Below are 65,757 nucleotides of genomic sequence, written 5' to 3'. Positions count from 1 at the left end.
CTTTGCAAAATCGCCTTACATTTCGCACGCTTCCAGGTTTCTTTTTAAATTCGTGACGACGTTTTTTCTGTACGTAATTGCTCGATGAAATGCAATCTTCGTCATCGGAACATTTCACTAAATACATCGCTAACTTCATCCTAAAATCGGGAATTGAAATATTTTTTCGAGTTGCTTTTTAAACAATTGATAATGGCAAAAATGGTCTACAGCGCCTCGGGGGTCACCGGTGACCCCCGCCACGAAAAATACATTAAACGCGATTATACAACTCACCTTATCTGTTGTAAATAATATTTCAACATAATATGCATCGCATAATAAAATATTCGTGTTGGCGCCATGGGCAAACCACGTAAAATGCGTGTGGCAGTCAACGTGTTAAATAATAATCTGAAGTCGTAAAAGTAATATACGAAAGATCCCAGCCTTTAACCCTTTACACTCGGCGATGTTTTCGTTACAGAAGGGCTTTCTGCCATAAAATGGACGATATTTTCAAAACGGTAAATAGGAAGTGCAAATTGATTGTAAGACGTAGAATTATTATATCTCGATATTCCACGTGTCGTTGAACAATTTTAAATTCGAGATATTAATTAAAAACGACTTTTAGAATCTGATTAAATAGCGACCAAGAGGTGATCTTCAGTCACCATTTCATAAAATTTGGGAGATCGATATTGATTAATATATCAAATTTAATGTAATGTAACAGTGTGCGAAGTATCAAAGTCAAATAATTCTACAATTCTATTATTATACAATTTTTTATTTACTGCTCAAAAAGGTATCGTCAGTATTTTAGTAGAGAATCTTTGAATTTCTACTCTTCTCTAGCCAAAAAATCGTCGAGTGCAAAGGGTTAAAATATATTATTTTTTAATGTAAGGAAGTCAAAATGACTTGACGTGACAGACTATCAGCATGAAACCGATTCTATAGACAGTGATATCAGAAAAGTCGAGGTGTCGACATTATATATATTTATTTTCGATCTACTTCGACCCAAAGTGGATTGACCTAAAATTGAAACGAAATTTTGATAATATTATTTAGCGTTTACGTCCAAAAACAGTTTATTTAACGTCATTACAAACGCGAAAATTGCTGTTTATATTGTTGCTATATCATCAATCGAGGCTTCTTCAGTATCTTATGTGATATGAGCACTAGGAATTTGATCATGAGACCAATAGCTGCTTCACTATACGTCATACTCGACGAAAGAATGATTAAAACACTTAATAAACGATTGTTTAAAAACTCTGAAAAAGGTCGAATCACCTGTAGGTCCAGTCTATCAGCCATGTAATAGATTATAGTTGAAGCATATGGTGATATGTACGAGGTAGCAATGACTGATTAGCGAAGAATTAAGAACACGTACGAAAAATCACGTTCCGAAACTTTAAACGCGTTTTTCTCGAAACTATATGCAAGATACCTCGAGATCTAATCGACCAATTACTATGAAATTTTGCTTATATCTTTATTATAACATTTATTAGGCATTGACGTTCGATTTCTTAAAAATTGTTACCAATTTCAAAGGTTATTAACAAAAACCAACGAAATTTTTCGTAAAAATTCGATAGATCAACTATAAATAGCTGTCATTTCGTTAATTTTCAAAAGAATTGAAATATTCGAACGTCAATACCTAGCGAATATGTTATAATTTCGAGTCCTTTTTGAGTTTCTATCAATAACTAACCCTATTTTCCTGGAATCCTGCACACCGACAGGCCATATTGAAAAAGATTTCCTCAAAATGATGACGTCACGAAGCTAAATACGGGACCTTTTTGAAAATTGAATATCGTTTTACATAGCTTATAACATGTTGAAACAAGTCACAAAGCTTATATCAATCAAACGATTACCTTTTCTCCGGTATTTCTTAACACTAGAACTACCGATCTTTAGTGGGCACCTAACTATAACGTGCACAGATTATGGTAATACGATGCGGTTCGATGAATATGAGTGAATATATCGATTACAGTTCTTTCTTAATACGAGTTGGTACCGATTTTATTCTTAAAACAGGTGTATGTGTTCGGTGATTGCAAAAAAGAAAATTGTGGGACCAGTCATTTTCACTGGGTTGGTAGTTCTAGTGCTAACTCTCATATTGACTGAGTCTATAGTCTCCCTCTATACCGAAAATAAAGTATACTGTCTGACCCTTTTCTAGGCATCGTGATTTCACAAATAAAAAGACCTTCATCTTTGGATATCCTGAAAGATAATTTCATCAGATAGGCCCGAATTACCAATTCGTTTTGTCGTAGATTCAAAGGTTAGAGAAACGAACACAGTGCTTCAAGTATTCAATGAGACAATAAATTTGAATTAACCACTTGCGGTGTTAAGAAATCCAAAGACGCGTGTGTCAGAACGGTCCAGTGTTTCTTTAACCACTTTAACTTTACTACGATTTAACTTTCGGTTGCCGTGCTGCGCTCTACAATATAACATGCGGTAAAGCATTACATTGACACTGCACTGCGTCTGCGATCTAACTGTCAGCCGACGTGACGGACACGTCGTTTTTGTTTCTGCGACAAATGCCTATCGACGTGGTATACACGTCGCTGGCGATTTTGGAACAAAAGCATTTCGACGTGCGTGACACGTCCTTATAGCTCAAGTGGTTAAGTGCCACGCCGATCCCTAGGAACTAGCGCTAGACTCCGTTCGGGCCCGGCCGGTCCTCAGAGACCAACCCAGACTAGGACCAAAAGGTGCTAACTTTCGGTGTCAAATTCTTCGCCATCTTCGGACCTAACGTTTGGGAATTCCTGTTATAACAATTGGTACAGTATTTTCGAGTTTTATGAACACTTCGCCCACCGCCGGTGGTCCACTTGACGGCAGAGTATGGGCCTGAACGGAACGGCAAGCAAAACAGGAAGCTAGGCACTTAATGCGTTAAACTTTCCTCCTATGGTGCTTTCTAAAGGAGCGTCTCGTTTCGTCTCAATTTTCACGAGAAAGCGACATTTTCTATCAAAAGTGTCGCTCTCACTAAACGATTCAAGGCTGTCTTTCTGTATACATATTCGAGACGAGGAAAAGTATAACGAGAAGTAACTATAAAAGCAAGTATACGATGTTGAAGGTGTCTGCAAGGGAATAGATAAAACGATCTCAGACGAAAACTGTTAATGATTTAGCCAGAACGTGGCATCGAGCTAAAGGCAAAGGATAAAGAGAATAAACAGTTTGTAAAGGTAGCCTCTGAACATCTCTGCATCAAAGACAGGGTAGATCAAAGAAGGACATACTCAAAAGAGTTCGCTGAATGCAATCGAAGTCCTTTTCGTGCTAACAATTTGAAATTTTTGAGTGTAATCAGGAAACCGTCTGAGCACTACATGGGGAGGAAAATGTGACTGTAGGAACATTAAAATGAGAGATTAACCCATTAGCTGCCACGATCCCCATTTGGGGATTTTGGAATTTTACGTACACCACTCGGTGCCAAAAATATATTTGGTACGCCTGACAGTTTAGTTTTATTCTATATATATCAGTCAATATTGTACGTAGCAAAAAGTGTGTATTCCGTGCTTCGTTTCTATACAACAAGCGAACAAATTTGAAATTCGCGTGTAAGTTGAACGGAACAGAATTGTCATATTTGAAGCATTATATTTTTGGTTTGGTTTTTATATTATAATGAAATACCGTACATAAATATGTAATTTAGAGGTTATAGTAACGATTTGTTACTTACTCGGTCTTTTGTTTTTTATTGAAATGATTTTATCGATCATTTTATAACGATACCCATTTTGGGACTTTTTCAAAAATATCGAATATTTTCAAAACAAAACGTAATTTGAATATAATTATACTGTTACACAACCTTTTGTACATATATATAACTTATCCGGCCAAAAATTTCAAAAAAAGAAATTTGGCAGTTAATGGGTTAAACGATGTTGCATTTTTAATAGAAGTTTTCTTTAGACATAAATTATAGTACAGTTCATAGTACAGAAAAGGGTTCGAAAACAGTGATTTGGAACATTATCTGAAATTTGATCTGAGAGATCTGAAAGTCTCTTCGAACATCAGTGAGAGGATAGTTTGAAAGGAAAATTAAAAATTTGTCAAAAGGATATTAAAAGCGGAAATATGGTGCTTAGTATTCAATGAAAATGAAAAATGGGATAGATCGAAATTGATCACTCCAATCACTGAATGTGGACCTTATTAATAATCAGAATTGTTTCTATATATATCAGTACAAGTGCTAAATGAAAAATAATATAAAAATAATAAGACAAATAATACTTAGTATATACCTTGATTATGCAATTTGACATATAACTATTACAATTCCAAGTACAATTATTATTTATAAAATTCAGGCATTTACTGAGAAAAAAGGAAAAGGTTTAAAGCACCATGTTCTCTGAGTTTTCTTAAAAGAAATTTAAAAATAATTCTCCAAATTTGCCGATCTAAAATGTGAGAATTTACAATTAAAAAATAATTACTAATTTATAAATACTGCGACTTTCATGTTAAAATTGTTGCACTTCGTTGCAGCAAAGTTATACAACAGCGTTATGTATGTCAACTGATTAAATATAATACAATATAGGTATTTCTTGAATAGCAAAAATAATTAATTTCACGTTATACGAAACACAATGATTTGGGAATTAGATACAAATTTTGGGATTGTATTCTACGTATGTCGTTAAACAAATTTTGAATAATGAATCGAGTGTGTGTTTCCTAAAACAATGTTAATATTACTAGAGTCTTCCACTGCATAATAATTAAACTGAAATTGGAACTGGAATTTTATATTCATCTGTAATTTTATTTAAAAGTAAATAATGTTCTATAAAATTTTTAGTGACATTTAGTAACATTACTGATTCAAAAATGACAGTCTACATAAAATGGAATACTTCATTTTAAACGTTATAATGCTCAAAATATTAGATCGTTATTATTAAAGCTCTCAAATAATTTTTTATTTTATTATTCGAGTTGGATATTTATTACAATAAATTACGATATAACATTATTGATCATGATAAAATTCAATCCAGTGAAGACATCCACAAATGACATTATTTTAATAATCGTGATATTAACTATTTAAATTATGTTTCAATGATCTTGTTCCCGACTAATTATGCTATGCATGTCTATCTTTGATCAAGTTTTTATATACAGAATGTATATACAATGTCTTTTAATCAATGATAGCAGTCAAAAAACTAAATTCAATCACAAAGGTTCCCAAAAATTCGAAGATATTTCATCTTATCTCCGTTCGCATCCTGTCGATCGTCTATCCTCAAATCCTGCTAAATCCACGTGTTGTCATGGATGATTAAACTCCATTACTCCAGCTGTCCATTGTTGTCCACATAGTATTCAGTCCGTAATCCTGAGAATAAGATTACGATACATCGATCACTCCTGATCAACAAAGACTTGATCAACAATTAAGTTTTTGTTATTTTCCCTATGCTAATAAAATTAATATAATACGTCCAAACTAATAAAATATTCAAAGGAGTTTATTCAAAGAAGAATATTCCCATCCACATCATAAACCTCAGCTTGGTCACTATCGTATACACAGGGTGTTCCAGTAACGGTAGTACAACTCGCAAGGGAGTAATTCTACGTGAAAAAATAAATCGAAAATGAAGAATAAAAATTTTTCATTCGAAGCTTCATTTTCGAGAAAATTGACTTTGAATATCCATCGAGTACACGTGCACTTAACTATGTCTTAGATGGATAGACCATCGATACATCAGTATCGATGGTACAACTGAGGAGGGGGTGATTCTACGTGAAAAAACAAATCGAAAATAAAGAATAAAATTTTTTGATTCGAAGCTTCGTTTTCGAGAAAATCGACTTTGAATATCCACCGAGAACGCTGGTATACTGATGGTCCATCCGCCATTGCCAAAGTTAAGTGCACGCGTACTCGGTGAATATTCAAAGTCGATTTTCTCGAAAACGAAGCTTCGAATAAAAAAATTTTATTCTTTATTTTCGATTTGCTTTTTCATATAGAATCACCCCCTTCCTGATTGTACTACCGTTACTGGGACACCCTGTAGATATCGATATAGCGATTTATCTCCCTTTCCTTGTAATTAGACATGTAAATACTATTGTTCTTTGGAATCATGGAGCAGAAATTGATCGTTCTCCTGTTCATAGCTGCAGGTCTGGCAACGTCATCGAGCAATCGTCCATCAGCCGGTGGCAATAGTGGATCTAATCAACACGAAGATGAAGATGTCGACTTGGTGGTCGACGGTGACGACGCTGCCGAATTTGGGCCAGCACAGTATTCCGAGGCAGACGTAATTGCACCGCGCATGGATGGCACCCCAAGAGAACAAAAAGAAAGAGATGCTCTTCGAGAAGCCGTGATATCGCCAAACGCGTCAAACACGCCGCACACACCCGAACAAATTGGCCAAGGTTTGGTCGAAGTGAAGCCTGAACCAGGTACGACGACACCTCTTGGCCAGAACGAGCAAGATGAGAGCGTTTCGACGTCGCCCAGAAGGGATGGTGACACACCGGTGATTGAGGCTCTCAGAGGCAGGATTCGGGAATTAGAGGCTGAAATGCGTGGTCAGCCGTTTAAGTGTCTCATCTGCATGGTGAGTTTTTATTGTTATAAGTATTACTTATAATCATTACTTATGATATAACATATTCTATGTCATCCATATATCAAGTATATTACATGTCTAAGTGTCTTCTTAAAGAAAAGGAGTCATGTAATATTTACAGTATAGTAGCTTGATGACTATTTACATGATTTACATGTTATGTAGTAGTTTAATGAATACCTTACCACTTACGTAACTTACATGTTATATAGTAATTTTATGACTACCTTGCTACTTACATGACTTCCATGTTATATAGTAGTTTGATGACTACGTACATGATTTACATGTTATGTAGTAATTTTATCATCACCTTACTATCTACATGACTTACATGTTATATTGTAATTTAATGACTGGCTGCATATCTTATGTGTTACATGATATATACATGAATACTTATATAACTTACATGTTACATAGTAAAAAAGAATAGAATATATTGACCATTTTGATTAAATACAGTTTAAGAATATTTATAGCATAAGATTTTTTGTCTCTTTGCACTTATAATTCATAATTCATAATTGCACATAACCTTAACTCATGTATTTGTATTATTAGTATGCATATAGATTTGAGTACATATTACATAGTACGTACTTATATAAACTTACATGGTATATAGCAAGTTCACTGAATAATAATTGATGAAATATAATAAAATATAATAATTGAAAGTTAGCAGAATGTAAAAGCAGTATTTAATCTTTCTGTTATTTAAAGTATTCAATCTTGTCCAAATTTCTTTTGAGTAACTAATTTCCAAAATCCTACAAATTATTACATTGTAGTAGAATATTAAAAAGGACAATCCTTAAATTCTTGTTTATTTAGGTTGTGATTTACTAATGTAAACAAATATTTGATTTATTTATGTCTACAGGAACAATATAAAAAACCTGTGACTTCAGTCTGCTGCTGGCATGTGCATTGTGAGCAATGCTGGTTACACACATTGGTAAGTCATCAATATTTTGTTAAATTAATTTTCAGATTACATCCTGATAACTTGAGTTTTGGTATTTATTTACAAAACGTAAAGTATACATTTTGAAAAACTGGAATTTGATTAATGAAAATTACAATCTTATAGAACATTTAGAAAAATTAATTGAAAGTTTAAGTAATTTTGAAACAGATTTAGGAACTTTTTATTTCAAAAATTTAAGTTAATGTTGTTTAAATGACAATAAAAAGACATTGTTGAATGCTTACATATCGTGCAATTCTTTCCCTGACAGGTGATATATTACTTACAAAATCAATTTTGAAGCAAAGTTTTATCTTAAATCTTTGCCGCAAGTATATACAATCAAATATTTTAATTCAAAAAAATTTCTATTCTAATTAGACAACATTATGTACATAAAATATTATTTGAATTGAAAATAATTATTTATTTATTTAAATAACACAATAATTTCTAATTTTAATCTCCCATGTGATATAGTTTTGTATATACATTTGATACGTGATATACATTTACATGCAACCAAATTATTAACACATAATATTAATGCATGTTAAATATTTCGTGCCAAAATTATTTTCCTTTACAGAAAATTAAAATTACAGATATAACACCATATGAATGTTGTGCTAAATTCTATTTAATTTGCATTACTATATTTAGAAACATAAATATATGTATACTATCATTTATAAACAATTTTAAAATAGAATAGTGAAATTGTCAGAGAAAGGATTGAAGATAGATAGGAAAGCTTGAATAGCATAGAAAAAATGTTTTGAGAAGAGTTATCCCTTTCAGGGCGCGAAAAAGCTGTGTCCACAATGCAACATGATAACCTCGCCTTCAGACTTACGGCGTATCTACATGTGAAGGGAGTCGCGTGCCAAACAAGAAGCTGTTGGTTCCGAGTTGTTCGTAGAAAGGTCGATCGTAAGAAAATCAACGCGTTTCAAGTGTTTCGATCGTGTAAATATCTGTACATATTTATGCGCCACGTTAAATTAACTCCTTTAGATTTACCACGTACTGATACGCACTATAGCGTTAGTAAATTAAGCCGTGAAAGGCGCGCGTGAATGATGTCTCGATCGAACCGAGTCGAGCAATGTCGATTATGTTTTATCGTTCGTCACGCAGACCAATTTTCATCGTACTCCGCTGACAAGTTATTGTAAGATGTTAGTAGAAAAATTGTACATTATTTTGCAAAATAATTACTTCGATACTTAAGAATCGATCGTACAGATCGAGCAACATTTTCAATGTCACAAATACAAATATTCTAATAATTTAATTATAATTATAACTTACCGTATTAATTATTTGTACACGTTCTCGTTTTCCTTCGTTTTTATTACAATGTATCTCTGTATATCTTCAGATAGTCAAGAAGTCTGTTGAGGTTAATGCTTGCGGTAAGGCGGTAAATACGATACTTTTAGACGTCTGATTATCGTCGGTAGGTAATAGTCTAGAGGGCAGTGTCAAGCATCGTTGTCGAACCTGATTCGAATCGAAGACTATTCGCGCGTACCTGAAATTCTAGGTGTTATTTCGAACGATTAACGTCTACTTTAAAGTCGCCCCTTTTGCAGGATCTACAGTTTTTCTCTTAATCCTCTTCCGAAAGAAACAATGTATCTGTGTCTACGATTCATCGAGTTCAATTTACAAAGACGAGTATTATTGTATGTGTAAAATATAATCGACAACTTTGTTAACGCAACTATTTCCAGTAGAATTTCCGTAACGCGAAAGGAACGATTTGAAAATAGTCAAAAGTTATTGTATTTAATACGAACAAAGCTCACGAACAAGTGGGAGTATGAATTCTTTTTAGCATTTGTTACGAGTATCTAGCAATTTGTTATGTAATCCTTTTAATTCGAACCGAAGCAAGCAAAGAACATCCAAAAGGAAGATCGGTATACGTTTGCTTTTTTAACGATAAATATTATGTAATATCCACGTACTATATGCAATTTAGACACTATACAGTGTAAAAGAAAATATTAATTTCCGTTAAGTACTAATTACTTTTTAATTTTGTCCATGAAGTCGTATATTTATTTTATTTTATCGGTAATAAAGGAAATTTGATTAAGGCAGAATGTTAAAGGACAGATTTACATTATTTAATAAAGTGTTTCCAATCATTATGAGAATTAAGATGCCATTAAGTTTGCAAATATAAATTTCTTTAAAAATGTTCAGCTGTTTGCATTGAATAAAATATTCGTGAAAATATTAATTCTATGGATAAGATGCACGTTAAAAATCAGTGAATTTGACAGTAATATACGAGTTGAATTTTATTCTACAAATTTCTTTATAAAATACGCATTATCCGAAAGCTATATCGAAATTTGTTAATTACAAATCACAAACATCAGTGTAATCCAATCGACCAAAGTCACGATACAAAACTGGATAAATTGATTAGTAGCTATTAAAATAAATAAATCAAATTCGTATGTTTTTTTTTATACACACATACATATATATAAATGGGAGAAATATCGTTTATTTTAAATAGAAAAATTCGTCGAGAAAAATACGAAGAGGGAGAAAAGAAAGAAATTACGTACATCCGTGGAATGAAAGAAAAGAATGGTCAAGACGAATCGTAATTGATCATTTTCAAAGGTTCTTATTTATTTCGTGAGTATATTATTTTATTACTGATTTTCCTTTTCTATCTTCAGAATTATTGACAACGCGAGTGAGATTACATTCGAAACGATGGTTCGATTCAAAATGATTTGATAAATTGTGTCATGAAACATTTCGATTTTCATTACTGCACATCGATCATTAGTTACGTGTAAAGCATTGTAATCTTAAAAATGTTATTTACAAATTTTCTTCCATCACTTCTCAAACATTCGAATTACTATAGTTTCACAATTGAAAGGTTTCCGCGCGATTCGATACGATCATTGCAACTTGTTCACTGTAAATGTATGATAAGATGCAGGTTACGTTGAACGGTATTCTTGTTTTAAGGTTAAGTAGGCAACTCGATCAATTGATCGTTGGAGAGAAGGAGGCGATATGTCGAAGTATTCGTTACGTATGGAAACGTAAATGTTTGTGAAAACAGTAGTACGAAAGGCTCGAATGCACTCTCTCTCTCTCTTTCTTTCCCTCTTTCTCTTTCTCTCTCGATCAAGATTTTAGATTGCTGCGTGTCTCCTCATGCACGTCGAGAAAGTTCTTGTAAATACACAAATCGAGTTAAAACCAGCAGGAGAAACCGGCTCCCCGTTGCGAGCGTTGTTCTGTAATCGAAATAAAACGATCATGGAATGTAGAACTATCGTTTACTATCAATTTTTTCTTCTTCTACACGCAATTAATTTCCCTCGATCTTAGGAATATCCCGCAACAGTCGATACGATTTGGATTCACGTGTGGACATTTTTCGAGAAAGCATATTGAGCTGAAGCCAAAACAAAGGTACGTATTATTATCGTTTTCTTGTTTTTATCGAGTATCGGTGGATATTTTTACAAGTGCGCACAATCGAAGTAAAATATCTTCAAAGTGAATCTTACAGTATTAACCACTACAACGTTAAATTGGGCATTAGAATACATTTACTATCTAGAATTTTGACTAATGGTCTATTCACGTGAATACATATTTACATGAACATAATGATTTAAATTGAATTAAAATTAACGAATATTCTTGGTAATTGCACTATACATACATACATATAAATACACATAATTATACATACATAATTATGTAAGCGAGATATTTAAAGAGTAGAAAGATTATAATTAATTAAATACTGCATAGTAATTATTATTGTCATTTCGTGTAAATTATAATTTTTCAATTTAATTTGGAGATATTTTTTTCAAAACTGAGCTGATATTAATTAGATAAAATAAACAAATCTCGGTGCCAATTTGTGCATATTCTTCACTCTGTTTATGCCTTTATTTAATATGTCTATTATTTTCTCATTTTTTATAAGGTATTATGCAACACATGAAAATGAACCCACAAATTTCGTCAACGTATTCAGAAATTATCTTAAATGAAAAAGAGTTCTATAAACTATTCAACTTTATCATCGAGGCATGATTCTAAACGCTAAATTTTCTTTAATAAAATAAAAATTTTCGTTTCTATTCCGATCAAATAAATTCTGCATAGAATAGAAATGCTATTATGATTAAATATACCAATCACGTGAAACAGTGTTTGATCTATGGGAATCGATGAAAAGTATCATAATTTAATAGTGATCGATATTCAATGAGTCCAGCCAGTGGAAGCATAATTGGGTGCAGTCGATACAATGAGGTTATGAAATCGATCAGGCGTTAAAGTTTTCGACAGCTGAAACTTGCAATACGAGACGTATAAATGAATATAACCTCATTCAGGTATGATGTCAACTTAAAATTTGTTTTTTACTTTACAATATATTCGAACAGATTTCGTATAATATAAAATTTAGAAAACAGATTTTATAAATGCATAATTTGTTGCTTTCTTTAGAGTGCATATTACACAAAAATTTTAAATATCAATTGATTGACGTTCGAGAGCCAAGCTGGTTCTATAAAATACTTTGGATGTGACTACATTAATTGATCGTTAAGTCACTGCTTAATATTTTAATTTACGATCTCGTTATACCATTGGGATGTCCCAAAATTCATGCAAAATTTAAATTTTGTACCATATGTGCGGCAAAATATTACCAATGGAAAAAACGGACAATGTAACTGTTGACAGTTCAAGGTTATTGAAAATGGAGCGATACACGAAAGAACAACACGTTTTTATTGTTGAGCAATATTTACAATTTTTAATTAAATACCTACGTTTTCTGTCAAAATTACTTATTGCCTGAATTTTGGGACACCCGATATCACTTGTTGATTTGTTTATTCAGAAACATGAGTTTTAAACAACTGAATTACAATTTGTAAGTAAATACGCCTGTGATATCAGTCTAATACAAATTTTTTCTCGGGTAACGTTTAAAAGTCAGTTTCAACTCGAAATACCCTGTATATCGATTTAAACGAATAGCAATTTATAGAAAAATAAAATATGTATAAGGAATACATTTATAAGAAATTTTAAATAATACAATATTTGAAGTTGGATTTATTATCAGTAATTTTATAAGTATGTAGATAATTAATTTCTGAATATTATAACTAACAAATGAAAAATGTTTAAAAATATTTTTTGTATAAGAATTATATATTCACGAATCCTTTTAAATAGGAAATGATATTTTCATTAACTGATCAAAAGTCAGGAATCACGTCTTATCTCTGGTTGCGATTAATACAACTGTTCTCAAAACTCTCTATTTGTAACATAATCTAAAGGAGCATGTATGCACATAAAAATATTTGACATGAAAATTTTTATTTTTATAACTCGTCTTAAATAATCTCGCGATTGCAAATATATTCAGCCATTGTAAAAGTTCAAGTCTTATAAAATATAAATTTGATTATATCTAATTTAGTATTGTAGTAATCAGTAATTGTAGTAATTAGTAATTTACTGTTAAATAAATTATAACAGTATTAATTATGGTTTATATGATGTTCTAATATTATTGTTTATAAATAATGCTACAAACTATAACATTTACTACTATTGTTGAAACGTTACATCATGCAAAGAAAAGATTCATAATTATAAGACTGTCTACTTAAAATAAAATGTATATTTTTAAATAATTCACAAATTATTTATCAATACAAAAAGTTTTTCTATACTAATCAAAAATATTAAAGCAACTTTTCCAAAACTAAATATTTATTCTTACCATTAGTAAGTTCTACAATTTATGAAATAAAATTACCGTTATTTTCTATGAAAAAAATAAATATGGAATGTCTTATTCTATATTGTTAAACATATTGTATGTCTATAATGTATATTAAATAAGAAGTTAAGTGTAGACTAATATATTAATTAATATATATAATAATGTTATAGACATGCATAAATTTATAATCTTAAAAATTATCATGTTCATTTCCAATAAGAAACCAGGATTTTGTCTCAATATAGCATAAAAGTAGTTGCCAATACGTTTAACGATGCAACGAACTGTTTAAGCTCATATCGAATTACATATTAAATTACATATTAAATTGCAGTACACACATACTTCGTAATACTGTGTATTATCATATCCAACAGAGATTATATAGCTCGTGTAAATGTGATTCCCAATAAATAATTTTAATTCAATATATAATTACTTTTCTCGAATTGAATTTGATTTTATTTCAACATTACGTTACTTAAATTCAGTAAATTTTAACAAAGATTCTAAATATTTTAAGTAACCCAACTAATATAATCCTGAGACAAAGAAAAAGCTTGGTTAGGATTGTCACTCTGGTTAATCTTGTTCCGTGCCAAGTTTGTCGTCACGCACACCATTTTTAACCTTACCGAAGTAATTCAGGTAAACTTTATAGTCTATGCTTCTAGTGATTAGGATAAAACATAAACGTTGCGATAAAAAGACTTTTATTTCCAGAATATTTAGTACGTATGAAGCATGTCGTTGGTGACTGGCATAAGTGCACATGATATATAAATTAAAAGCGGATAAAAATCTAGCTTCTAAAGATTTCTATCAATGAAAGTGTCCTTGAAATATTTTCCTTTTGAAAAGTGACAAATAATATGAAAACTATTTCGTTGAATTCGTACGATCAAAACTTGGTAAAACATTGGTAAGACGTACAGACAAAAATTGATAATAATAAACAAAAAGTGAATAAAATTCAACAATAAATTCAATTTTCCATTCTTAATAGATATTTAATAAAATTAATAAAAAAAATTTATTAATAAATACTAGATAATAAATATAAATGTGTACTAATAAAAGAAATTAATAACTATATTTTCAAACGTAAATTAAAGTAGTAAGTACAGAGGATAAGATCTGTACAGATATACATGATGTCTTAAGGAAATGCAAAAATCATTATTAAGATGTTTAAATACACAATAAAATTCAATTCTACCAAGCCGAATCTATTAATAGAAGAACAAGTTTTCCCTCCTGTCTGTTTCCTTGAAATACTTACATAATACATTACATAGTATTGTGGAGAAGTAATTTAAAAGAGATACTTTCTCTGCGTCATCTTAAAATACCTATTTAACTTGAATACAGCCATATATTCCTCGCCATTGGACTCGCACGTGCGCATGCGTATAATAATTATCCACGGACAATCTAAACGACCATCTATCTCTTTATTCCCGTGTCGATAGCCCAAACGTAAAGCCCAGGTAACGATCGCCTAGCGGCGAGTGGCTGGCCGGTAAAACAGCTTTCCTTTAATTCCCTCTTTTTATCCGACAGTAAGAATGGGAAACGCGGCTGAAACTGTTTTTCGCTGGGAACACGGGAGAAAATAAAGCGACGACAAAGTCAAGTTGTTGGGAGGAAAAAAAGCTGGCGCAAAATGGCTGTACCCCGTTAGAAGCGTGTTCGCGGTAGCGCTGGAGTAGGTGGAGAACTGGAAACGAAGGTGGGGCTGTGCGGTTTGCAGGTGCGCTTTCGCGAAAGGATCGCGTATGGATCGACTCTCTTTTCGCCGTGGATAAAGACAGCGGGTGAAAAGAAGCGGGAGGGAGTGAACGGGCGAGAGGCGGGGACGAGGTGGCACGTCCACGTTCCCGGGAGTAGAGGAAAAAACACGTCGAACGAAAGCTAGAGATAGCACGGTGCACGAGTTCGGGGGAGTGAGAAAAAGAACGCGAGGACAGAGAGAAAAATGGAAAAGAGTAAAAAGAAAGAGAGAGAGGAAGGTCGGAAAAAGTCCCGGGAAAGCGAGGAGCATAATAAGAGGTGGGATCGTAGGTGGAGGCGGAACTGAAGGCTCCGCCTATGCTTTCCATCCTCCACCTGCCACCAGTTGACCTCCTCTACTTACGCGCGAATTCACGTGCCACTACCTTCCACACTTCACCACCTCCGGCTACTCGTGATTTCCTCGCTACCCACTGCTTTGTTCGTGGCCGACCTCGTTTAAACTCCTCTTCTACCTTGTCGAGCTGTTATCGTTTAACCTTTACGCGCCTGCCTTTTTGCCACACCGAACTCTTACTCGTTCGATATTCTACACGACTCGATACTGTAACTCGCGTTCTTTCGACAGTATTTGCTATGAGATTGCTAACAAGTTGGTATTTAAATAATAGCTTTGGGGATAAAATTAGTCAACTGTCAGTAAATCGAATTTCTTGTTGCGATCGTTCTGTTCGTACAATGTTTCCTATGAAGATTTGTGAATATTTCATTTCCCCATGGATGTTATGGATTATACGTTTCGAGATAATCTATGGGGAAGAAGAATTTTAGGTGTTTCGACAGTGAGAAATATTTGAAATTAAATAGGTCATTACTCGGGGACAGGGAATTAAGAGACTAGATTAACTGTTCCATAGGTGACTACAAATTTTATTTTATCATGTTGTTCAATATCTGGTAACATTCCTTATAATTAATAATAATTTATGTTATATATGAATTCTTTGATATTTCTGTATAATATTTAAAAAAATTCTAAAGATAATGTAAGAAATTGAAATTGTATATTAAAGCTAATTTCGAATGACCAAACAAAAATACGAACTGAATATACTACATAGATACAATGAAATTAATAATCATTGTTTCAAAACAATATTTGACGATTTCTGTTTTAAATAATATAATTCATGTTAATACCTACGATTAAGTTATATTGGCAGGGATTAAATAATACAGTTATTTCTTTCTATATACTTGATTCGTCTTGAGAAAAACTTATGCACTAGTAAAAATCGCAATTTATTTATCGATAAAATTACGTACTCTATATTGTATAAGAATACTTTTTGATGATCACTCGAACAGTTAATTATTCTCAATACCGATGATAATTTCCAGAAACAAAAATTTTTAAACAGTTTTCATTACAACGTATACTTCGATCGTCGCACTAGGTGTAATACTCGACCAATGGAGACCGAAAGAGAAAAGTCGTTTGACCCTCTATGCGAACTATTTTAACGAAATATCTCGACCTGTAAATACTATCATAAAAGTCATGAAAAGCAATAAAGAGCCATATTTTCAATAGAGATATTAATTCGCCGACGCAAACAGTCCTAATACTTTCTAATAAAAGGATTCAAAGGTACAAAAGTTCTAAGAATTTATTAAAAAACTGATACAAAGAACTATACGAATCGACTGTTTAAGATCGCACGTAGCTACGAATGCCTCTCTCTCTCTCTCCCTCTCTCCCTCTCTCTCTCTCTCTCTCTATACGTATGCATTCGACAGGGACGAAACACAACCACGAATTTAAATGGCACGAGCAACTGAGCCAGTGCGAGCTAAGCTTAGGTTAGGTTCGGGTTACGGTTAGCACGACGCGAACTATTAATTCGGCTAACGGAACAGCATAAAACGACGAAGTTACCCTCCAATGATACAGCACTTGGCCTTTACGATCAAACTTTCGTATCGACGAGCATTATGACACATCGGAAACATAGCGACTAACCTCAAAGGTAAGCGAGGCGTATACGCGTATAATGTGCAGTGAAACTTGTCTTTCAGAGCAGTTCGGTGAATCGAAGAAGAAAATATATAATATCGTACGGAACGTGGAACAGGAGCATGGAGCGAGGCAATATGGAAGGAATAGATGGAATAAGACGGGAATAAAAGAAGCAATCGCGTTGGCGTCTCGCGAGCGTCTGACGGTCGGTATAGTGAGGAAACAAGGGTGGCATCGTCCGCGTCGGAGGCGTCGGCGTAACCACGAGGAAGGGCGTGTTTCTGGGAGGAAAAGCGAAACGGGTGGCCGTACGACGGCGCAAGTCAAGCACCTGTTTTCGACGCCTGCGAACTCGAGCGTAAGGGACCTATGAAACCGGTTGCGACCGCCTACCATCCTATCGAAACGGACAGAATCCGCAGCCCTGAAGACCTCTTCCACCTATCCACCTATCCACCTAGCCGTTTACCCACCTACGACCTCCGATAACTTCACCGCCGACCGGATCAGACCAGTCAGAGGGGAGAAAGACATTCTCGCGGCTTTTTCCTCCTTTCTCTATCTCTTTCTCTCTCTCTCTCTCTCTCTCTCTCTCTCTCTCTCTCTCCTTATATACGTCTGTCTCTGTCTCCCTTCTTTCTATCTCCAACTTTGCGGATAGACAGCTTGGATAATATCGTCTTTTTTCCACCTACGTATGCATCCTCCGGTTAACTGTTCTTTCTTTTCTCTCTATTTTCGGTCTTGTCTATGTCAACGAGCATGTCTTCTCTCTCACTGTATTAGTCTACCGTTTTATCGTTGCTATAATTTTATAATTATTCTCTGTAGATTGTCTTTATATTTCCTTTTGTACTGCCATTGCTGAGGTTAATCATAAATTTTTAAGGTTAGGTCAGGAGAATAACAAGAGACATTGGTTTTTGTGATAGCTATTCCTTGTTAATTTGTTAATTCGTGATGTTTGTTTTTGGGTTTGTGTTTTTTATTATTACGTTCTATTATCAGCAGTTAGTGGAAAGTATGAGAAAACTTGGTTGAAGCAGAAAAATTAATAGTATGTATGACCTAGAATTGGAAAAAATAGTTAACGAGGAATTTTTTATTTACGTAAATTATATCAAATAGACGTATAAATGTACATCTATATTTAATCTTGACTCGTAATTTATTAAGAAATTTATGAAATCTTATTGATAAAAAGTTCTGCAGAATTGTAAAAATTATTGCAATTGCAATTCTTGGTATATATTTATTATCCTTTATTTTGTGGATCTGTATTTGGAAATATAGAAGTTTATATTACAAGGATTTTTCTTTTCTTGTTGCATTGTGTAGGAATTTTTCAAATTTGAAATATTAATTTTCGATTAATGAAAATAAGCAAATGACAAAAATTATAAAAAAAGTAGTACAAATACATTGATTTCCTTTTTTAACATTTCAGTACTACCATTTTTTTTTAAACGTTTATTCTCACTTTGACATTTTTAATAATTGAGCCAGTTAGAAAAGTGTTATAAAATCTCATAACTTTAATTTTAATTATTTATTGTACTTTTTGTTAATTTAATTTCTCTGTATATTTTTTATTAATGATATTTTTATATTTGTTATTTTTCACATATTTTTGTAATGTGCCGTCGAAGAAAATTCTAAAAAACTTCACAATTTGTAACATTACACATTTATACTTTTGTTACAAAATTCAATATAATTTCATTAAATGTTAATTTATGTTCACTTTTTAGAAACTAGAATATAAACAATTTTCTTTATTGTAAATTTTGTATGTGATTATTCTTACAATAAATTTTTAGTAATTGTATTTTAAAAGATATAAATGATCCATATGCTTTGTTGACAACTATCTCTTATATATCCGAAAGAACGAAATTTTTCTTGTTCAATTCAAAATGTTTGTTGAGAAATAAACAATGGAAATCACACGTGCAATGTAAGCTGATGTAACTTCCATGGTTCGTGCGATAAAAGGCACCTGTATCGTTATTCATGGTTACAGGTGCGATACATCTAACGATGACAAGTTACGGATCGTGTTCTTCCTGTTGAATGCAAATTTATTCAATGAGAATCAGCCCACACTTCAAGTGTTCGTTTGACGCGCACTGTTGACTTTGACATCCTACTTTAAACTTATTCTTATTGCCACTATAATCACAATACTATGTATTTTTAATATAAAAAAGGAAGAAAATAACTTTCCTGTTTATTAATAAAAATCACTCCAAGAATTAGAATAAGACAAAAATTAAGATAAAGAATAAGAACTCTACTTCTGCAATGATTAATATATTGTAAATATTATTAAAGTTGTAATACTATTTTAATATTAACTTTAAGTTTAATTAAATGTAAGTTAAACAAAGTTTTAAGATGAGTGTTATTAACATTTATAATCAAATATTATTAATAAATGACATTATTACAGGGGTAGTACTTACCTTTTATTGCTAAATTTTATTGCAAATAGGAGATTGAAGACATTTTTGTTCATTTTATTTTTACCCTACTATAATAATAATAAGTGAGAGAAATAATTAAAAAAGGAAAGGATTGAAAAAAAAATAAAAGAAGTTTTATTTTTGAATTGATAGATATTACATTTATCATATAGTTTATTTAAAAAATAAAAATTAACACTATACTTGTTGATTTGTAATGTAATATAGATTATTACATTATTTTTTAAATTATTTTTATTATAATGTATTATATTAAGTTATTTTTATTACAGTGTAATGTGATAAAAGGATCTAAATTTTTCATTTAATCTTGGATAAGACCAAGCAGATGTTATCTATCATCTTTGAAGAAGTAGTTTAAAGATCTATCTCAAACTAGATGCTGTATATTCAGGGAAATATTCAAATTACATTATTTTGAAATTACTCTTTTAAAGTGATTCAAAAAGTAATTTATTTTTGATGTAACAAATATTTCATACGAAATGTAGATTAATGTACTTGAAATTAATAAAATTATTTGTTACTTTGGGAAATTAATTATTTATTATTTTTTATAGTTAGCTATTATTTACTTTTGGTGAAAATATCAATAACACAAAAGAAATTTTTTATTATGTATTTTCGAATGTTTATATTATTGCTTATTAATAGTATTACTGTTGCTATACTTATTGTTTAATACGTATTCTAATTGTTATTTCGTAAACAAATTTTCAGTTATGTAATAAATCTTATTTCCTCAAATAACCAATTCTTCAATTTATTATTTAATTGACCATATAAAGAACATATCATTAATTGAAACACATTACTTATCACGTAATAATTAACATTATATGCAATTACTTTCCAATTATTTCAAATAAATTTCGTCCAGACCACAGGTAATAATAATTAAAATAAAATAATAAAAGTAAGTGGGTATGCATATATAATTATGTTTCTATCTCAATAAAAATTATAATGCAAGAAACAATTCCGTATTTCCAATAAAGTAAAAAGAAAAAATTTAGAAACAACCATTTTTTATTTATTTAGTAATATTTGAATACTAAATAAATAAATTGAACTGTAACAGACATTAAAATACATTTTAAAAATCACTTGTTATTTTCCAATATTATTTTGTTTGTAATATATATTAAATAATGAGAATAATGAAATAATTAAATAATGTTAATTAATAGACATTATTTTTTAAATCAATTTAACATATTTGTTGAACATATATATAGATATAATAGATCTTTCATTGTTAAATAGACAATTACATTAGAATTCTTGATTTGATCAAATACAAAATTGATCTTTTCACAAATACAATCTATAAAAGTTTTGAAATTAGTATTGTATATGTTTATTAACAAATTTAGTATGATTAATATATAATATATAATCTCATTTTATAAAGTGTATTATAATTATTGTTTTTAGTGTTTTAAACTTTATCAATTTTTATAATCTTTGTAAATTATTATAAAATAAATAACAATATTGATATTATGCAGTATCAAATATAAATGAATATTTTTATACAATAGCCATATATAATTAATTATAGAACTACAGGTTGATATTACAAATTTTATTAATTTTTCTATCTGATAAAACATTTATTATGTGTTTCAAACTATAAATTTTATTATTTTCTATCTTTATAGCTAAATAAATACTATTATAAGTCTAAGAATAGTGTTAAATTCTTTTAAACTTTATATTTTCGTTTTTTTTTAATAAGAATTCACTATTTTACCTAACCTAATTATTAGGAAAATATTTTATAAACCAGATACATAAGTCACAAGTAACTTACAATGTTTACAATTGTTTCATGCATTAAGAATTAGTGTAAAAGTAAATGTATATAAAATTATGGATACCTACATATAAAGCATATATGCAATTTTGGTTTATATTTTAGTAAACAAATATTAGAATGAAAGATTTGTGCTTCTACCAACACATAATCAGCCTTAAACCAATTATTTTAGTAAATTTTAGTATGCATATTATGTATTTTTAATATATATATATTAAATAATATTATCTATATTAGAATAAATGTTTTTAGTTAATATTTAACAATATTTACTGTTAACTGTTAATATTTAATACATTGTTAGTACAATATTAATATTTAATACTATTAAATATAATGTATTTAAAATATTAACAAAGAATTTAATTTTTAGGAAAAAGAAATGTACTAAGTATATTACAATTTCATTTTCCAGTACATTTTATTGTGTATTTCAGATAAATATTAAAATTGTCAAAAAGTATATGTGTAACTTGTTCCTTTCCATATTTACGATAATGTTAATAACATTAATTAATTTTAAGAATTAAATACAAGGAAGTAAAGTATATAGAACACCTTTGTATTAAATGATATATAATTTATTAATTGAAACTATACTGAAATTCAAAGAAATTGATACTGCATGGCGAATTGCTCATCAACAGGCGTTTGGCATCTATAACTTTATAGTTTTATAATTGAAACATGCAGCAATGTCGGAGAGAAATTTATTACATTAAAAAATGTTTCTTTTATCGACTTTTACCATTTTATGGCTTTAAAATATTGCATATGAAAACTAAAAATTAAAACATTCAATAGCTTGAATCATGATAACTGTTTAAGTTTCATCTTTTTACTTAATATGCAAATGCATTTAGAAAATTGAAAATTATACTTAGTAGAAGTAATATTTAACATTGTAGATTAATGTATACAATGTTTTTACTTTAATGAAATATATATTATCGACTGAACAAAGTAAAAATCAATATAAATATTATCGAATATAAAACTACATTTTATATAGTATTCAATAAATAGCGATAGCAATAATCATGTATAAAATAAATAAAATTTATATTTGGATCCCATTTGTATGAGAATAGGTTTATAAAATGTATTAAAAATTTTCGATTCTTTCTAGGTAAACAATTTAACAAATCATTTAATAAACATATTATTTATTTCATTTTCATATAATTTATAACCATAAAATTATTCATTTCAATTCATAAAATTTATGATATACTTTTAGTCTGCGTTTTTATTTAATATAATTACATTAAAAGAATATAACGCAGTAGAGAGATTGTATATGCATGTATAGAACGCACTTCAGTAGGACAAGTATCTCAAACTAGAATATAAGGCATAATTGGTGTTTCTTATTCCTCAAATAAAAGTAGTCTCTCTTATTTCACAAATAACAATAATTGACTTTTTTGCTATCGTGACTTAACGCGTTCATATTATTTTCACTTTTGTTTATCATTTCGGATTCAATAATATCTATATTATTGAAGGGCGAAGCTAAGTAGCTTAAATTATATTATATAAGAACAAGCTGAAAATACGATCCCAATAAAACTCTGCGATAACTTTGCTTCGTATCGTTACGTTATCGCAGAGTTTTGTTAGAATCGTATTTTCAGCTTATTCTTTCCGTTTAAGACACGTTTATTTATACTTCGACTTTGTATGGCGACCCAGGGATATGTTCATCACCCCATTTTACAATGACAATATATTCTCCTCTTTCACGAGCCAAATAGCTCACATTGTAATTATTGCGACCTGTGTGCTTCACAAAGACCTCATCGCATGGTCCTTTAGGTCCATATACACCAACATACAGGATATTGTTACCTACAAACAGACGAAACAAAAAATTAATGTTTCTAATTATAAAATGCTTCATGAATTTCTTCATTAAAATTATATTAGTTATAAATATAATTTTATATGTTGTTCTGCATAACTGTAACAAGCTACATCTTTAAAACTAATATAAATACAAACATCATAAGATAAATGAAATTAATATTGTGCATTTTTATGTTAATGAAATATGGAATGAAATAAATAATTTCATAAATCATCATATGTTTCATAAATGAAACTTCATACTTTAAATATAATATCTTAATGTTTTTGTTACTCTTTCATAGAAATGTATTATGGTATTTTTGTCTTAAATCTACTAGTATAAAAGTTCTAAATTTGTTTAATTGTTTTAGTATGAACTCCATACATTTAGATATCCTGTTTTGCATATACTATTTAATCTTATCATGTATGTAAATATGATTCTATTTCTTATAACTATTCAATGATATCATTCAGAATATGGATTTAACACTGATATAAGTTACGAAATTCTATTAACTATTAATTATAGTTATCTCTGATATGACAGAAAGGTAAGTTTATAAATATAGCTTCATATTACAATGACATATAAATAAACGTATTAATATGACTCAATACAACTGTACTACCTGAAAAACATAAATTCAATAACAAGAAATGACTCTACAACAAAAAATAACCCATTCTCAGATCAATCAATTACAACTTTGCATAAATTTCCTTCCTACAACAAATATTTATACACATAGATTTTCTTACTTTCTATTTTGCATTCTTCATCTATGAATTTAAAGAAACTGTATCATTTCCATTACATATTTAATCATATTTTCCCTAAAGCTTGGATTATATCTTCTAATCTCAAATATTCCTTCCACAGATATCCAGCACTTAATACTTGCCATTGACTAGAAATATTTACATTAAAATCCTATTCTTGCAATTATATTAAGAATTTATATCTTTTTTGTCAAGAATGAATTAAAAAATAATTTTCATTTTAAAATAAGAAGATGCAATTTCCTTTTTCAGATATACATGTATATAAAGATACATAAAAATGTAAATATTAGTATCAGTTGGATGCAAAACAGTATACCTCAACAGAAAAGAGTATAAATTTCTTAAAATTAGTAAATTGAAATATTGTCATATTTTAGTTCTAATCATATTAATATTTTGTAAATTTCAATTCTTGGGATACAAGTAACATATTTGATAATATTAATAATTAATGATTGCACAAATAATAAATTACCGGCATCACTAGCGTTTACGATAAATTGATTTTGTTTGCCCAGGTATGCCTTTTTCAGACCCATTCCTTTGCTTGTAATCTTGCTAGCATCTGATTTGAAAAGAGGTAAAATTGGTCCGGTTTGTTTCGCTTTTGAAATTTTTTGAACAGTTTCAACTACAATTGAACTTGTTTCTTGAGCGCCTCTCTCTGCAAGATCCGCACCTACAAATGAATTATTTAAGCTGTTAATTTTTGATTATTTTTAACTAAAAGATTATAAAATATTGATAAAAAAGGGAACAGTAACAATTTATTGACTGTGATCTAAATTTAGTTATAAATGTAAAACAATAAAATTCATAATAGGTTATTATTGTTTTGTATATCTTGGTGTAAGTAAGATTAAACATAAGAAATATTTGATAGTTTTAATCATATAAATAAAACAATATTCTCAATTTCTAGAAACTAATGAAGTAACTAAAATGTTCGAGTATATTAAATATCTAATAATTTAGTAGGCATTTTCTATTCATAGGATGTCCATGAAGGTATAATATTAGAATAATCAAGTTCATTGGCAAGGTAGATCTTCGATAGAATGAGTAGGCATTTTCAATGAGTCTTGCCAACAAATTGTCTCAAATTTGTATTAATAGCATTATCATGCACCATTATTTCAATATAATAGATATTGATTAAGGTATTAAAAATAGATAAATTTTAACATTGCTAATAATAAACAAAATAATTTATTTAAAAATTGTATATTTTCATTTTTTAAGTCTTAGACTATATAGTTTCATTTTTATTATGAAAGGCTGCTTAAATATTGTTTCAAGTGATATTGAATTACATATAGTCTCATAAAAAAGTTCTTCAATTGCACATAAATAAAAAAAAGAATATTGTAAACGTGTGTTTTAAAAGTAACATACATATTAAATATCACTTTAAAATAATTCATTCTTTTTTTAAATAGAGAGTGATTAAATAAATATTTTGAAATAATAAAACCTATAATCTAAAAATCTAATCTTTCTTACACACTGTCTATTCTTTGTCTTTAAGTATCTTGTAATCTACAAGTAAATTCCTTGAAGATTTTTCAGAAAAAATTTTATAGATACATTGATTTCATATATTTATCTTTAATCGTTTGCGTTATTGATCAACAAAGACAACAGTGATACTAACCAGTACAAGGAACTTTGAATGGTGAACCTACAATGTGATATCCATTGTATTTGATGCTTATGTAATAATCACCAGGTACCAATGGTGTGTACCTAACTTTGTAGCCCTCTTCAACTTCCGTACAGTCCATTGCAACTTTGCTCGGTCCATCAACAGTTACATTCAATGCGCCACTTCCAGCATTGCAGGTATCAATGATAAAATCTGTCTTTTGGCCGGTTTTAATCTCTTTTAAACCGTTACCATAAGCTTGTAGCGCGGCTGGATCGGCATCTACTTTACCGGCTTTAATACGGTACGGACTACCCGGTATATGAACTCCATTGAACTTTACATGGATATTATGAATACCATTTTCTCGCGCCATAAATCGTACCGAATAAGTATCAGGATCGATGCCTTGAATGAAGCAATCATCTTCAACACCGCTGGGAGAGACAATCTGCAGAAAAAATAACATTTTTTTATTATATTAATTTTTATCAAACGTTATTCGCAATATAATTTAAATATAATGAAGATAAAATATTTCCTAAGTTATTGAAATAACAAAAAAAATTATAAAATATTAAAAAGATTAATTTAAAAAAAAATTATATTTCTTGTTTGAATTTATTTTTTCGTAGACTATAAATATTTTTTTCAAAAATTTCAATCCCGTCAATTTGAACAGTTATTTTTTAAGATTCAAATTTTACTTCTATGCTTTCTTTTAAATTAAATATTGAATGCAGCACATACATACTACCTGTGTTTCAATACCTATTATTGAATTTTCGTATATTTGTTTTTAACCTCATTTCGTTTAAGAATTTCCCTTTTCTTCGAATAATTACTTTATGTGGTTTTAAAAATTGTTTTACAAACAACTCTTCTATACATTTGTGAACAAAAGTACATTTTCACTGGTCAAAATAGATTTCTATTATACATATTATAAGAAATAAAACAATAACATAAAATTCTGTTCAAAACAATACAGTCCTTCAATCCGCCTAGATATTATTATCGTTGGCAATATGGAAAGGCGTAAAAGGAATTCACTGAGTAGGTAGTCTGTTAAAAATATCAGAGATACATCATTTTCAAAGAATTTTGTCAAATAAGGATCGGAACGAAGTATTTGGTTGCATGAATGGAATACGCATGAAAACGCGAGCGGCTGTACGCGCATGCGTCGCAAGCCTACGCAATATGATGTGGCATGGTCGTTTCACAAGAGGAAGTTATTTAGAGCGCGCGGTTTTCGCAAGGACTTTGTCACTAAAATGATGTAGGTTTCTAAGAAAAACGAAGGCCTCTGAAAACTTCAGCCACGAAATTCAAATTATTTGGCAAAATTTTTACAGGGAATTTTATGTTTATCCTGCACAGAAATATCTCTGTCGAACGTAAATAAGGTAAACAAATAAACTTGTTGATATAACGTCGTTTCAAGTCAGTATATCAAATATAAACACACACGTGGCATAATTTCAAAAGATTCAAAATAAAGAAGTGTTACTTTTTCAATTTCTTGTTATTTACAAACAATACTATATTTTCTCGTATAAAATTAACAGTACTGAAATCTTTTGTAGATAATATTATGAAGAAATTCATTACCAAAGCACATAACCTAACGTGATGGCGAGAAGAACCAATCTGATCTATTATGGATAAAGAATTATTGGTAATAATGAATATTATTCAAATAAAGGTAAAACAGATTTCTATTAAATAAAATTAGAGTTAAGCTGTAAGTTAAGAGCGTATATGATTTCAGAAATAAACATTATATACCTTCGCATCAAGTTCACCCTTGGCACCATTTTTGCGAACAAGGAAAGTGGCTGGCTTGTCGGGTTGCACGCCGGATTCCGGAAATTGCGCCACTTCGAGCTTATGAGCATCGCCCATCGCCGGTGATACGTAAACCTTGTGCGGGGAATCGGGAATATGTTGATCGTTGAACTTTATTCCTACCCTGTATTCGCCTGGAAATTTAAAAGGACAAGTTACCGAGGTATCAAGTTTCGAGGTTATATTACACCTCTAATAAATTGTATATCCAACACATAAGTTCGTTACAATTCTATAGTCTTAATTGATATTCTTCTACTCTATTTTTTAACAGAACGTTAAGCAAACCGTATGACTAATACATTTTGACTGGAATAAAATCGACAGATTAATTTTTCTGTCAAGCCATGCCGACTAACCATCGTCCTCGCAATTATCGTGTTCATTTCCCGAAATGAGTATTTGCGTGGTAGCAATGAAGGTGCCCATTGTTTATATCCACCGATAGAAATCAAAAATCGAAATGAGTATCTTTACTCGAATTTAATGTGTCCAACGACTGCTAATGGGATAGAGAGAGATATTTTGGGAAAAATAGAGAACTAAAAATTGCAATTGCGATAGAGGCAATGTTTACAAGAAGATAGAAATCAAAGATAAGATATTGTAAATCGAAACGATATGAAAACAAAAAAAGTAAAAATGAAAGGAAGAATGGAATAAGGTAAAAACGGTTGTACGACAAAGAGGAAGAAAAGCAAAGTAAACGTGAAGAAGGAGGATAAGACGAGGAAAGTGGAGAACTGAGAGCAGCTAAATCGCGAACCACTATTTTCCTCAGCCTGATTCTAACTTCTGATCTCGATTCGTCCACGCTTTCTCTCTTTCAGTTCTCTATCTCTCTCTTCGTCTGTCTCTTCTCCTCATTTGATGCACACCGCCCAAATATAACGGCTACGCTAATTCACGTCCAGCAGCCTTAGCCACCAAAATATGAATCCACCTTAGACGCAAATATAGACGAAGGTATTTCTGGATCAGCCGAGAACAGCTGATGAAGACTGGTGAGAGCCCTTGTCCACTGTTCCTTAAGAACGCGGTGTGTGGTCGTTTTCATCGGGTGTTCATTCATTTTGTTATTCATGACTCGAAACCTTTAAAGGTTGCTTGGTATCAGATAATTCTTGGCCTTCGACTATAATTGCAATTTTGGCTTATCAATTAAAATATGTTTGGATTGTTTATATCGTATAGTATTTACGTGTATTCGTCTAGTATGTGATAAATTTTAATAGTATGCCATGAGATGAAACATGTTATTAAACGAATTTCATTTTGTTTTGTTTCAGTTGTTTTTATATAGAACTAAGACTCATCGAGTCTCATGAAGACGTGAATCATCGAATGGACACATGTATATGCGTGCATGCGCAGACGTTGATATATATTTTTATTCAGAACGTAAACAGTGTAATTAATGTCATTTTAAAATTTGTTATTTTTTGATGTTATAAATACTTTCTTAAAAACAATTGATTGAATTAAATTTATTAAGTAAATTCTTATTTTCTTATTTACTAGTAAAGAAGAATTTTTCTAGTTTCGTTACATGTTTTTATAATAATCACATTTCTATTGTTTTGCTATGCTAAATCATTGCTCTGTAACGCAATACAATAATTATATTTGCCCCCTTTTTTTTAATTAAATTATTCTTATGGAATTTCATATTACATTATTTTGTCCACTTTGCATTCTAATTTTTGAGTTTTGAGTCATGCAAAAGCTTAAGTGGCAATTCCTCGAATATATATTAGTTACATTATTTATCCAGAAAAACTGTTTTTTTCAAAATGCTTCATCAGAAAGATATTTATAAAAATACTTTCTATATCCGTATGTACATACATATCATATGACGTTTCCATTTACAAGTTTTGTTTGCTGTAGATATACCCCTGTATTAAATTTTTTAATTTATAATGTATAAAGTATATTGGTAAAACCTATTATTACTATTTTTGTTTTTAATTTTTTTTATGTCACATTTAATATTCAGCGTATGTGTTATAAATATGTGATATTTAATTTGAGTTAATTTCTAATTAATTTATAAAGGAAAATTTGTTTTCGACTTTTCAAAATTATTTTTATCTAGATTATTTAATGTATAAATAATGATTAATTAGTTCCATTCATATTTTCTATGAACAGAATTTTTTACTTATAGTAATGAGAATAGTTGAATATAAAAAATAAAAGAGCAAATAAATTGAAAAAAAATTTTTTAATTTTCAATCTTTTGACTTGTAAGTTTTATCTACCACCTTAGGTATTTCAGAGTATAATATATATAAATCTTCACTGGTGTCTCTTTTTGGTCAGTATCACAACAATATCACAAGTGTGATTTTTGTCAAAAAATTTTTAATTTGTTAGAAATTGATTAATGTTGTATACGCTTACAATTTTTATTTTTCAAACTATTTATATACTTTTATTTGTATAATATTACTTTTGCTTAAAAATAGAAAAAATTACCGAAAAAAGGGGAGAAATGTATGAGATGAAGTAATTAAAAATTCAATGTTTCTATAGTAAATTGGAAATTAAATTATATCAGCACAAAAATAATAATTATGATACGAAATTGGTACTTATTCGAAGAATAATACGAAAATACAATTTATCATATTATTCTAATATTTTACTAAAGACCTGCTATGATATTTTATTTTATATCACAGATATTTTATTCGAAATAAAAGAGTAACTATTCGATTATAGAAAGAAATTTAAAAATATTAAAATAATTTAATCAATTCTCATGGGGATGTAAGTAATTCACAGAAAAGTGATTTAGTAGTCTAAAAGGACAATATAACTTTGAAAGTGACTAACTGACTAAAATATGAATTATCGACGTTGGCAAACATCCATGACTTAAGTGACAGTTATGTGGTAGACTGCTTTATGGACACTTATGTTACAATTAGTATACCATGAATCTCATTATCCATTACTTAATAATACTGCCAACTTGATGTGTGAGAATACTATTGCCTGCACGCGCAATTTTCGGACGTTTCTATTGCCAAAAGTATTAACTGGTCTTTTGTTATTCTCAATTCAGTTTGTATAGCGACATCTGGTGTGAAACATCTTAAATCGAAGATAAATAATGGAATTCGAATATTTGAGAGAGATCGATTACGAAGTTTGAGGTTATGGCGATTGTTTCAATTTATTTGTTAAATTTCTTTTAAAAATTAACTGCTCTGTTATGCAATAGATAAGATTTTATACAGATTTTATCCAATCAAATGGAATAGAAATTTTGTAGACATTGTAAAATTAATGCTTAGAAATTAGACATAGTCACAAAAATATGTAACCAACTTATCACTTTCTAATCAATTCTTAATTATAATTTTTCTATATATAATTAATTTTCTTTTCGAACTATTAAACGACCTTAAAAAAACAAGGAGGGACAAATTCGTCGTAATTAAATAAGAATATTAAATCGTAATATCAATTTCATATAGAATATGTAATATACAAAGGGCAAGCAAAGATCTCATAATTTATAGAAGTTAATTTTTTCTCCATTATTGTTATGCAATTATTATTACTCAATTACTATATAAATATGTAGGTCAGTCAATAAATTACAGGCCTTCTCTAACTTTCATTTTCACTATACAATAGTAACAATAAATGAAAACCTAAATACAGTATCATAATTAACGTACAGCAAGATTTAATCAAATTATGTCAGTTAATCCTATATTATACCAAACATGAACTATCATATATAAGTTCATGACCGAATTTAAAATTTACTTTGTTATATAATTTTTATAAACAAAATATTACTCCAAATAGCAGTTGATAAAAAAGAAACATCCGCTTTATAATCCTGAGGTAAATTGGTTCCTCATTATCATAAATGTAACCTACATTGAAAAATAATAGCTGAATGAAAATTTAGGATAATTTACTTATCGACTAACCTACATGTAATATAATCACACTGTAATAATGACAAACACTTACCAGGTTCAGAAACGACGTAGCTAACGTAACAACTGCCATCCTTCCTATCTTTGAAGTCAATCTGAGCCTTACTAGGTCCTTCCACAGACACAGCAAGGGTACCAGCTCCAGCCTCTCTGGTCCAGATATTGAATTCACATGGTTCACCCTGTTCTCCTCTCTCTAAACCAGGACCACCAGCATGTACTCTATGTGCACCACCATCCCTCAATGGACCAACGGTGAATTGGAAGGGTGATCCAGGGATATGCATCTCCTTGTAACGAACGGAGACCGTGTGCACCCCAAGTTCTTTCGGTACGAACGCCACCGCGTACAGACCATCTTCGACTTCCTTGATCTCTGCGTCCTCGGTTACTCCTCCTGGGGAGGTGACTGTCGCGGCAAGATCAAACGAGGTGATACCAGGCATCTTAAACGTTAGTTTACATTGACTGCCAACTTCTGTGATTGGTACAGCTTCCCTCTGCCTTTGGATCTTCTCTCTCTGACGATTACTACCCTCTCCAGTCACTTTCACTGTGAATGGCGAACCTTCCACGTGATGGTCGGCGAATTTCAAGTTTATAATGTAGTAGCCAGGCTCTGTTGGCTTGTACGAGATATTTAGCGTGCCATCCTCGTTGTCTTTGCACTGAATCTCTGCTTTACTTGGTCCTTCCAGTGACAAGGAAAGACCACCGAAACCGGCGTTCCTCGTGTCGATGGAGAACGTGTTCTCTACGTGAGTTTTACCTTCCTTTAAGCCAGCACCAGACACTTTTACCTTTTTCGCGTCGCCGACTTCGCGATCTTTTACGTCAATCTTGAATGGCGAGTTCTGGATATGTTTGCCCATTTTCTTCACCGCGACTGTATGTTCGCCAGCCTCTCGCGGAGTGAAGGAAACGCACATGTTACCGTTTGGTAGCATTTTTAAGAAACACGGTTCCTCGAGTCCGCTAGGTGCCGTGATGGATGCATTTAGGGACCTTACGTCGGAATCTGTCACTTTACCAGGTAATTGGACTTCACTGGATGAACCGACTGAGATTTGATTCCTTTTCCGACCCTCACCTGAAACGAATCCAAATAGCAGTCTTGTAATAAAATAATGTAATTTCTATAGTGGCTATATTTCTCTCATATTTTTATTTTTATTGATGTATAATGATATACTTTCTGAAACAAACGAGCAAGTTTTTGGAATACTATTAAGAAACTCAAAGTTTAAATAACTTCCACAATTTGTTGGTTTATATAATATAAAGAAAATGTTTAAATTTACTATTAAATTGTGAATTAGGAGTTTTGTGAATATTATGGTATCTTTTCTGAGAGCATTGATATGTTTACAGAGATATTTGTGAAGAAGCTGTTTCTAATATAAAATACAAAATAAAAACAATTTTACCAGTTGATATATATTCCTGTATCATATGTTTTTAAGAAGTCTCTTGCACATATTTAAATTGTACTGTAATTTCAGTTAAGTTTGAATAACAGACCACAAGAGCAACGAATATTTCATTTTCGTTATTAAATATTTAATTAATATTGATTCAAGGATGTAAATTCAAGCGAAAAATACATTTTATGTGATGTGAATTAAACGACTGGATCGCGTGTATACCTGTGATTTTAGCAACGTATGGGCTACCCCGGATGTGTTTATCACCGAATTTAACACTGATTTTATATTCTCCTGGGGCAGTCGGTAAGTACGAAACTGAAATTGTGCCATCCTTATTGTCGTAAAAGGAGATCTCAGCTTTGCCAGGTCCTTCAACGGCTAGTGATAGGCCACCAGCTCCTGCGCCTTTTGTGGAAATGGTGAAGTTTCCGGGCTCGCCGCAAACCCCATATATCAAGCCTGGACCATATGCTGTCACATAACCGCTTGCTAAGGAGTCCACGTGGAATTTGAACGGTGAACCTGGTTGAAAAGAAATAAATAGTTACATAAAATAATACGAAGGTGTTAAATATATCTTCAATGTGTAAACAATATGCAAATTTTACAAAATTTCATGAAATTTGATTTTTTTTCCAACCCCTTGGCTACTGTGGACGCCTATAGGCGCTTAGAAATTTTGCGTTTGTGACACGGAGGACGCCTATAGGCGATCGGCGTAGTTTAGCTTTCTGACACGGAGGGCGCTTGTTTTCACAAAAATGGCGCACATCGTAATTCAAATCCTGCCGTATGGTACGACCGTTGCGTACCAAAATCTGCCGTAGTCAAGGGGTTAATAAACGTGCAATGGAGCTTTAAATATAACATACATAAATTCATATAAATATATGTCTAATATGTTATATACGTATTCTTAACTTGTATAATCACGAAGCAAGAAACGAGAGTACTATTGCTCCATATAAATATTATAAAACTCTAATTAAATAAAAGCCATTCTATGGTTTCTGTATTATCAAACTCATTTCGTGTCAAAAGAACGTTGGAGTCCAAATTTTCATATTTTTTGACGTACAATTCGAATATGTAAAAAAAAATATCACGATCCGTTAAAAAAACTTGAATTTCGGCGTAAGAAACCTATTTTCGGTCGGTACCGGAAGATGAAATTATTACCATTCGATGGAGCATATTTGAATTGGTTATTAAAATTTTTGGGATTTTCTATCGAAACCACTCCTCCCTATTTTTAACCCATTTGCATCATGGCTCTACTTAAGGTGCCGTATTCAGGCTCTGCGACGTTCAACTGACGACTAGCTCGTATCACCACGCTCGTATCAGCACCTACTCACAATGGCAGTTAAAAGGATTTTCGCAACAAAAGTAAAACTTGTTAAGAATATAATGAACCGATGTAGATGAAATGCTCACAAAGGGATCAAACGTGATCTATGGCATATGAAGAATATTCAGCAACTGGTAATGGAAAAAGTCAGTTCACGGATTATTCCGCGCTCGGTGATAGGCGACAGTCGCAGCTCGCGGAATATTCCGCGCTCGGTGATAGACGACAGTCGCAGCTCGCGGAATATTCCGCGCTCGGTGATAAACGACAGTCGTGGCTCGCGGAATATTCCGCGCTTGGATGCAAATGGGTTAAAGGGGCATATAAGTATCCTAGGACACTGTACACGCGTGTATATATCTGCGCGTGAATTACACGAAATCAGAAATGTTGAATTTCTTATTCTCGTAAACAAGCGTGACTTTTTCACTTGGGGTATTTAAAGATCATAATGCCATGGATCGTCGAATTCGTCACAAGATACACGCGAACGAATACATTCGAACACAAAATGAAAAAGTCACCTTGGATGAAAGAAAGCACATCATAATCCTTAGCTTTGAACCAAATAAATCTGTCTTCATATATTTTCTTCTTTCAACAAAAATAACGAGGATACAAAATATACGAAACGTGCATATATATGAATGTACATATGCACAAAATACCTCGAAATTTTCAGTTAATACGCAATATTTGACAAATTTTTAATCCAATTTTCTCAAGAACAAAATTTCGAAATGAGAAAATTTTTTCTCTTTTTTCAACTTATTTTTACACGTATTGATTCGACATTGATATTAGAGTCCAGTTGCATCGTGACTTTGGAAACATCGCGTGGAACACAATTTCGTGCATGATTCCGAGGCAGCAGACTAAAATTCCCTCTTTCCGAACGATGTTTTCAGTATTCTATGGCTTTTGTATAACTGACTGTCATTCAATGAGTCGCCTCCGTGCCGCTCCTCATCTCGTTACTCTCTATTTTTACTTTTCGTGTTTACGCGTTCGCTGAGTACCGGCCGGTAGCTAAACGAGAAGCAAAACAAGATCGATTCCGCACCGAACGCGTTGAACTTGGACCATCGCGTGAAAAGCGCAAATTTGAGAGATTATGCGTTCCTCGCGAGACACCTTACGACGAAAACAAACCTTCTGACTTCTCACAAGAGTAAGAGTGATTTGTTTACACGCCTAATTCTCTCTTGAAGGCCTCCGACACTCTGACCGCGAGACACGCTAAAATTTCAGCCAATAAGAGAAATAACCTATCTTTTCCATTCCCAATTAGACTATAATTTATTAACCTATTGGTATCATTCGAAAAAGTGGAAAATTGACCCATATCACCAAAATTTTTATTATCGTATAAAGATGGAAGTATTTCAAACTGACGAAGAAAAGACGAAAAACAAAATGGCGTGCACGAAGAATTTATAACCTTATTTAGTTCAGTGAGGTTATATATTGAAAATAAGTTGAGAAATTAAATTTAATAGTTTTACACAGTATGATAGTACCTAAAATAGTACTTACAATAAAATCGTTTCTCTTTATTTGTGTAACTAACTAATTAATAATTAATAATAAATAATAACTAACTAATAATTGTGTAATTAACTACACAACGTTTAGGAGCTTCCCGCCATGTCATTGTCAAAAGATGTCGTAATAATACGTCTACGTTTTGTAGGTTTAATTTTTTTTTCACTACTAATCGAATCAAAACCCTCCATTTTCATCAGCTTTTCTATTATTGCTTTTATCTAGAAAAATACTTTTATCCGTTTGCAGTCATCACTTTCCACTAACTGTGCGCATGCGCTCTATGACTACGTACGCTAGTGTTTTGTTCCTATGCCCAACAAACTAGCGCGCATATATGCATTTATGATGCAAATGAGTTAATTGGGATATATCCACTGAAATATATTCGATTAAACTCACACTACTCTTAAGCAATACGTAGTGCTACTTCTAACACGAAATTATTTTAATACGAAATTATCTACAATGATTATAACCTCTTCAATGTTAAATTGAAATCTAGGCATAAAATGGAGTGTTAAATCGGTTTGACACGAATTAAAGATAATTTTGACATTCAGTTATTACATTTGTGTCTTTAGGATATAATTTATAGTACAGGTAACCCTCCTACAACACAGCATCCTATAACACGGTTTCACTGTAACACGATTCATGAATTGTGGGAACCCTCCGATAACATGGCATCCTATAACACGTGCTGTAAGAAGATATGGTCCTCTTCAGTTGAAATAGGAAACGTGCGTGAATCGTCGGAAAATGAAATTAGTGGCATATTAGAATTTGCTAAATCAATTAGAGGTGCAGGTTTTGTGGATATGGTTATTGGGGAGGTTTAAGATTTATTAGTGGAGGAAGAAGTTGATGAAGCGGATTTAATGGAAATGGCATCTGAAGCTGTAAATCAAATCGATTCCGAGGACACTGGCACTGATGAAGATTGTGCAGTTAATAATTTAACATTAAAAAAATTACTAGAAGGCCTAAGCTTAGTTGAAAATCTCGAGTCATTTTTTTTGAATGCAAACCCTGAAAGAAGTCGAAAATTCAAAAGGGAGCTGCAAAACTGTTTAGCTTCATACCGAGAAATTTACAATGACGTGCTAAGAACCAGCAAGCAAAGTGAAATTACAGATTTTTTGAAGAGGAAAGAAGATGCAAGAACTTTAAATGAAGAAAAAAGTTCTGAAAGTGAAGGCGATATCATTCCACCGAAAAAACGTTCTCAGTTGATTATATCGAGCAGTGATGACGAAGAAATTTATTAAATTAAAGTTGCGTTAAATTAAAATAATATTTTTGTTTTGTGTTGTACATAAATTTATATTTTGAATAAAAATTAAGTTGTTTATGCAGAATTAAAAAAAAAATTTGTTTTTAATAAGTTTTCGGAACGTAACCCCCCTTTTTGTACTGGCTTTGGGTCTCATACTACACGGTTTCATACAACACGGTATTTTCTAGGAACCTATCTACCGTGTTATAGGAGGGTTACCTGTATTTATAAAACCTCGGTATAAATTAGTATAAAGAAAAAGGGGTAAGATACAATAAGTGTCATAGTTATTAGTTATATAATTAAAGATATCAAAAGACATTTTATGAAAATATTTTTTCGAATGTGATATTAATAGAATGGTTCGAATAGGAAATCGAGTGCAAGTATTCAATGCGTTAAAGAGTAAATGATTACAGGAATAATGAATCAATAGACACTAAAGCATCGACTGTGAGTCAAGTAGCCTCTCTAGAACACTGAGCATCCAGCCTACTTTGATAAGTGAGAGGTTTGCTAGGTAGTGATGTAAGTCAACGAAGGAACCAGACCTAACGAGAAATATGCATTTTAACCGATCTAACCTTCATCTTTTGGGAATATTTTAGTACACATTATCGCTCAAATGAGACCAAGAAAGTAACGTAATAAAATAAATAATAAACTTAATTATTTAATATTAATATTTTAATTAACGTCACCGATGAAACCGTACTCTAATTTGTCATAGAACATACTTATATACATACATACTATATGAGTAGAGTGACATTAACCCGTTTGCATCCAAGCGCGGAATATTCCGCGAGCCACGATAGCCGACTATCACCGAGCGCGGAAAAATCCGCGAGCTGACTTTTTTCCATTACCAGTTGCTGAATATTTTTCATATGCCACAGATCACGTTCACGAAAGGGATCAAACGTGATCTGTGGCATATGAAGAATATTCAGCAACTGGTAATGGGAAAAGTTAGTGCGCGGATTATTCCGCGCTCGGTGATAGGCGACAGTCGCCGCTCGCGGAATATTCCGCGCTCGGTGATAGACGACTGTCGTGGCTCGCGGAATATTCCGCGTTTGGATTCAAATGGGTTAACACTTTACCGACGGCTAGCGATTCAACAGCCTAAGCACATCCGACCGGCCGCTCAGCCGCAGAATCTCCCTGGCGCCCCCCATATAAAAATGTGGAAGCTTACAAAGCAACGTACCTCAATACTAAATAACAAATTGCTGTTCATATAATGATAATGACTGTTCATCGCCATGGCAACCGATTAATAGACTGTCGGTCGATAAAGTGTTAAAAGTCTACTATAGTAAGTACATCTATAACCCTTATACAGTATTTAGATACTTTCATAAGGTGATACCACAATTGACGTTAAAATGTATTATATATATGTAATATTTGTAATCAAATATTTTCATATGAGATTCTGAATTTTGTTTTGTATCTCTCATAATATACATCTCCCAGAATAAACGTCTATTAATCTTTATTCTTTTCCTCAATCGTTGAATGAAAATATTAAATAAATTATATTTTTGTAGAACACACAGATTACCATATCAGTCGTCAAAGTGTTAATTAATGAATACATTATCCTTTGGCACTCGAGAGGTGACCTTCAGTCACCATTCGATAAAATTTGGAAGCTCGATATTAATTAATATACCAAATTTAAGATAATGTAACGGTATGCAAATAATTCTACGTTTTAATTATTACTCGATTTCTTATATCCTGTTGAACAAAATATTGTCAGCTTTATGGCAGAAAATTGTTGAACCCCTACTCTTCTTTAGCCAAAAAATCATCGAGTGCAAAGGGTTAAATAATAGATAATTACCATTATATTATTTTGTACTAAATAAAATATCATTGTACTGATATAGTTATATCAAAACATAAATATTATAATTCTGGTATAGTTATAAATAATATATATATAAAAGTTATATCTGCAAAAAATTGTTTTACTATCAGTATTACTATTGTATATATAACTAAAGCATAATATTAAATACTATTGTATTTATAACTAAGGTAAATAGGAATTTAATTGTTAATGCTAAATAGTTTGTAATAACATTGCTACACCACTGTATTGGAAATTCAACGATATAGGACTTAAGGTAAGATGGTAAAGGATTCTTCATCATTAAAAAGATTGACAAATTTTAAGTAGGGAACGCGTAGAATATCATTTTTGACGAAAAGAATAAAATAATACATTCTGACTGTGAGATACAGAAATAGTAACGGAAAATAGGACGCAAATTTTTGGAGACTCGATTCGTAAATTGGTTCCTCGTTACGAGTGCTTGCAGATGCTCAGATGTTGAAAAGTCGTAGCTGAATGTAAATTTATGTTGGCAACTGACTTATAAAATAATTTAGTTCTATTAATACAGGTTTTTATTTTTTTTTCAGTATATCAACATAGTATAATATCGAATCAATTATAATAAAGAAATATTTCGATTATCTTCATTTTCAGATTTAACTATTCCATTTTTATGTATAGCACCTCGTCGTATTTACGATATAGTGGATAATATTAAAGGAATTTGCAAGAAATATCATAGCAAATCGAATATGCAACTGCATATGTATAGAATAAATATACATATTCATATACATTCATACGTGGAAATATTCGAATGTTTACATTGGCTAGGCTTAATAAGTGAAATATTTATGTTATATCATATTTTGCCAGACTATATTAATAAAAATTAGTAAATTTAGATACTTATAAAGGTCAGTAAAATTAGGAAAGAATGAAACGATATAATTATTGTACATTTATTATATCTACGACCGGTGGTGGCGCTAGTTTGTTACATGAGAATCGTTTTAAGGTTATTATGCCAACACAAAGTATATTAACAATATATTGTACTTTCTCATTTTTTAATTAATTGTATTTTCAACTATTATTAGACATTACATTTCAATATTTTTCGCGATCCACTGATGATGCATATTTGTAATAAATGTTCCATATTTTGCTGTACTTTTTCTTATGCACTGATGTACTTATATTTTGCTGAATTATTTCCTAATTTTACTGATATCATTTTGAAACTTCCCTTATAATATACGTATATATAGTTTATATAATGCAATTATATGATAAAGTATATATATTAAACAAATCATATTACTTCAAGTATTTTGTTTTAATGTATATATTTTATTTTTTAAAGATATCTAATATCTGACAATAAATTTTGAAATGTTTTCATACATAAGTGCAGGAATGATAGTATTAGGTGAAATTCATATATATGTATATATGAAATTAAAATAGGAGAAATTATATATTAAAAATTAAAAATAATAAAAATAATAAAAAATTATAACTTAATAAATTTCACCGATTACTATCATTCCTGTACTTATACATGAAAGTATTTCAAAATTGACTATCCTGTAGAATTCCAGGCATATCTCACAAATATTTAAAATCGAATTATTCGAAAAAAGCTTGTATTAAAAAATTATTTCCTAATTTTATATTTTCGTTATATTTTTTCATTTAAAATCAGCGTTTTCCTGATTTGCACACCAATTGTGAGATCTCCTGTACAATAAAAATTTCAAAAGTATACAAACCTTGAACATGTTCGCCATTGAACTTCACCGAAATTTCATGTTGTCCTTCCTCTTTAGGATCGTACCTCAGAGACACTGTACCATCGTGATTATCTTCGATTACTGGCTTGTCCATGTTCCCGCTTGGCATTTTCACTTCGGCTAAAATGTAACGAAGAAAAGTTAGAGTCTTTAAATAATGCGACATAATGTTGTTTCTAACTCGATTTTTATAACGTAGGTAATCGAACGAAAGACGTATATAAACGATTTATAAACGATTCAGTATTCATTAAAATTTTGTTAAAATATCTATTACGAGTAGAGAATCATTTACATATATATTATGAATGACGTTATTATATCTAATAGAAATTGTTTACATTTTTAGATCAAATTATTTGACTTGAAATGATTAAAATTGCAATATATTTTTCTACTACATTTTCTACCAAATTTTGTAGCATTTAAGAACATTATAAAATAAATATTGAACAAAATTATTAGACTTGGCACTATTGAAATTATTATTTCTATAATAATACCATATTTAGGAAAATTATGAAAATATTTTACTTTTACATAGGTCAATTAAACTTTGTATTATTTTCGAAATAAAAATATAAAAATTTCGCCATTAATACACATTTTAATTTTTTTTTTTAAATCCCGATGCCCTTCATATAAATATTACTACTCTATGTTTAATAATAATTTATTCCATTGTACAAAAGGATTAAAGTAATATATTATAACCATTTGTGTTCCACCAGAAACACTATGGAGACACTGAGAATGATAAAGTTATTGATAAAGATCAAAAGGGGAAGAAGGTTACAGATACTTGTAATGTTTTCTTTTTTCCAAAATAAAATTTCAATGTCTAAAATCTTTCAGAGTTAAAGTCAAAATCAACTAATAAAATAATAATAATATAATTAGAAAATAAGTTAAAATCAACTGGAGGAGTTGTCAATGAGTAAACCCTTATAGACAAAAATCAACATTTCAACTTTGACCTTATTCTTCTTTAAAACTACATTTCTTCAGTAACATTGTAAGTAAGAATTAATAAATCATTTAATTTTATTATATAGTTTGTTCCTTTCATGTGGAAACACAGTGGAAGACACAGAAAAATTTCAAACAAATGTTTCAAGCTGTAAAGGAGCACATACTATAGTAATAATCCTGTGATACCTAAATGTCCATAGAAAATCATATTAAAGTTTTAAATAGGAACCTATATTTCTATTACAGATTCTCACAGCCGACATAAGATCATGTTCAAAACAATTGTGTTCTATGCTTAAACTTTAAAATTTAAGTTTGAGTTGATGTGCCAATATAAAGTCCAAGTATAAGCTACCTGTGGTAAATAGAAGTTCCTCCTTTAGGAAATTTGAATACTGTTGTATTGTATTATAATATCTTTATTAACTTTGAAATTTTATATCCTGATAATAGTTATGTAAAAACCATAAGCAATATATTTCAATATCAGCTATAAGAATATCTAATGAAAAATAGTGGTTACTATTTAAAAATATCAATATCATCAAGCAGTTTTCCAAAGTGACCAAAAAGTAAACTAAATATTACATTATTATATGACTTTCTATATCTTACAATATTCCTCTGAAATATTTTTCTGTATCTCACATTTTTCAAGATATTTCCAAGTTTCCACATAAAACAAACACACTGTATAATCCAATAAATTACAAGACACGTAAGGACAATAAAAATACTTCTTCGAAAGAATTTACATATCACCTGAAATATGATGATTGAAATTATTATTTGACTATATGTATTATACTTTCAGGGTATTTCACGCGTACGTGCAATAAGTGTAATAAATGCATAGAGCAAGCCAAAAACGAGATACCTATGAAGGATAGATAAGCTAATGATTAGGAATAATTTCCTGAACAGGTGAAACCTTTTTTCGTTTGCACGTAGAAAAGACTCTGAAAAATTAATGGAGAAAAATCGAATCCTGGTGGCACTTCTTCGTTTTCTGGATCGATCCTGGTGTAACAGACCGGTCCACGTTCAGCGTAATCGTACTGACTGCACGTAATAGTCTTCAGTCCGTATCTGTAGAAGGTCGACAACTCCTGCCACGTGGTTTCGACCTCCTCTTCCTCCCAGACCATATCCAAAGGTTCGATTCGGTCGACTCACTGATATGAACAACATTACACGATCGTTGACAAAACGAGTCAGAATTGTGATCAAATGCAGCACAGTTACAGGTGAATAATGACTGGCTATCTTTACGAGGCTTTCTTTAATCGGAGAAAATAGAACGTAGAACTAGCAAAGATTGTCTTTTTCATTCGACTCTATCTAGGGACACGGTTCAACGATACTGTTTTAGTAATTGTTATTACATTATTACAATAGGCACAAAGGTTTTATTAGTACGATGACATTCTTTTCATTCAAGGATAATAGACTTTCCTATTCGAAGAAGACTTCCTATTCATGAATTGCAATCTATTTCAAAAATATAGTATATAAAATAATTAATATTTGATAGATAAGCTGGATTAAACTAAATATTAAATAATAAATTAAATCTACAAGATAAAATTTAATATTAAATTTATATTTACTTGAAAGATTGGATCCAAGAAAATATTAAATAATTAATGTACTTATTTGATCTACTGAATCAAAGTATATATTAAACAATTAATATTTATTTTATAAATCGACTAAATTAAACTAAATATATAGAAGAATATAATTTTCAGAATTTAGAATTTATAGAATTCATTATTAGAAGCTAAAAGATCATTAAATTTCTAATTAAGGGCATTCTTTGAAACTATTTTGGTATACGTTATTAATAAAGACAGTACAGAGATACTTAATCAAATATCTTATAATTTATAGCAAATTGTTTCAATTACAATGGTCGAAAGGTAATCTTCGAATAATCTTTCCATTTTTCCAAAATTATTTTCTTCATACTATAATATCTTTGATCGAGCTACGTTTGCTTTTGATAACTAATTAGGTAGATTCCTAATACTTTCATAAAATAGAATGTCCGTACACTAATCAAAATTAGATTTCTTTTAATCAAAATTCATTAAGAAAAATCGTTATTAGCACTCGTTAGCCACTCTACGTGTATTACTCGTAATTTTATAACAGAGATAATTACTTTTATACACATATCGTGAACGCGTTCAACAAGAACATTTTATTAGATTATCGACAGTATCTGACGTTCTAAGATCAAGCACAAACTAATATTAGGCCATCGTTAATGGGGAGCTAAATTAACACGCAAACTGAAATTTCATATCGACGTCTAATGTCTCTGAAAGTTCCAGAGTATCGATATTAGAAATGGTACACAAGAGAAGATAGAGAACCATTTAGTCGATTACACGTATCAATAATAGCACTACCTTTGAGAACTTGATCGTGAGGCATTAACGAGAAAGGTTTATTTTCATTGTCCAATTGTCTTAAAACACTGTGTTATCTTTGATGAGCCATTAGTCAGTTTATGATCTACTATCATCGTTTAAGAGATCACTTGAAATTGTTTGTGAACGCTAAGTTATTTTATCTCCAGGAATATAGATCGGATCGAATCGAATCGAATAAGGAAGAGCAAACACGTAAAATTGTAACGCCGATCGTACAATAACAAGGAACAGAGAGAGAAAAATACATGAATTAGAATCTATTAATCCATTTTACTACAGCGGTTCTCTTTTCCTTTATTTATATCTCGTCGATTTCGTATGCCACTTTGTAATGAAATAAACATTAAAAATGTCACGCGAGCGAAGTATAAATACGAGAAAAAGAAACACTCGAGACACAGATACTAAATAAATAGAATTACATAATGAAGTACCAAAACTCTCGTTAAGAACCACGATCGATTAATAAAACCTGACTGGGTAAAGGAGGAACGACCCCTCGGATAGGAGGATCGAATACACTCTCCTCCGCGAAATTTTTCGATCAAGATCCTCAAAGGAGTGTACGAAATGCTTCCCAAACGTCAAGGAAAGGAAACGAGCAAAGGTTTGTTTGAAATTGTAATGAACATCGAAGATGGTACGTTCTAAGTCGTGGCAGGAGAAAGACCGACCGAACGAGTTACACCGTAAGAAATCCTCTGGATTTCGTCTCTCCTTTAGAAATCGTCGGTATGAGAGAAGTTGCTTCCAACACGAGTAAACGTTATCCCGGTATCGCTTCCAGCTGGATCACGACGTTAATCGACTTCTCGAGGGCACATCTCTGGCGCGACTGACGATGAAGCGGGCATCGCTAGCGAGCAAACGATGCCAGCCCGGGAGACCTTCTTTTTTTCCAGAACACCTACCGTCGGACTTTATATCATGCGGTGGTCGCCTCGTGTCTAATAAATCTTTCTATCTCTGTCACACCGACCCACCGTACATATACGGCTAGCTTTCGGGTCGGCTGTCGTATAATTATGCACGGACCGATACGTAATGAAGACATCACCCCCTGATCAAGATAAGAAGCTAACGTACCGAGCGTTACTTCATTAATGTACCAACCAGGCTTCTTCCTCGTTATTTCTTCTTTTTCTTCTTCGTGCTTTTTCGAAACCTTGATGATAAAACCGTGCAACGAAATAAGATCAATCCTCCCGTAAATCCTTCGAATAAGATTTGATAAATGTTTTGAAACAATGTGTATATTCATCTATATATAGTATTATTTGCATATGAGTGTATATTACCGACTGATGAAAGTGTATAATGTGACATATCTTCTTTGTATTTCATGCGACAATTATCTTCACTTTCAATGATGCGTATTGGTATAATTTATTGACAAAATTTCGTTAACTAGAGGTGAGAAATAGATGAATTAGGAAATTAATGAATTTAAAAAACCTCCTATCTTCGATATCGTTACGAAATTAATAGAGCTATCAATCCTCTTGAAAATAATATGCTTCATTCTTTGCATGGCTGTTGATCTATATCAGACAACAATTAAGGTTAGGTATACATATATATATATAAACGCATGGAGAATACTGTTTCATAGAGATAATTAGATTCATTGCTTAACCTTGTATCGGTAATATACCTTGTAAGTACAGCTTGTAACATGAGAAATGTGATTGGTTCTTGGCAATATGAACGTTAATAAATCCAAACTTAATGAGACGTAGAGAATCTGGGAATAGACCTGTATATTTAGATCGAATGAACATTTATACGTTTCTAATCGCATAAATCTCTTACTCGTATTATTTCTTAAAGAAATGTTCCTCGTTCCGTTTGTTGCACTTTCGTAATATATTTAAACCGAAGAGACAGTTTACAAAATTCTTTCGAGTGAGTCGATATTATATTTTTAGGGTTCGATAGGTTATGTACACAGTAGATCTACTGTCAACACTGATGGATTTCGTTACTCGTTACCCGGTCCACTTGTATCCGTTCACGTGGTATTATCCATACGATTTATACGATTCGACATGCTTTGCTTTATTTTGATATTTTGAAATCCTCAAACCAACTCGGATAATTCACCCAGACGGTTACATAATTCTTTATTATGTGGAAAGAATCCCGGAATTCTTAAGATAGAAGAGAGTGGAATTTGGCGCATAACCTCCATCCTGCCTTCCCTTCCACGACTGATCGGTGTTTCCATCTAGCGCAGGAAGTTGTACCTAGCGAAGGGGGATCGGAATCGGCTGATTCGTGCGCGTTAAACGCGTGCCAAGGGTAATACGAGTAACACGAGTAATACGAGAAATCGGAGCTCGGGCTACTTGATTAATTGCAAACAACCGTGATACGACGAATTTACGCGACGTTACGTTATTCATGTGCACCTAAATTGCTTAAATCGTCGCAAAGATATCGACAACGAGGAGAGAGAGGAATAACGTGACCGATGGAGAACGAATTGGTTGCTTGACTTAATACTCTCGCGATTAACGATGTCAACACATCGATCACGAATGTAATTGTTCATGGAACGAGTATTTCATTCTTGCTACGTTTTGACGCATCGGTATGTGTTTCGAATTAATTCATTAATTTATTTATTTATTAAATGCTACAATTACCGATTGGTAATGTATAAGTAAATGCAATATATATAGAAAATATTAATTGAAGTGGTATAATGAAAATAAATATGTATATATATGTATATATATAACTAGGTTTCTTTCTTTATAAAAATCAACATTAACTTCTTTTAAAGTAATTGCTATTTGTATAACTACAAAAATAAAGATTCTGAAAATAATCATTTTGACTAGTGTGGTAGTTTAGTGTTAGAGAAACAATGCTCTTGGAGTAATGAAATTTGAACAAAACGTATCTAGATATGTATCTGGATAATATATGAAATAAATTTTATTTTATATTTTTTAAATTTATGTGTGACTAGATAAATTGAATTTCATTATAATTTGAGGAGTTTGTTAAATATTATATACCGATATAATAATAACAAGACTAAATTACTTATTCATGCTGTAGTGTAAGATACAAGGCAGTTCTAAGGGAAATACTATTCTATATTAATTTGTTATAAAATTTATTATAGTTCTTTGTATCATATCACGTTTTTATCAATGTTTATTATATTAAATTTTTATAGACGATTTGTATTACTTTCCAATACTTTTCGAAACTATATACATATTTAATAATAAAATATATTAATAAAATTCAGTATAATTTTAAATTCAATATAATTCAATATAATTGTTTGTCATTAATCTAATTAAGAAATAACAAAATATATCAAACAGTAGTAGAAAAGTAATATTGCTCGCCATGTATCAAAAATACGTATCAAAATGTTTGCACGAAAATGTATTACTTGCCAAAATATATCAATGTCAAAATTGTACGTTACTATAAAACTATTTATTTCTTATGAGATAAGTTATATATTAATTTTTAAATTAGAGCATCTCTGTATAATTTATTTTAAAACAATTTTCAATTTTTCTTTTTTTTAATAACAATAACTAATAACTGCCGTCATTTGTTATTTAAAAAAATGCTTCTGTACAAAGAATGTTTCTAGAGTACAATTTAAAACTGAATAAAAACATAAAATACTATTCTTTTCAAAATTAAAGTAATTTATGAATTGATATTATTTTATGGAAACACGAAATTTAGAAAAAATGTTCGGTTATATGTAAAATTTTTTAAGTATTAAAGTGAAGAAAGAAATTCTATTTAATATATTGATCTAATAAATTAAATCAGACAATTTGTACTAAATTAACGAAATTCTATTATTCCCGAATTTTTTCTTTTCTATAAGTATCTTACAATTTTATCAACAATTATTATTATTCTCAATTTTCATTTACGATTTGCAGCATAATAAAAAAATATCATTATTTACATAAATTTTAGTAATATTATTAATTCTTCGTTACTTTAATTTATTTAATAACTATACTATATATAAGTAGTATACATATACTACTATAAACCAAACTACACTATATTTACTATATTGTTTTCCATTGTCTTTTATTTTTGTAATACAGACCCCCAAAAAAAGAAAATAAATAAAAGTTTCAAAAAAATGCAAACCAAATGCAATGCAACAGTTTTTACCAAATTTTCTTTGTTTCGACAGTCATTATTCCATTTCTAAAATTTTCGAATTGCTCAAAAATTTTCACGTAATTAAGTTGGTAAATTAATCAAAATCTAAATCATTTTCAATATCATCAGGTTATCTCCATGACTAAATCGAATATAATTTTAATTTAATCTGCGTTCGAAAAATTCATTTTTAATGATAGTTTACATAACGATATTATTTTTCTATTAACATTGTTATTTTTAATTATAGTTTAATTTTCGAATATTTTCATCTATATCACCTATTATAATTGCAGAACCAATACAACTGGAATAAAATCGGAGATAATGGAGAAAGATCGACTTTCCAAGATTTCCATCGCCCTAGTTAGCGATTTTGAAACTCGGGCTTCGATTTTTGGGCCAATGACGAATCCGCACATCCGGAGCCACTTAATCATCCAGTATTAATATCACCGCCTCGCTTCCGACACAGCCGTCGACATACCTTTTTCTCTCTCTACTTCTCCCTCACCTTCTCTCGTATTTTCTCTTTCTCTCTCTCTCTCTCTCAATCTCTTCCTCCTTCTTCATCTCTTCGTCTATATCTATCTATATATATTTTTGGTGTAAATGTAAATGTCAATGTAAATGTGAATGTACGAGCAAGAGCAAGATACACCTGGTGCGAGAAATGTCGGATTTATCGTTTCGTCTATCTCGTTTAAATGAACACGCGAATCGTTAACTACGAAGAGTGTTGCAACTTTGCTCAAACATGCCACGTAATGCACCAAGAAACTGCGCTAGAAGCCATCTTCTATAAGTTTATGCGACGAAGTCTATTTCGTTAAAGAATTAGATTTCTAAATTAAACAGTACATTGATATTTGAATTTTTGTTGAAATGTCGAAGAGAATGTTGAAAAATGTTGATACAGTAGATGGAGTTACTGAGAAGTAACTAGGAAGTTAAGACACAAAAGTTACTAAGAAGTTACCAGAAGTTTGGGGAGAAATTTATATTATATTAACAGTAGAACTACTGGCTGCAATGTAATGTAACACTGTAATGCGAATCTAAATGTAGTGTACATAGATGATATTAATTGAAGTATATGTAATTACGATTCTATGTGAATCAAGTCATTATTATCTTTGACAAGGGAAGTTGCAGAGTTTCAGCAAATACGAGAGTAAAAAGTCTGATATGAGTCATTTTGGCTTCCTTGGTAATTCTAAACTAAGTGTTGAATTAAGTTACTTTAAGTTAAATTCAATTGGAATTATTTCCATTCGTATAACTATGTTCTTAAAATAGATAATTTGACAATTTAGGTATTTGAATTTTAATAGAAACGATATTGAAACTAATTGCATTTTAAAGATATACGACAAAGTAACTAGAATATCACTAACTTTACTTAGTAACTAGAATATCACTAAGTTTCTTAAGTTAAAATTTAATTTGATTCGTACAATTAACAAGTTTTGAAATTAAACGTAGCATTACTTCGATTTTCATAAAAACGATACTGAAACTGATTGCATTTTGAACATAAACGGTAAAAAATTATTTCCAAAAGTAAAGTACATGGTAGAATTAATAGAAAATTGCTACGAAATTACTAGGAAGTTACTAAGAATCCAAGATACTAGAAAAATACATTTTTGTAAGCACCTATTTTTTTCTATTATATTACACTGATTTTGTATTTAATTATATTATATTATATTAATTTAATTTTATTAACTTACAACATTATTTGACGAATATATCATTTGGACTTGTCTACTTCAGGTATAAGAAAAAGGATACTAGTATAATACTAGTATAATAAAGTCACCAGATGACAAGGAACTTCAAATTATTTGAAATTTCTAAATGATTTTATAATTCATTTTACGATCTAGGCCAACATTTTTCATTTCATCAGACTGCTTCGACTATTACTATTTAGTTATACTATATACATTAACACATATTACAGATTGGATGTTCTAGTGTTAACCTAAAACTAAACTAACTTCACGGGATATACAATGTGTTTCGTTTTCAAGGTCATCTTGACCTTGAAAGAAAAATTAAATATTATATTCTTACTTTGACCCAAATTTTTTATCATGAAACAGTTTTTCCTATTGACAAATGTAACGAAGGCGTTAGAGGATATAAAATAAATGAGACACCCTATACAAAACCAACTTTAAATCAAGACCTACCAATTTAAAATTATTCATAAGATAAAAAAAGAAAAACAATTCCGGAAAGTATATATAGGGTGACCCTGAAAGATATGTACAATTCGGGATCGTAAAAAAATCATAAAAAAAATCATAAAATATAAAAAATTTATACAAAAAATATATATCGAGTATCGATATATCAGTAATATTCGAGAAAATCGAATTTGAAAATTCGTTTTGTAATCTTTGCAATGAAAATAATAAAATATTCGTTGATAAAATATATATATATTTTATAAATACTGCGTGAACATTATTTACAAACATGATAGACGATACACGTCTGTATTGTTTGTATCTCACAATTAATTAGTCGTAAATCAATATGTGCAAAGCGAATTTTCAATTTCGATTTTCTCAAAAAGTAAATTCCAAAAAAAGATCTATATTTTTCTCATATCTTTCTATGAAGAACCACCTGGTGTCCAGCTGTACATATCTGTCAGGGACACCCAGTATAATAAAAATTGCTAGTAAGGTTATAGAACTTACATGTAACAGTGCCACCTGGCGACGGTAAGGGGATGTTGTTCAGTCGAATAAGGTTGAAATTCTTCTTCGATACACTAGAACTCTCTTGGACAGTGGAACTGTGTTGCTTTACAACGTGTTGCTCCTGTTTTTGCCTAGTCTTCTTGGCTCTGTGTGTCTTATGGGTGCTGTGCTCCCGGTATTCCTCTGAGGCCTGCAACATTGTTTCGAGAACGTTTCATAATATCCAATGTCAATGACAATACACAATGAATGAACCATAAAAACAGTATTGCGTTGTCGTAAAAGTGGCGAATACTAAAATAACGACACAAAGTAGAGCAACGGTTCTCAAATTTTTCCTTCGTGCATCAGTTAAATAATATACAGGATGTCTCAGCAACGGTAGTATAACCAAGAAAAGTGTGATTCTACATACAGAAACGAATGGGAAAAAAAAGAATAAAATTTTTTTATTCGAAGCTTTGTTTTCGAGAAAATTGACTTTAAATATTCACCGAATATACGTGTACTTAACTACGCTTTAAATGGATAAATCATCAATACATCAGCATCAGTGGTACAGCCAAGAAGGGAATGATTCTACATGAAAAAATAAATCTAAAATAAAGAATAAAATTTTTTCATTCGAAGCTTCGTTTTCGAGAAAATCGACTTTGAATATCCACCGAGTACACATACACTTAGCTATGCTTAGCTTAGATGTGTGTACTATCAATATATGATTATCGGTGATACAATTCAGTTGGGGTGATTCTATGCGAAAAAACAAATCGAAAATAAAGAATAAAATTTTTTCATTCGAAGCTTCGTTTTCGAGAAATTCGACTTTGAATATTCACCGAGTGCGCATGCACTTAACTTTGGCTAATGGCGGATGGACCATCAGTATACCAGCGTTCTCGGTGGATATTCAAAGTCGAATTTCTCGAAAACGAAGCTTCGAATGAAAAAATTTTATTCTTTATTTTCGATTTGTTTTTTCATGTAGAATCATTCCCTTCTTGGTTATATTACCGATGCTGATGTACTGATGATCTATCCATTTAAAACGTAGTTAAGTGCACGTATATTCGGTGAATATTCAAAGTCGAATTTCTCGAAAACGAAGCTTCGAATGAAAAAATTTTATTCTTTATTTTCGATTTGTTTTTTCACGTAGAATCACCCCACCTCAATTTTATCACCGATAATCATATATTGATGGTCCATACATCTAAGCCATAGCTAAGTACACGTGCACTCGGTGAATATTCAAAGTTGATTTTCTCGAAAACGAAGCGTCGAATGAAAAAATTTCATTCTTTATTTTCGATTTGTTTTTTCATATAGAATCATCTCCTCCTCGATTGTACCATTGTTGTTTGGTACACCCTGTATAATGAAGTCAGGTGGATACATTTTGTTGACCGTAACACGTTTATTTTATTCGTTACAGTACAGCTTATCCTGCACGCATAATTTTAATAATTTTGAAATCTAAAATAATCGCTGGAAATATTCAATGTATCAGAAATTGAAATATTTTAACTATATCTTTGACCTAATAAGATTTAATAAGCTACGATTTGAAAAAAAAAAAAAAAAAAAGAACGAACCATAAGTCTTTATGTCAGGTTCATATTAAGTATTCTCTTTTTCGAAAAAATAAAACAGAAATATTCGTTAATATAATAGTTAGACATCACTGCAGTAAATAGTAAATAGTAAAATAGTTTTGGGAAGAAAATCAAAGTAATTTATGAATTTCTTCGTGAAACTATTGAATATATATTTGGTGAATGATTGCTTGCAATAAATAATTAATTAAATAAAAAAGAACGAAAGACGAGTCTATATCGTGTTCCTGTTAAGTACTCACTTTTTCGAAACAATAAAATAGGTATATTCGTTAACATAATGACTAAAAATTCAAAAAATTTTTGTTTCCATTTAGTTCCTCCTTTAGATGCTTCTAATCATAATATATAATACAATACAATTACTGATGATTTTCCCAAAGTACAAATTTAAAATAACAAAATAATAAAAGTAACAAAAATGAACAAAAAGTTAACTTATATTCCCATAATAAATATTAAAATAACTTTGCAAGAAGAATTTAGGTATTTTATACACATTTCTTTTGTGAAATTGATAAATATCCTCAGACCCAATGAACCACGATTTATTTCAAAAATGAATAATAGGTATCTACATCGTGTTCGTGTTAAGTCATTTGAACTGACTTTTTCGAAGATATAAAACAGGAATGCTCGTTAATATAATTCACGTGCTTCGATATAAATGAGGATGCTACAGGGTGAATTTCTGAGAGCAGGGGATAGTACGCGTTACAGCTCATTACGATAGAATCTACGTATTTTGAGACTGGTAGCAAGCCAAAGTGCGCTGGGTGTAAAGAATTTATTATGTAACCACGACAAAATTATTGCAAAACATGTATCACGTGAAAAATTCGTTAGAAGATCTTGTAAACACACCTGCTAATTTACCTCGTAGCAACGATTCGTAGTTGGAATTCGAGTACATTAATTTAATCTGGTACATTGTATAAATGAAATTTTCGTGGGTTGCAATGTGTAAGAAAAATTAATCAAAAGATTCTGACAGCAAATTGCGATGAGGTTGCAAAATATTAACAACAGCAGCGTCCAATTATATGTAACGAATACTGATTCCACCATGATACGTTTGATAATAATGATATAATATATTAATGATCAATTACAAATATGTTATCATTATTATTAAATATATTATACAGTAAATTAATGATAAATGATAAATATATCATTATCACTATAATTAGATCTATTGTATGGCATATTAATAATATTAGTAATAATTATTAATATCTTTATTCAAAATAATTAATGCTAATTGCTATATTCTTTATCATTATAAAAAATTATCAAAAGTATTTTTCTTATTTCAATGTATATTGGTTTACACTGAAATATATTTTTATTTTCGATAGCAATATTTATGAAATATTAATACATTATATGATATCTTAATAAAATTAGTAATTAGTAATGATATTATTTAAAATAATTAGTACTCGTCATTATAGTCTTCATAATTACAAAATATTATTGACGATCTTTTTTCAATTCTATTTAACAAATATTAGGTTAGGTACATTCTCGTTTTTAATAATAATATTTATAACGTAATATATTCGTGGATTATGAATTATGAATGTTAATTTTTGTATACATTATTCTATTAATTTACTGTGCGCAAAATGAACAATTTTAATAATCCAAGAAGGTTTATATTTAAATAAATAAATGATTTTCATATCTAGAATTAGTTCGTTCTTCTTTTTACGTATCATTTTCGTACGTAGTACTACGATAATTATTATAATGTAATTAATAACACTGCGATTTATAATCATTTTGACAATTTGAGAAATCAATTAATGACACTTGCAGAATTTAGATTAAAGATAACAATAATAAAGAAAAACTGTTGCCTGTACATCGTAAAAATTAAATATTTTGCTTTTATTATAAAAATTATGTACAGTATATATTCCTGTTTTAAATATTAAATTTAAAATTTATAAAATTTATTTTCACCTCTATTTTTTAGATGTTACTAAAAATTTTGTTCATTGAAAGGAAGTATACCAAAAACAATAATTTTTAGATAGTTTTAATTTTAGATAGAAGTATACAAGAGGTACTCCAAAAATATTCCAGTCAATAGATTCGATACAATCGCATAATCACGATATGTTATAAATCCCCAATGAAAATAATATTTCTAGAAAAAGTCCCCAAAACACAAATTTCGATTAAACTCTACGTGTCTTCGCATCTAGTGTTCTCTTTAATCTGACGACGATATATAGCTACATCATATTAAAATAGCAATAAAGCTTGAAATGTAACTGCACCAAAGGACAGCAGATAATTCAAACGAAATCATCATGGAAATCTTATAAATCGAGTTTCCCAAGTGTTTATTCGAGAAATATGAAAACTGGATCAGGTACGAGCATATTCTGCACGCCATCGAAATTGCAATGCCTAGCGCGTTAAACGACACGTTAAACTAACTCTCGGGCAACAAATGCAAAGCGAAATTTTCCTCTTTTTAGAATTCTTTTTATATAACCACTTTGAATCATCTGGATAGCAGGTGCGTACCTTAATCTGCGCGTTAAAGCGTTTAGCAGTAACATAGAAGCAGCAGGAACCAGCTAGGACGGTGGTCGTCACGGAACTCGTGCTAACTGACGGTAATTTCGGGCACAATGCTGTATTCGATGTTACCATAATAGCCGGCTAGCCCCCACTCGTCCACGTTATAAAAGGGTAAAGGATATTAATCGCACAACATTGCACGATAGTACCCATAATTGAACGATTTTCTAACACTCCTCGTGGCAATAGACCCCTAACCTGCATCTCAATTCGTTAAAGCGAGGATGTTGATTTCTCAATCCTGTGATTTGGTATGCTCCAAGAGGACCTTTGAGTTCTTCTCATCTTTGGATTACTGGTTTCCAAAATGAGAATGTTGCTTTTCTAATCATTCGATTCGATATTATTCAAGAAAATCATCGAGATCTCTTCATCCTCAAATTGCTAATTTCCAAGATGGAAATATTATTAATATAATTCACGAGGATCACCAAATTCGGCTGATCTTCCAATAGGCACTCTTCAAAATGAGAAATTGCTATTCTACTCGTATCTGTTTATTCTCAAATTAATAATTCTCACGATGAGAATGTCGCTTTTGCATTATAAATATAACCAAAAGCATGATCTATCATCAATCAAACACTTCGTAGAAAGTATTTCTACTCTAATTTATGTACATACACCTACTGAAAGAAGATAAAAGAGCAAAGCAATTTATATCCTTCTATATTTTTTATTTCTTCCATAATAAAAATAGCATAAATTAACACTTTGCACTCAAGAAGTGACTCTCAGTCGCCATTTAATCAGATTCTAAAGATCGACGTTAATTAATATATCAAATTTAAAATTACCTAACGATGTGCGAAATGTCGAAGAAAAATAATTCTACGTCCTAATTTGCATATGATTTCTCATTCACCAATTTAAAAATATCGTCGACTCTATTATGACAGAAAATCTTCGAATTACTATTTTTCTGTAACGAAAAAGTCGTCGAATGCAGAGTTAATAATAACTAAATTTTTGTTTTCGAATATCTTGCATGAAGCCTATTTTTAATCTCACTCTACGTATCTCATGGAACAAAGAATATCAAGAAATTTACAAAAGAATTATTCTGCTCCTCAATTTACATGTCTGAATGAACTCTCAGGAGTGCTTCTCTGGAAACGTGCCCTAAATATCAGCTATGATGCATCAAAGCGTGTTGCATAGCTCCCATGTACGTTTCATAAACACGTCGCAGGTCCTCGGTATCGTGGAACGAAGACTCGAATTCCTTTACGTAATACCAAGTGAAACGAACATGTGCAAAGTTATACGCTATACTAATTATACGCTTGATTTAGGAGGAAAGCTGGAATCGTCTGAATTTTTCCATTCATCGTGTAATTCGATGTAACTGGCAACGCAATTTTCTGAAATTCTTGGACAGTGGTAGAAGGAGTTAATCACTTGGTGATCTGTTAACTGGACTAGAAGCATCGCTAAGCAACAGCTAGACCCTAGGTAGCTCTAGCTCTCGAAGAAGAAAGTGCCCTCGACACGAAGGAACTATACGTTTTGGTGAATTCGACTGGTCTAGATAGGTTCCAGAGACGATATTGAGGATGCTTAGTGCAAGATTAGGGATTCGATGATTGAAATTAATTAGCAACACACGAGGCTGAACGTATGTCGATGGCCAGGTCGCCTGACACCCAATCTGATGGTCAGGGAACAATAAGGTAGGCAAACAGAGTTATTCAATCCAACTTCTCGTATTAATTCAATACCGGTCTCCCTCCTATTCCGAACGCTTCTGTTTATAAATTTGGGAAAGCCTGACTTGCACTCGAAATAGTCTAAGAGACCTCCACGGTGGACCAGATGCGTATTGGATTTCAAACTAGATCAGCAATAGATACGCATAAAATTTTTAAATAGCTTAAGCTACGTCCTCTCTGATCCTTTGATTGTGCACGATTCGCCATCTTCTTCGATCTTTCTTTTCATACCGGTCAAACTTTCGTTGCTATTCTGAGTAAATCACGGTTTAAACAGACGCAGTTTTGAGCTGCGAGAATGAATCATCTTACTGTGAGCTATGCTTCGGGCTGGTCTCTTCAACGCTACGACAAGCGAGATGTAATGTGTGCCTAATTATAGTACGCATAAATAATATTCATTAAGGTGGTTTAACGAAGATAGACGGAAGTACGTAATTACGTTTATGCGCGATCGAAAACAGATATTAGTCGTCTAAAGCAGCGTAAATATAAATCTAATATAAATAGCTTGAGATCGATTATTATAATTGGTTCGGTAGTTTCAGTGAAATTTTGGAATTTTGAGGAATTTTCTCTCCGAGGATAACGCGTTGAAGATCATCGAAAATGATAAAATTTGGATGATTTTTGAGAGAGGTTTGTTAATTCTGGCAACCATGACACGTTTCATGATGTTCGAAAAGGGAAAAATATTTTTCAATGCCAAAAATAATTGAATATTTTTAACTTCGAATTTTAGATATCTTTTTTTAGGAAAATAGTATAGTAATTCCAATAATTACGGCTTGTTTTGTGACGTTAAGGAAAAGACTGGAATTTGTGACGTAAATGGTACCAGAAGTGTCTCAACTAATGCCAAAAATAGTGGAATATTTTTCATTTTAGTTATTTTGTAGGAAAATAGTATGCTAATTCCATTAATCATGACTCGTTTCGTGACGTTGGGAAAAAGAGAAAAGTTCATGACGTAAATGGCACCAGGAATATCACACCTAATGTCAAAAATTGTTGAATATTTTTAATTTCGAATTTTACATGTTTTTTTAAGAAAAATAGTATGTTAATTCCAATAATTATGACTCGTTTTGTGACGTTGGGAAAAAGAGAGGAATTTGTGACGTAAATAGTATGTCATAGTAGAAGTGTCTCAACTAATGCCAAAAATTGTCGAATATTTTGAATTTTGAATTTTAGTTACTTTCTACAAAAATTGAAAGAGAATAGAGACATTTACAACATTAATGGTAGCAAAAATCTTTCTGATAATACCAAAAATTATAACAGTGAATTTTAACATTTTGACAGTGAATTTTAATTACTATTTAATCGATTAGTATATTATTAATTCCAGCAACTATTACATATTTCGTGATATTAAAAAAGAGCAAAGTATTTGTAATCATCATGGAACCAAAATTCTCTGGAATGTCACTGATATTAAATTTCAATTTCAATTTCAATTTCAATTTTGGAAGAATAGGAAATTAATTTTAACAAATAAAATGTGTCTTAAATGGAATTCTAATTATCATTTATCTTCCAATTATGATCTCTTTCATAACACTGGAGAAAGGAGAAGTATTTATGACGTAAATCCCCTAGCTAAAATGATTAAAATTACTAAAATTTATTAAAATTACCAGAAGTCTCGTAGCTAAAATTATTGAATAAAGGCTTGGTAAACGTCGTGTTTATCGACTTTTGCACCTTTTCTCAGAAGAAATCTGAAACTCCTTTTGCTGTTCTCGTGTTTCCTTAATTTATGGTTCATAAAATGTGCTTCGAATTAAATTCATGGAGGTCAAGTCTGACCAGTAAGGTTGCAAATTCTGTTGTTATTCCTACAATGCTTATATATGTTCGAACAAACTGCTGTTCTATTATAATTTACGACTGTTAGCACTTTGTTGTGCTCGAAATTTATCTATTTCTCGTCGCTTATTGCGAATAGAGGCCAGGTTGAACGAACAAGACGGCATATTTACGATCGTGAATTAGGTGCGATTTTTTGAAAAAAATTTGCAGAAGAACGTGCGTATATTACGGGTCTGGATGGAAGACAACTGTTCCTTCGCACTTTACATGCGCTTCGAGATAATTAACGAATTTACCTCAGCAGCGGAGCAGCACGTTCTGACAAACGTCCAAACGTATATTCTAATGTCTACGTGTACGTATATTTGTAGTATATATGTAGGTTGTTGTAGTCGATTTGATACGCGAGATGCCAGGGAACAATTTCGAGAAAAGCAGAGTACGATTAATGCATATATTGTCTATTTTAAATTCTACCTATATATACAACTGCCTTTCGTATTTTTGAAGTAAAAAAATAAATAAAAGATATAAAGAAATAAATAATATAAATATAATATGATATTATAAGGAAATGAAAGATAAGGAGGTGAATTGTAAAATATATTTACAAATTATGCATAAAGCATGTTCACAGAGAGAGATGGCTTGCATTAGTATCTAAATGTAAATGAAAAATTGAAAAATTAATTCATTAAGATTTCTCATGAGCCAAAACTTTATTGAGAAGGCAATGGGGAGTGTAACATAATAGAAATAACGTAATCAAGTAAAATGAAATTAAACATAGTGAGAAATAACTAAAATAAAATAAAATGAATTCAAACTATAATAAGAAAATGGAATAAAATTGAATTAAATGAAATAAAAATTAAAAAGAGTAAATAAATTCGAGTTAAACAAGAAATTACAAAGTAAACTCAAATAATATATAATTAATTCAAATTAATATAAGAAAATTGAATAAAACTGAATTAATTGAAATAAAAATTTTAAAAAGTAATTAAATTTGAGCTATACAAGAAATTACAAAATCGCTAAAATGAAATAAAACTGATTCAAATTAAAATAAGAAAATTTAATAAAATTAAATTAAATGAAATAAAAAAGAGTAAATAAATTCGAGTTAAACTAGAAATTACAAAATAAATAAAATAAAATATAATATAAAATGTAATAAAAAATTTTTGATTTTATGTGAAGTAATGCTACACAATATTTTCTTAATTGCTATATTATACTTCCTCTACTCGCATTCGTACACAAAATGGAAATAAACGCGTAGATGAAGTATGAAAAATTGGTTATTTTTGAATTTATGAATTTACCATTGTGCACAACTATAGCTGTTTAAACGATTAATTGTGAAATAGTAAATAAAAATTTCGGTACTAAGGTTACTTATGCGAATTTCGAAGGAAAGACAATAGCATCGTACAACTGCAGTTCTGTTACACAATAATTGTTATACGCGAAGCACAGATTTCTACTAAAATAACTGTTTACTTAACCAGTATACTCAGTAGCAAATATAACGACGTTAGTGTCAATGGCACAGCCAGAGAACACGTCATATAGCATTTTCTTCAACGCGAGAAGTAACAGCTTCAAGAAGACAAAGGAATAGAGCATAAAATACAATAGTAACTAAAATAGCAGTCACTATAAGTTAGCTCTTTAAAATGATCTGAATTTTGTGCATACAGACGTAGAAAATTTCAATGGCTGGTTCAATCAGCTAATATTTTCTGCTTTTAACGAGACGTAAAATATTTGGGACTTAGCTTGATAAATTTGACAGGAAATACACTTTGTAGACAAATATTACTATTATCAATATACAAATATCTTTAATGAAATTTTAAAGTTATTTTTTAATTTTATTATTATAGTTATTATTAATGATAATATCATATCAATATTATTACTATATTATAATAAATGTATTGTAATAATATTGTCTTATTATCAGAAAAATATTATTATTAATTATATTTAGAGAAAAATATTAATCATTTTCGAAGAAAAATACTAATATTTCTTATTCTTAGAGGAAACCATTATTTATTATTGCTAATAATAATAAAAAAATATTATTATTATTATTAATATTATTCTTTATTTCTAACTTTTACTTACTCTTTATCTATTATTATAAATTGAAGATACCTTTGTATCTGTTACCTCTATTCTGTTTGTATTTACAATACTTATAATTATCCTTTCTGTCCACGTGTACAAGCCTAACCTCACTTTTCTATTCTTCTCTTTACCGCCTGTACTATCGCGTTTAACCTAGTAGTTTTTATATTTAACTATACAATGTCAGTCGAAGCTTCCTATTTTTACCCTTTTCCCATCAGTGAAAATCCATTTCTTTGCTTTAACTTTATTTTCTAATCTGTACATTCAGAAACTCACACTACGCCATACACGCCCTCTAACCAAGTCCCTTATTATTATTATTATTATTACTAATATTAAAATACAAATTTTGTTTAATTCGATTTTAGACAATGTCACTTTGAAATTACTTTTTTATTCTGTTAATTATATTTTTTCAGTGTGATTATGATTGTTATAAAATTATTTTTTAATTAAGAAGAACGGAAAAATTATTTCGGGAATTCGATGAGATCGTCCATCTAATCTTTATTGAGGTTGTCTGTTAGCATAAGATTAATTTAATGGTCGCATTATATATCTAAGATAGCGTAATAGCAGGTGGTTCGCTATAATTACCGAATAATAGTGCGTACGAATTGATGCCAGAATCTTAGGTAGTCTTTAGATCATCAGATCTTTCGTGGCCAATTATAAAGCTAGACGCTACCACTTATTCTTTCCTGACAATTTATCGAAACCTTTAAGTGTCCGAACACAGTTATTCGAGAGATTCTTGGCGTGTAAAAATCCATGTTTTATATATCCACTCATGTTTTCACTAATTTTACCTCGAGCAAACCTCTTGCACAGAAACGTGTACGAATTAAAATAAAACACTTTGTTTAAAATAACCGTTGCTTAAAATTGTAAATTTCACATTGTTTAAAATAAACAATGCTGAATTAAAATGTTTCTCTTGTCTCTTATATATCACTCGAATCGTGGTAACGAAAGGAGCTGTTCATTCAACTGTTATTCACAAACAGCAGTCCACACATAAGATTTACAATAGTTAGTACATTCATAAGATATGATGTAATTAGATGTCTTTTCTTAGAATTAAATGAAATGAAAACTAAAAGGAGATACATTAGAACTACTGATCTATAATACGTTTCTAAATACATATAAATAATAATATCAAATATTGTATAATAAAAATAATTGAATACAGGGTGACCAATTTTAACCGATAAATATAGTACTTCACAAATAAAGCAATTTAAAAATAAAAATAAGGAATAAATAAAATTTACTTTGTAAATTACCGGTTGTATTAAACAAATAATTTAGATAATAATTTAATTAATTAATTTAATTAAATATATACAATTAGTTCTTTCAAATAGCAGTATATACTTTTGAATGCATTAATTAATGTAACTCGATATTTTCTACAGAAAAGTACTAATCTATGAATATCAAAAGACTATTGTTTTATCTTTTTGAAATATTTTTCGAAATATATAGCGTTAAAAATTCAAAGTAATCTACATATCTTGATAAAAGTGCAAAATAACAAAATAGTAATTATTTAATTATTTAATTCTATACTATTTAATTCTTGATGTCAAATGATTTTTAATTCAAATAGTTTATAAATAGTTTCTTTTATACTACACAACTTTTATTTAAGACATTTTTTAATATAACAGTTTTTTCCAATTTTTGTTTAGTTTTGAACATTTCTCAATATATCTATAGTATATAATAGTTTCAGGTAACAAAGTTAAATGACTCACCCCGTATAATAAGAAGGTTAATAACTTACATTGAGCCAGTTCTTTTCAAGTAACTCTATATCACAGAAACCAACGTCCTCGTTAATAATCATTTCAAAACCTGCATTCTAAGAGAACAAGAATCGTTGGAAGTCAACGATTGAAGAAGTTACAAATACCTTTGTACCTATATTATATTACACTGTATATAATAGAAGATTGTTGATAAATTTCGTATTTAAATTTCAATTTCAATTTCCAATAAAAAAATTTGCATTATAAGAAAATAACACTCGTTTGATCTCGATGATTGGAGAAAATATTATATATGTACAGTGACTCATGAAAATATTCGGACACTAAGGTATACCTGAATTAATCACTTAGTATCGCAGATACTTATCACGGATCGTGTTCGTTATTTATTCTGGGGATAAGATGTTTATTTAAGTTAACAAAGCCATGTGTTTTATTTAATAAATTTATATGGATTTACTATAACAAATTATAAATAAAATAATACCCTATTTTCACGTCACAAAAATATTCGGACACTTGGCATAAATAACATTATATAACCCTAATTTATTTATATAAACACATTTTTTAATATTTTGTCGCATAGCCTCTTTGTTTCAATACGTGCCTCGATCTGTTGGGCATATTAAAAAATGATTTTTTCCAAATAATTCGTACCGATAGCAGCCCACTCTTCCAGCAACCTTTGTTTTAGTTCCTCTTTTGAATTAATTGCTGTCTTTCGTATTCTGCGATCTAACTTATCCATAAATTTTCAATGGGATTGGGGTCCGGCGATTGTGGTGGAGGATGAAGAACTTTCGGGCAACGATGAAGCAAGAATTCTTGAACAATGCGTGCTTTATGTTTGGGGTCGTTATCCCGATAAAACTTAAAATTGTTGCGAATTCCCATTTTTTCTGCGCTATTTAATAAATTATTTTTCAGTAGGTGTAAGTGACAGTTTTTGTCCATGATGGTGTGAATAAAAACTAAATTGCCAATTCCTCTGGTCGAAATACAGCCCCAAACCATCATGCTGCCTCCGCCGTGTTTCACGGTACCTCTCGTGTTTCGATGGTGGGACTCTTCATTCGCTCTCCGCCACACCATTCTTTTTCCATCTGAATTACGGATGTTAATGGAATACAAGTTCATCTCGAAACAATTCGGAGAACTCTTAAGCAACACGGATACAACGTATCTGCGATACGATGTGATTAATTCAGACATACCTTGGTGTCCGAATATTTTCGTGAGTCATTGTATGTAGAAATCCCGAAGGAAACTCCAAAATAATGTAAGAATCCCAGTCGAGATTCCAACGTTACGTAGGATCAAGGTGAAAGGTAGTGAGGTGAAGTCACTGCTAGCGAACCTCCGATAAGTCTTCACTAGGCGACTACGACTGACAACTGACTAATAACCACTAACTAACTCACTGAGTAGCTCTTAGTTGACTTTTAACCGACTAACTACCAACTAACTCTTCTGTCTTCCAGGACGGGCCCTTTTAAAGCCCGTCCAGAAGACAAGCGCCTCCTAGAAGGAGGAGAAACTCCCTCCGTCAAGGTCAAGGGTGGAGGAGACTCCTCCCTCCGAGTTAGCTCCTCCGAGTTAGTTCCCTCGCGGGGACCCTTCCCGAGAGGTGACCGTGGCCACGTCACCCTCGGTTTATGCCGTGGAAAGCCGAGGTTGCGCGAGGCCACCTCACGTGGCCTGGCCCCGACCTCCTACGGCCCATCTAGCAGCCAAATCCTAAGTGCCGAAGCCTAATAGCTGAAATAGGCTTCTCAACGATGCCTTGTGTCCGATGACCCGAGGCGACATAGAAATTCGACTAGCAAACAAACGAACAAATAAACACCGAGGCACGTACTGTTCGGCATTTAGGATTTGGCGATTGTAAGAATATATAAGATTAGGTGAGCTCCGATTACCGATAAGGCGGTGTGAGTAGGAAGAAAAAGCAATGATAACCGGGGTCTCAAATGGAAGCGGTGATCCCCTTGATCCGCGATCAATGAACAAAGGAGGCCCATCCTTAAAAGGGCAGGTCGCGAAGCGTACGGGACAGTCCCTAGACAGTCCCTAGACAGTCCCTGGACAGTCCCTAGACAGTCCCTGGACAGTCCCTAGACAGTCCCTGGACAGTCCCTAGACAGTCCCTGGACAGTTCCTAGACAGTTCCTAGACAGTTACTAGACAGTCCCTAGACAGTCCCTAGACAGTCCCTGGACAGTCCCTAGACAGTTCCTAGACAGTTCCTAGACAGTTACTAGACAGTTACTAGACAGTTACTAGACAGTTCCTAGACAGTCTCTAGACAGTCCCTAGACAGTTCCTAGACAGTTCCTAGACAGTTCCTAGACAGTTCCTAGACAGTTCCTAGACAGTCCCTAGATAGTTCCTAGACAGTTCCTAGACAGTTCCTAGACAGTTCCTAGACAGTTTCTAGACAGTGCGTTGAGAGGAGTTATTGACAGACAGTTATTAGGAAAGAGTACTAGCAGCCAGTTCTTGTTGAATATTATTAGCCTCCCCTTACGCTATTGAAAGACCATAACGGGTCTTTCTGTACTTTATGTCTATTTTCGAAAGCTATGCTACATGTACGATCCACAATATATAATAAAAAATTAATTTAGGATTGGAAGAAGTGCGGCTCTGAAAGAATGTTGAGAGTGTTTGTGACATAGAATGAAAGTAACCATGTGTAACGGATATTTATAACAAATACACTCTGAGCATTTGATGTACCTGATCCACCCAGGTGAGAAATGTGTGATTGAGGAAGAAAGAATGCGTATGAAAGAAAACAGAGTGAATTATTAAATATGGATACGAGGATTCGAGCAGGTAAGTTTAAATTCAGTATTTTAACCCTTTGTACTATGAGGTCGCTTATGGCGTGACGAAAG

The 65,757-nt window shown here is 31.0% G+C and overlaps 2 protein-coding genes across 2 annotated transcripts; one reads left to right on the top strand and one right to left on the bottom strand.

The window, feature by feature from the left end:
* Window positions 1–6,185: 6,185 nt before the first annotated feature.
* Window positions 6,186–8,763, top strand: LOC108552570 (ring finger protein 220). The gene is made up of 3 exons (XM_017907190.1): window positions 6,186–6,671; window positions 7,570–7,644; window positions 8,458–8,763. Exons 1-3 carry the CDS (start codon window positions 6,186–6,188, stop codon window positions 8,527–8,529), a joined length of 633 nt encoding a protein of 210 aa, XP_017762679.1. The 3' UTR covers window positions 8,530–8,763.
* Window positions 8,764–22,837: 14,074 nt separating this feature from the next.
* On the bottom strand, window positions 22,838–55,421 carry LOC108552577 (filamin-A). The gene is made up of 9 exons (XM_017907202.1): window positions 55,345–55,421; window positions 51,182–51,374; window positions 40,867–41,007; window positions 33,284–33,586; window positions 31,672–32,727; window positions 27,613–27,806; window positions 25,831–26,272; window positions 24,652–24,855; window positions 22,838–23,390 (listed from the first exon to the last, which is right to left on the bottom strand). Exons 3-9 carry the CDS (start codon window positions 40,994–40,996, stop codon window positions 23,206–23,208), a joined length of 2,514 nt encoding a protein of 837 aa, XP_017762691.1. The 5' UTR covers window positions 40,997–41,007; window positions 51,182–51,374; window positions 55,345–55,421; the 3' UTR covers window positions 22,838–23,205.
* Window positions 55,422–65,757: the final 10,336 nt, after the last annotated feature.

This window comes from Eufriesea mexicana, unplaced genomic scaffold, assembly GCF_001483705.2.
Source record: "Eufriesea mexicana isolate 0111107269 unplaced genomic scaffold, ASM148370v2 scaffold4744748860, whole genome shotgun sequence".
In the NCBI taxonomy this organism is placed as follows: Eukaryota; Metazoa; Arthropoda; class Insecta; order Hymenoptera; family Apidae; genus Eufriesea; species Eufriesea mexicana.
Note: the sequence above shows the minus strand (reverse complement) of the source record. Positions and strands in the feature narration are given on the sequence as shown.

Excerpts from the sequence above, each read along its gene's own strand:
- LOC108552577 (XM_017907202.1), bottom strand. The coding sequence starts at position 40,996 with ATGCCAAGCGGGAACATGGACAAGCCAGTAATCGAAGATAATCACGAT. Across the intron at positions 32,728-33,283 it reads ATACGTTGCTAAAATCACAG|GTGAGGGTCGGAAAAGGAAT; the intron begins GTATACACGCGA and ends GATTCGTTTCAG. Across the intron at positions 27,807-31,671 it reads CTACGTCGTTTCTGAACCTG|GCGAATACAGGGTAGGAATA; the intron begins GTAAGTGTTTGT and ends TTAAATTTCCAG.
- LOC108552570 (XM_017907190.1), top strand. The coding sequence starts at position 6,186 with ATGGAGCAGAAATTGATCGTTCTCCTGTTCATAGCTGCAGGTCTGGCA. Across the intron at positions 6,672-7,569 it reads TTAAGTGTCTCATCTGCATG|GAACAATATAAAAAACCTGT; the intron begins GTGAGTTTTTAT and ends TTATGTCTACAG. Across the intron at positions 7,645-8,457 it reads AATGCTGGTTACACACATTG|GGCGCGAAAAAGCTGTGTCC; the intron begins GTAAGTCATCAA and ends TATCCCTTTCAG.